The sequence below is a fragment of the Toxorhynchites rutilus genome, chromosome 2 (assembly GCF_029784135.1).
Source record: "Toxorhynchites rutilus septentrionalis strain SRP chromosome 2, ASM2978413v1, whole genome shotgun sequence".
Taxonomy (NCBI): Eukaryota; Metazoa; Arthropoda; class Insecta; order Diptera; family Culicidae; genus Toxorhynchites; species Toxorhynchites rutilus.
Window position 1 is genome coordinate 307957870 of NC_073745.1, and position 60948 is coordinate 308018817.

The following is a 60948-nucleotide window of genomic DNA, read 5'->3' on the forward strand; positions in this document are numbered from 1 at the left end:
AAACAAAATCGACCGGAGATAGATCGTGTGTGTGAACTTAATTTCAAATACATCTCCAGAGCACTCATTCTCTGGGAAAATGTAACAAATATAAATGCTCCAGTTTGATATATCTCGATTATAGACGATAGACGGTAAACCGGTAAAATAAGAAACTTTATCTATACATGATCGTAATGAAAGAACACTAAATAAATCCCATGAAATCTTGGCTAATGAATATGCTGCAGTTTAGATCATTGTATCACAACACCCGGTTATCGAGAACATATTGAATATTGAAAAGTTATTTGTGTATCCCATTCTGTAAATGAAATCATCTGCCCGATATCCAGACAGTGTCTTCGACTAATCGTATTTTGCGGCATCTAGGCGAGTTATCCTAGAATGTTTCTTGTTAGATTTTCAAATGTCATTTTTGAACAGGTAGGTTGGCCCTTCTTTCTGAAAATGCCTGTAAAACATTTCTAGAATATCACTACTTTTCCCTTCTAAATCGATACTCTAAACCAGTGGTGGCCTGGTATAGACATGGTGCGGGCCGCATTAATTTTTTTCTCACTACTTTTCATAATCAAATTTAAAATATACGTATGTAAGTGGTACCTTTGACGTATGATTACGTCTTTCGGGAACATATTGGGGTACAAATTGGAAATCGAAAATCGAGTACATCGTCAAAATTGTCCATTTTCAAACGCTTATTACTCAGTCATTTCATGATGGATTGATAATGTTTTTGTATCAATCGATTTCGGCACTCCATAACAATGTTATACATTGAATAAATTAATATATGTCATGAAACTAACATCGAACAACTGAACAATCTCAACCCCTATCCTAACGGAAATATCCACTTCTGATTGGTCGAAATTGAAGACACATGCGGCGGTTCACTAACAGAGACATCAAAACCAAGCTGCCTGTGGGAAATCGGCATTGAAAATATATAAAAGTAGGGGGAGCTTTTGTTCCAACCGAAATATGTTCCCCAACAGAGGCATCAAAACCAAGCTGCCCGGCGGAAATCGGCAGTGCAAATGTATGCAAGTCGGGGGCATTTTTATATCGCATGTAAAGTGAGTGACATGATTAATTCTAGCAAATAAAATTTAAATTTGGAACTTTAATATCGGTTGCTTCGTGAAATTTCATATCAATCACCGATAGTGTATTGTGAAAAATTTGGCACAAGTGTAAATGTAAAATTGTATATGGTAGCAGTTGTGTTAAAAATGACTTGGAATTAGAAACGATTCATTTTAATTTTCATAAAAAAAACCAAGGCGTGTTCCCACTCGGAAACGGGTGGTTCAGGTTAAGCTGTCTGTTTTGTTGTGTTCATTTTCACTTTCATTCGGCGAGAAAAATTAGAAAAGTGAAGAAATATTCGAAAAAGTGATTATGAGTATTAGTTGTAGTTAGTCCAATTAAAAATCGCATTGGGTTGAATGAAAAATTGAATAAACACAGAAAATATAATATAAAATATAAAAGAAAATTACCTTTTCCGTTTCAAATATGTTTGCTCTATACAGTAGAACCCCGATTATCCGCGGAATAGTCGGGCTAGCTCACCGCGGATTACGAAAATCGCGGATAGCGCAATAAAGAGCTGAAAATTAGGAGCAGATACAAAAAACTAGATGTGGGTTATATCTTTGATATAATCACAAGGTGGACGTAGGACTAACGTTGACTTGGCAATCAATAAGTAACAAGCATATAAATTTTAGACGTTTCATCTTTCGAATAAAGTGATTATCATACCACTTCGTTTAGCCGGAAAATAATTATTAACGTTCAAAGGGGGAATCGATTCCTCCTCGTACAAAAGTACCCGCAGCTCTCATCTATTTTGCAATGCCGATTTTTCCATGCTTCATGGTTTTGATGTCTATGTTAGGGAAACATTCCAATTTGCAGAAACGCAAACGAGTACAAAAGTACCCGCCGCTCACATCTATTTTGCAATGCCGATTTCCCCTGAATTCATGATTTTGAAGTCTGTGTAAGGGAAACATTCCAACTCGCAGAAACGCAATTGAATACAAAAGTACCCACTGCTTGCATCTAATTTGCTATGCCAATTTTCCCTGGTTCCATGGTTTTGAAGTCTGTGTTAGGGAAACATTCCGATTCCCAGAAATGCAAGCGAGTACAAAAGTACCCACTGCTTACATCTATTTTGCAATGCCGATTTCCCCTGGCTCCATGGTTTTGAAGTCTGTGTTAGGGAAACATCCATCCATTCCAGCGATCGTACCTCAATAGTTGCGCAACTATAGCTAAGTGGATTTCCAAGCGGCAATCGCTTATAAAACGATTGGTGTGATTTCAATAGTCTGTTTTGAAAGTAATTTTATTGAAACAACTTTTTGGATCAAAAAGTAGCAAACATATAACGCGTAGACATTTTATCTTTCGAATGAACTGTTTATCATACTATTTCGTTCAGTTGTTTAGTAGCTATTAACGCTCACAATCTCGGTCTCCGGCGTAACCAGGGTTGCCACATATACAGAATATTCTGTATTTTACAGATTTTTGGCCAAATTGCAGATACAGAAATTGTATCTACAGAATTACAGATTTTCAGCAAAAATACAAAATTTACAGTTACGGTACTTTACAGTACCTTGATTTATTAAAAAGTTGGACGCAACGCAACGAGATAGCTTTCGTTGGAGGGAGTTATTAAGCGAAATCTGGAGCGATTTGAAGAACTTAAAGTATTTTTTTCGTTCCAAGTTATGTATGACCATAATAAATTTGCCAATCGTATATTAACTCATTTAAACGACCATATGACTAAACCGATTATACTGTTCCTAAACTTTGTTCTACCCCTCTTCAATAATGTCAATCACTCCTTTCAATCAGAAAGTTCTCAATGTTGCCAACTTTATAATGAGAGAAGACTGTTATTATTGATCATGTTGGGTAACTTATGCTTGGAGAGCTACGTGCAACGATTTGTTGATGCTGACCTTGATGTGAAAGATTTTGAAGACTTTCTAAAGAAGCCTGAGGATGTTTGCGTTGGTATCGATGCAGAAAAAGCTGAAAAAGGATTGGATGCAGCTAGGAAGTTGATATTTAAATTGATTTGTCGTGACTTCTATATTGAACTGGTGAAATATAGTTGCAGCCTTGATAAACCCTCAAAATATCGTCAAGCTACCAAACCTTAATGATTTGATGCTACAATTTCCTCAATTCGTTGAAACAGCTAATAAAAAAAGGCTTGGGCTACGAATTTAGACTACTCAAGTCGAAAATAAATAATAATTCCATGGGGCAAAAATTGAGTGACTCGGATATAACTTGGTCCCAGCTGTTGGATATCAAAAGGCGTGATGGGAAATTTTTTGTATCCATTGCTAAGGTCGTTTGTAAGAGATTTTTTGCGGCTCCCCAAAACTTATGCCTTACAAATAAATGAACTGAAAAAAAGACATTTGATGACATTCATCAGCAAGGTTTGAGCGAATATTTTTGCTTTACAGTGCCAACAAAACAAAATTCAGAAATCGGTTGAGTCACACAATTATAGACTTTATTTTGAGAGCGAGGAACCATGTATCGGCTCAAGGAGGAGCATCAATAATGAAGTTGGAGGAAAATTTTAAGGCAAAGTACAACAAAACCATGTAAAAACATCGTACAATTTAGAGGCGAAACAACTTTCCTATTATTTATTTTGTTGTATTGACACGACTTTAACAACCCATAAATAAGAAAAATAAGTTCAAAGTGAAAATAAACTCTTATTTTCATTTTTTTCCTCTAACTTCTCAATACAGATTTTTTATACAGATTTTTTGGATAAAAATACAGAAGTACAGATTTTTTTCAGAAAATTTTACAAATTTAAATGTGGCAACCCTGGGCGTAACGCTTTCGTTTTCGAAAGTTTGAATTTACACCTCAGTATAGAAACGAAAGACGTGGTCCTACGTCAAAAAATGGGTGGGTTATATCTATGATATAACCGCAAGGTTGACGTGGGACTACCTTAGCTTAGCAATCATTTGTTTGTATTGATTGAATTTTTGATGGAATGAAACAGTTCCCGAATTCAATTGAATTCAATATATTTGCTTTGTTAGTAAAAAAATTGTATAATGCCATGTAAGGTCATACATTGTGATAGATAATATTCTTCGTTACAAGTGAATTTAATGACAGTCCTTTTACGGTTGGTATGATGCCTAGGACAAAATATGTGAACGGTAGAATTATTAAACGATTATTTTATTTTACGTTTCCTTCTGAAGTTTGCATCTCTCAAGTATACGTACTTCTCAAACCGCGAATTTGCTTGATTTGATGAACTTCAGGCACTCAGTTCCGATTTTGACATGTATGTCGAACGCATATTGTTTAATCAATAGGCGTTATCGCAGCCAATGGTTAACAACATTTTGCCTAATCATCAAATGGTATGCGTAGAAATTCAGTGTGCAGAAGATATGAAGGCATATCCTTCAATACAATTATGAATAACCGAGCCAAAGCGTTGCGTTCGTACCCGCTTTTGTTATCCGTACCAGGAAAACATTTGCGGAGTGCAAAAAAAAAATGCGGGTGCAAAAGTGCTCCCGGCTTGCATGAATCAAATACTTCAACTTTTACTTTTTATACTATAAAGGATTTAAACTTGAAAGTTCATTCGTCTCTAGTGTCTGCACGATTTTCCCAGGTTCCTATATTTAGGAGACCGTGTTAAGGAAACATATTCTAGTTTGCACAAAGGCAAACGAGTTCAAAAGTACTCGAAGCTTGCATTTATTTGCAGAGCCGATTTTCTCAGACATCTTGGTTTTGAAGTCTGGGTTAGGCAAACACATTTCAGTCGGAACAAAAATGCCACTGACTTACATGAATTTACAATGCCAATTTCCTCAGACACCTTGGTTCTGAGGTCTGTGTTGGGGAAACACATTTCAGTCGGAACAAAAAATCCTCCGACGTTCATGTATTTGCTATGCCGATTTTCCCACGCTACATGGATTTGAAGTCTGTGTTAGGGAAACACATTTCAGTCGGAACAAAAATGCCCCCGACTTTCATGTATTTGCAATGCAAATTTCCCCAAAGTTGCTTGGGTCTGATGGCTGTGTTAGGGAAACCGTAGATTGGGCCAATCAAAATGAGGCAGTTATGGCGTTTAGATAACGCATAACATTTTACAGTTATTCAATTGTTTATCTAATGAAAAACAGGAAGTGGGTTATATCTATGGTATAACCGCAAGGGTGACGTAGGACTATCGTTGATTTAGAGATCATTTGTATGAAGTTGAATCTGAATTCATTCTGAATGAATGAATATTTGGAGAACTTCGAAAACGAGAGCGTTACGTTGGAGGCACAAGGTTTTATGCATCCAATATTGGATACGGAAATATCCTACTGATGGGGAAGCATAATCTTCAGAAGCTATCCTGTTGATTGCGATTGATTGAAAAATCACAAAACCTAATGTATTTGGTCACAGTGTTACATGGATAGAAAACATTAAAATAAACTCTTTCATATGAATGTAATTTTGAATTCCCAGAGGAACTGGCAGATTATTTTCAGTAACGATTAGATATTTCCACATTTTCCTCGATACTGGAAGCCCACCAGTGGTTAATGCTAACTCGATAACCATCTGTTAATAGCACTTGATTGAAACATATTTGGTCACAGTGTTACATGGATAGAAAACATTCAAATAAACTCTTTCACATGAATGTATTTTTAAATTCCTAGAGGAACTGGCAGATTATTTTCCGGATCTTTCTCGATCCAAACGGAAAGAATTCCGTGCGTGTATGTGTGTGTGTGTAGCGGCTGCTTCGAGATCTTCCCGGGGAACCGTTTGTAGCATCACCTTCCTCCTGATGGTTTCCCTTCTGGCCTAAGGTGCACAAACAGGCTCTTGGTGACACCGTTCATCCGCGCTTTCATGATAAATGAAGAGCTTCACCACAACAGCGACAACATGCTCCAATCGCTGTTCAATTAGAACTGAGTGGATTTCCGAGCGGCGCTCGCTTATATACCGATTGGTGATTTCAATAGCCTATTTTGAAAGCAAATTTAAGACTATTGAAACAAGTTTTTGGATCAGAAAGTAACAAGTATAGAACGCGTAGACATTTTATCTTTCGAATTAAGTGTTTATCATACCATTTCGTTCAGTTGTTTAGGAGCTATTAACACTTAAAATCTCGGTCTCCGGCGTAACGCTTTCGTTTTCGAAACTTTGATTTTACACCCCGGTATAGAAATGAAAGACGTAGTCCTACGTCAAAATAACATTTTATTACTTGCGATAGAAGCGTAGAAATATTCCCTATCAATTAATACAAACATCTATCCGATCCAGTACGAAATGTTCGAGTTATAAGCATTCGGAATCTTTCATTTTTTTCCTGCATGTTCTGTGTTTAGGTTTCCATTTTACCCCCCCTATACTCCGGTTAGACGTAGTCCCACGTCAAAAAAAGATATTCAAGCATGAAAACTATTTTCCATCAATACAGAAATCATTAAACTATCCATCTGTAAGGTCGTTTACACAAGTGATAAGATAATGTGAAAGACATTACCAAAACAAAAGAACAAGACCCTACCGCTCGCTTGCCAATTCCGAGAAGTTCTATAGAATTACAAGTGAACTCGCTTTCGCGGATAATCGAGGTTCTATTGTATTAAATTAACATGTTTTTACTGATGACAAAAATTGATAATTGTGTTCGGTATTGATAATTATCTTATATTACATTGGTGAGTTTTTTTTTCTTCATTCCATCCATACATAACACAGGAAGCATCTCGTCTAGGGTTACAGAGGGCGGTTTTCATCATGTTTCATTCGGCATCTTTTTCAGAGTCACCAAATCATTATCAAAGAGTTTAACGATGTAATTTTTCAAGCATTTCCAAAATCAACAGATAGCCTAACGGAATCCTACGTCAACTATGCGGTCGTGTCTCGGACTCCTGTGACTTTTTTGAGTCATTTTCTATTTTAAATTAGAAAGCATTCAGTTCTATACCTGTGAAATTCATAACTCGAAAACAAAATGAGATAAAAACCCAAAACTTTTATGAAGGTATAAAAGTATCCAGAATTAACATTTTGGCAAAATTATTCGAACATCTGTTCTTCACGCAGAGTCTAAAACGCTATGGTCAATCGTGCAGCTTCTCGATAGAATTCTTTATCGATTGATAATTCCAATGAGAACGTTCAACTTGGCCCAAAGTGAATAATCCGATAGATTGGCAAACGGCCAATCATTTGCCGAGATGAAGTTTGAAACTTTTTGTGAAACTATGGGGCTCGTTCTCTTTTTCTTCAAGGGTCAGACGGACCCCTGGCTACGCCCCTGATTGCTGGTCTAGCCACGGCAACCATCTGGGGTGGGTCTTGCAATGACCTCTTTTGTTGAGAACGGACAGGTTCGTTTTCTATCACGGTCACCTGAAAATATTTCAACGAATCGCACTTTTCGTAACACACTATGGCTACAGGGTTATGTTCTTTTATGGTATATATTTAATAAAGTGGATACAAGTAAGCGGAAAACAAGCAAAGAACATAGGAATTTGTTGAACAGATAATAGATATACAGCTTAATTTAGTAAGACCTAACATATATACTCACTCGGTGACGTCGGCGGGCTTCCGACGAACGTACGCAGCTGTGTAGGGTTCCCAGACGACGAAGACGACGAGGTGATTCCAGATGCAGCGGCGAAAGGCCTTTATGTAGCGGAGGCTAGCGTTTCTTTGCACTTTGCCCGGGGAGTGGTACCATGTGCACAAAACACACGCGAGAGACTAACGATGGCCGAGTGGAGTGTAACGATACTTTGGGCGGTCTCAGATCTAGGTCTAGCGTTCAAATTCACTTTTAGGTACGAATTCAGCCTAACAAAGACCGCCCGTGCACTCACGACGTAATTACGTTTTTTTTTGTCCGTGGACCGATAACACATCACACCACACTATCACTCCACTCGACGACTCCACCAGAGCTTGGCTAACGTGTGGTGTCACTAGTGGAGCACTGTTCAAGATCTCCAGGATCTTTAACTTTAACTAGGTACGAGAACTTTTCTTACGAAACGCCAAGTCACGTGTAGCGAGTGACTAGCCGCGATTCTTCACTCCTCCGGACACACAACAAGACAAAAAGCCTCGATAATGGTCCCCAGCATCCTTATATACCATTCTGGGGACGCAGCATCCAACAAAAGCCAGCCATACACTGATCGCCACGTACGTTCGCGCCTTTGCGAAGCAGCAACAGAGCAGAGATGACGATGACAGCAGCAAGGTACAATTTTATTTGGGGAGGTTGGTATTGCGGCGGAATTTGAATTATATTGCAAGAAAATGGATTACTTGTTTTCCTTATATATATTTTATATAACAAAAAAACGAGAACAAAACTGGCAACATATTAAAGTAACTAGACAAAATAATATAAACAACGCCAATCAACAATACCAACCTTACGCTAATAAACATTAATATTTGACACTCAAACACGTAACATGGAGTATTTACAAATATTTCATGTTTATACATTTACTGACAACTTGAACGATTTACAAAAATTGAATGGGACTAATTAAGCTGTCCCTGTAACCATAGGATTATTGTAACCATGAAAGTGTTGGTTACAAGTTTGGTAGGTTTGTTGCTAGTCTCGTTTTTGAACCATTCTAGGAGTTTTTTTTTTTGCATCGTTCCAAACATGTCCGCTTCAAATCCGCAAAATAAATGACTCACACATCGATGTACGCACCAATAAATTTATCCAATTCATGGTGGATGGTTTTTGTTTCCGGAGAGGATTGCGTTGAACGCGTTCATGAACAACATAGATAACATTGTGCAACCGTACCGACCTCGAACGTCCCTTTTTGGTACTACCGCCCACATCAGTTTGTTTCTTTGTACCGTTGTAGTGTACGGAACACGAATTGTTCATTGATAGAAAACGGTTTGAGCAGCTCGTAGATCTGTTTTGCCGTTTTCTCGCCCTTAAATACCGTGAGGAGTTGCCACAAGCTCCTCGTACAGACCGAACTTTATTGTAGAAAAATCCTTAAATACAGACATACTCCAACACCGCTTCGATTTCACTCAAACTAGTTTTATTGAGCTATTTTATCTAAATCAGCTTGAATGTGAGAGATAGCGACGCGAAGCGTGTTTTCCAAATGACTGTCAGTGATTTTGAACAAATGCTCACAAATATTTGTGAATTCAAACAAAGAAGTAATAGACAGACCAGACCCTCAACTATTTTGCTTTTGGTTCCAGTCAGCTTCTAAACGGCCCACATTTGGCGATTTGATTTCCATTTATAGACGCAGGGCATTCCTTAGGAATAGATTAAACAAGCTTTTCACAGTCCATCTCACGTCCACTGGCAACTGTCCGTTTTACCCCACCTGTACAATTGTTTCAATAATTTAAACTATCCACTCAAAAATGAATTTACTCTTCCGTACATACCTAATATCGCTTCTCTGTCAACTCACAAACCGAAATATAACCATCAGCGGATGGAATTTTGTAATTCAACCACTCAAAATGCTTAATATCGAAGCAGCTAAAATTACATCCACACGCGGAATGATGTATGATTTTCGGTTTTTGTTTCCCTCTTCCACTTTTGATCAGTATTCATTGCCATAGGGTGGCTTAAATATTATAGAATAACATGTAGAAGGTTTTCTTATTAACAGAAATCTGAAATTCAAAATGTAACTATACAAATCAACCACCTGTCCATATTACCCCCACTGTCCGTATTACCCGCAGCTACGAAATGTTGATTTGCACGATAATATACCCTATGCAAAATATTAGCTCATTCGGACGTCATTTACTGGTGTCGCAGACGTTAAAATTTGAGTTTTTTGAAAACCGAAAAATCACCAGAAATCGGGGCCAAGAAAAAAAATTATGCCAAATGTCTTAAAGTTACATGACATGTCGAGATTTTGCCTTACATTTTACAACTCGGCCCCTAGGGACCGACACTGGGCTTAACGTGTTAATAATAGTGGCATCACAGTTTTTGATAGCATTTGGCTAGCTGAGATTTTTCCACCAATGACAATTTTCAATCGACGAATGCATCCATTGGGTTACGTTGACAGCTGCCAAAGCTTGTTGCCTGCGGTAGGTTATGCCTTCTATAGAGAACAATGGAAGGAATGTGGTACATTTTACACCAACTGTTTCATTTCGTTATAAATAATTTATGGACATTCAACGAAAATTTACCACGGCAATGTAACGCTGATTGTGTGTCAGTGGCGGTCTAATTATATGTGCTGAGTATATGCGTTTTTTTTCTAAATGTGTTCTTATACGTTCGCCATTTTGCAGACTTTCAAAACTGGTTTTTCATACTTCACCATCATGAGGCAATTATACGAACCATAAAACTGGCACCTTTTCTGGGAGTATCATGTCAGTTATATTGAAAGTTTCTGTTTCCTTCAAAACATAATCGATTATATTTTCTTGCTCTAATTGACCACTGTTTTGTACCACACAAGATCTTATTAGAGTGTCCTGAATCAACATCAATGTGATTAGGTTATTGTAGTCCGTTATAGAATAATTTGATTTCCATCGTCCTGTTTATGATTATAAAGTGTTTGTTCACAATATATTATACGCAGAAAACTATCTAATCTTCAATTTGGTTTTCTGTTTTCAGTCACAAAAATATACAAACAAGCAGCATCTACCGTATGCGTGATAATGTTTACACCATTAGCAATGTCAAAATTAAAATACAGGTCGGACTCGATTATCCAGAGTATTGATTTTTTTTCACTCCGGATAATCGAGTCAAAACATTTTTTTTTCTTTATTTGTTTTTTTTCATGTATTTTTTTTGTTTTTTGAAAATCAAAGAGGAATTAGATTTTTGATTCATCCCCTCAAAGTCAAAAAACACCTTTCTTAAATGAAAAAAAAAATTATCCAGATTCTCTCAGGAGGTGATAGACGATCATATTTGATGAAAAAAATCCTCCTACGCATATGTTCGAATTTCAACAATGACAGAGTTACAGAACTTTTTTTTTGTGTCGGACTTGCTTCAAAATGGCTCTACATTAAAAAGTACGCTACGGAAGACGATTCTGATGCTTTCATTTGAAAGATGAGAAAACTTAGTACAGGATATAGTAGTGGAACAACTATATTAGTGAATTTTAATAACATTTTGGAAGTGAAACACTTAAAAGTTAATAATTTTTAATGTGTTATTATTGATTTTATCCTAAAAAATTATATTAAAATAGATTGTTTCTATCAATTAAAACGAATTCATTTAACCGCTCCGCAATTTGTGCTTTGACGCACAACTTCTATCTTTCTTAATTTGGCTGCAATATCGATATTAGCCACCTAAACTTTACCTTAATGTTGCAAGGTTACATTTCTTCATGAAATAAGTCATATTTGAAATATAAAAAAAATATTTTTTTCCAAACTGAATATAATCGAGTCCAAAATTGTATATATTCGAATCACATATAATCGAGTCTGTATATTATCGAGTCCGATCTGTACTGTATTCTATTAGTCAAATCATTTCATTTGATACCAATATTGAGGAGATTGAAAAAAATACATAGTCGACCATTTTGTGGCGGCGGCCTTTTCGAATTTATGTTGTTCATAGTGTAGTGTATTCTCCAAATCAAGCCATTCAGCCATATTTTTGCGGCGGCCAAATTGAATTTACATACATACATAGTCAAGCCCTTTCATTTGATACCCAAATTGACGGGGTTGTGAAAAAAAAAATATATATGGCGCCATCTTGCGGTGGTGGCCATTTTGAATTAGCATTTTTCATAAATAACTGTGTTCTATTAGTCAATTAGACATTAGAGTTTTTTTTCTTTATTTCATCCATACATAACACAGGAGGCATCTCGTCTAGGATCACAGAGGGCGGTTTTCATCATATCTCATTCCACTTCGGCAGCTTTTATCTGATACGCACCATCCAACGACTGTTTACCATCCTTTTATCATTATCACTCGGTTAACACTGGTGGAGTGGACAAACAATATTGAACAACCAAACAAAACGGCCCTTTTCAGAGTCACCAAATCATAATCAAAGAGTTTACCGATGTAATTTTTCCAACATATCCGAAATCAACAGATAGCCTAACGGTATCCTACGTCAACTATGCGGTCGAATCTCGGACACAACCCTCCTGTGACTTTTTAGTTATTCAAAAGTTTCAGAGAGTCTATGAGAGACTATGTTGATCATCGATCGAGTTTCCACTTGCTGCAAATTTCGGCCTCCATATACAGGGTTTTCCAACTTTAAATTCCGAAAGTAAATTGAAATAAAACACACTTAAAATTCGAATTTCGATGAAACTTTTATTTCAAATTAAAGTTTGGTTTATGCCATTATGTGTGAAATACAACATCATTCAAATGTCCACCTAGGGCTTCCTCACACACCTTGATCCGGAACAGGTAATTTTCGATGACTTTTCGGCACATATGGGGCGGTATCTCTGTCATAACTTCACGAATGTTGTCTTTTAAATGTTCAAGAGTTTGCGGAGAGTTGGCATAGACACGGTCTTTCGCATAACCCCACAAAAAAAGTCTAGCGGGTTCAAATCGCATGATCTGGCCGGCCAATTGGCATCACCAAAACGCGAAATTATGCGTCCCTCAAATTTCGTTCGCAATATGGCCATGTTCGGTCGTGTTGTGTGACACGTGCCGCCGTCCTGCTGAAACCACATGTCATCCGTACTCATATCTTCAATTTGTGGCAAAAAAAATCGGTTAACATGCGGCCATAGCACTCACCATTCACAGTTACCGTCTCGCCGTCCTCATTTTCAAAGAAATACGGCCTGATGACTCCACCAGACCATAATGCGTACCAAACAGTGACTTTTGGCGGATGCAATGGCCTCTCAACAATCACGTGTGGATTTTCTGAGCCCCATATACGGAAATTTTGGGTGTTCACATAGCCACCGAGCTCGAAATGTGCCTCATCGCTGAAGAAAATTTGACGACCAAAATCCGTCCGTAATGCTCGAAAAACATGTGCCGGTTTTTCATCATTTTTATAGTATAATTTAACAAAAATTACTTTCGGAAGCCCGAAATGGAAAACCCTGTACTTCCGGAACGCACTGCCGGTTCTGATAATGTGGTCTGGATCCATTTCTCTCCAGATACGGGTCAATGTTTGTCCGAGGCGTTTAGAAGGCCTTCATGACGCTCCACACCGAGTATTCCAGGAGATTGAGATCGGAACTGGATGACGGCCACATATTCTACGCACAGAATAGGGCAGATGTTGCTGCAACTACTTCTGAGTGCGGTTCGAGGTGTGGCACACAACCCCATATTATTGAAATACAACATTTGGCCCCGGGTCGTATTGCGTTTTTCCTTCGTTCGAAATGCGAATGTTTGGTCAGATACACGTTTTTATGTTTGTCGGCCACCTTTCACCTTTTTTTTATAGCGATCGGTTTGGAATTTAATACAGAACATGAACTCGTCAGTGGACAGGATCACGGATTTGTTCGCTTGAGGAAGTTCAAGATTTTCCTACATCGCTCGACTCGTAGTTCCCGGATACGGTTGATAATCATGTGAGTTTTTTTTCCCGTATCCTCGACTTTAGCTCTGGGTCGCATTGGAATCATTGATAGTAGCATTTGCGTTTGTGGTGATGGTTATCAAGACATCGAGCATGTGATCTGGTTCTTGAGCAGGATCTCGAGCTTGAACTTGGGTAGACTGTACACTTCGTAGTTGCTCTCCGTGATTGATCTGAATCAACGAAATTGCACAAAGAACACACTGAATGACGCTTGGGAGAAGCGAACCATTCTCATTGTACATGTGTGAGCGCGAGGGCGGGGGCGATCCGTCTCGAATGTCACCCTCAAAGGGGTGACACCCACGGGCATGATAAGTATATTATTTTATATCAAAGATTATTTTTAATAGTTTGAATTGACTGACATTAATGATGACTGGAAAAAAAAATACGACAAATTAACCTGGACAATGCTAATCATTGACTGCCCAGGATGTGTTACAGTTCATCGAGAAGTGGGATTTTCAAAAAACGCTTCCAAAGCATACGATGAGTTTAAAACTGAGTTCAAAAAATCACCCCAAGCCACACTCACATTGAAAAGGGCCGTTTTGTTTGGTTATTCTGTATTGTTTGTTCACTCCACCAGTGTTTACCGAGTGATGATGATAGAAGGATCCGCCCTCTGTGATCCTAGACGAGATGCCTCCTGTGTTATGTATGGATGAAATAAAGAAGAAGAAAAACTCTCCAATGTAATATAAGATAATTACCAATACCGAACACAATTATAATTTTTTCTCATTAGTAAAAACTTGTTACTTTAATACAGAGAAAACATATTTTTATTCAACCCAATGCGAATTTTAATTGGACTAACAACACCTATACTATGCTATATGTAAAGCATATTGGAAATCACTTTCGGCCTGATTCTACGCGGCGTGTGAGGTGAGATGACTATTGTCACGCATACCACGCGATTCCACCAGACGTATGCCGTGAGAATTCTCACTTGAATGAACTCTCACCGTATTCCCGCTCTCAAATCTACGTGACGATTGTCACATGAACTGCGATTTCTAGGTGACAATCGTCGATATGTCTTGAGGTGTCGACTGCGCATAAAAACAAATGAAAAATGGAAGAGAAATGCTAAGAGTCGTTTTTGGTCTTAAACAATCGATAGTAATGGTATTGTATGTATCAATAGAATCAATTTATCTCCAATTCACAGTGCTATTGACAAATTGCAAGTAGTTTGAATTTCTTGTGATATCTGTTATCCCTCGATCGGACGAATAAGCATTCCGGAAATATTTATATTACATGAAATCAATTTATTTTCTCTTAAATATATATATTACATGGATCTTGTGTTTCATCTATCTAGCCGCAAGTCATCATCACTGGACTGCATATCCATTCCAGAAGCCGTGGTAAACGCCGGAGCCGGATCCAGAGCAACAACTGAGAGCGCAGAGAGCAGCAGCTACGACGGCACTGACTGTAGCAAAACAAATATCTAACCTCTCTGAGCGAAGCAAATAAAATTCTGAGATGCCAGATGTTTCTTATCAAATATATGCGATAAAAATCAGAAATATTTGTAATTATGTCCTAATATCAACAAAACCGGCCAGCTTCGTCGATCATTTGGAACCAATAATGTTTTGTCATTATTTTAAAGAGTCTCCAGCAGGAATAAAAGCTTATGACAAAAATAAAATGTCTGCAAATGCGTGAACATATGTGCGACTGTGGCATCTCTGATCCGATTTGGCAACCAGCAGAATGAACACCTTGTCACTTGCAGTTCATTCTCTCACATACATAAAATGAACCTCTCACGGCATCCGATACGACTGTAGGAATAGAGTGAGGAGAACTGCGTGATGGTGATGTGACAATTGTCATCTCACCTCACACGCCGAGTAGAATCAGGCCGTTTCTCTAATATTTTCTCCCTTTTCCATTTTTTCTCGCCATATAAACTTTCCTTGGGCGAAAATGAACACAACAAAACAGACAGCTTAAACCGAACGACCCGTTCTCGAGCGGGAACACACCTTGGTTTTTATTTTATGAAAATTGAAATAAATCGTTTCATATATCAAGTCATTTTTAACACAACTGCTACCATATACAATTTCACACCTACACTTGTGCTAAATTTTTCACAATACACGATCGGTCATTGATATTAAATTTCACGAAGCAACCAACATTAAAGTTCCAAATTTAAATTTTATTTGCTAGAATTAATTGTATCACTCAGCTTGCTTGCAGTATAAAAATGCTCCAGGCTTGCATATATTTGCAATGCCGAGTTCACCCGGTTTAGATTAGGTTTAGATGTCTCTGCTAGGGAACACTTTTCGGTCGAAACAAAAGCTCCCCTACTTTCATGTATTTGCAATTTCGATTTCTCCCAGGCAGCTTGGTATTGATGTCTCTATTAGGGAACCGCCGCATGTGTCGTCAGTTTCGACCAATCAAAAGTGGGTATTTCCGTTAGGATAGGGGTTGAGATTTTTTAACTGTTCGATAGTTAGTTTCATGACATATACTGTTTTCTTCAATATAAAAAAAATTGTTATGGAGTGCCGAAATCGATTGACGCAAAAAATCATCAATCCATCATGAAATGACTGAGCAATAAGCGTTTGAAATTGGACAATTTTCACGATGTGCTCGATTGTCGATTTTTAATTTGTACCCCAATATGAATGTCTCTTCCTATTATCTATTCATTTGATGAAGCGTATATGGTCGCCAAGCCAACGGAGAAAATAATGCGATTCAACGTCTACGTCTCTGATTCTAAAACAGAAGAACGTGACAAACGTGTTAAAACGTTTCATTTCATTGCGGTTCCATTCTGCGAAAGCATGGAAGAGGGATTGCCTCGAAAAAGACATTAATACATAATTGACTTTGATATACTTGACTTGAGAAATGACTCCACTTGTTTACAGACGTTAGATCGTGGGTCGGAGGGCACCTCAAATGGTATTGCAATTGTATGTTATACGTATTGATTCCAATTAACAAAATTTGAATACAAATTTCCTAAATTTTGTGCAACGCTCTCTAAATCTGTACACCCTCTGTTCAGTTATGCCAGCGTACATCAATCAGACACAACTTCAAATATAAACCTCGATCGTGGCGAGCGAAATTGTCAACGCGATTATGCAAAACGTTTTCGGAATATCAGTTTTCAGCTCACCGGCTGTAAAGCTCATCCTTGTAACGATTACCTGCAACAACGCAATCATAGTTCTTTCCATAATTATTACAGCTCATTTCACACCGTGTCCGCGTTCGGCGAGCTCAACCAGCTCAAATTAGACCGAAGCAATTTAACTGATGGGTGTTGCGCTTCCGCAAACTGCAACTACCAACACCATTCCGTGGCGGTTGAATAGCATCAATGCATATCACCCACAAACAAAAAAAAAGAATATAACAAACAAAACACTTTTAAAGTCGAAAAAAGCAATTTTCTTATTCGTTCACGACAGAGAATGGGGCGCGCAAAAGCAGGTTAACATAATCATGGTTTTTAGTTGCACGAAGTGTATGTTATTAGATGCAATCATACGATTGGGGAACAATTACATTTTTTTGATGCAGGGCTACGTCATACATTAAGGGTACCAAATCAGAAAACAGGTCACGTTTTTATGAAATAAAGTTAACGTTAATAACTATTTTTGCTGCGAATGGATTTTAACGATTTGCATACCAATCGAATCGGATTTTTTTTAAAGATTTGTTTGAAATGCTATACATTACAATCCCATAGTCTGTATATGGTTGAAATTGATGAAAATTGGAAGCATTCCCATTTCCCCATACATATGTTCTGTCCATTTGTGTGCTTTCCCGAACAGAGCTGTCCATAGCAAGCAACTTATGAAGCCGCTAGAATAGAAACAACGAAGGGGGATAACGAAAAGAGAATATTTGCGAAGTCCACCCTGTGTAGCTGTGGCTAGCGTATAAGTATTGCATCTCTTCTGAGGAAAACTCTCAGAATCTTTCTGTCCCCCAAACAACAAAAGTCGCTTATTCTACTCGTGTTGTGTTTTATGTTCCCCTCGAGCTGTGAACGCAAGCGAATATTTCACTTGAAATGCATCTGGCTTTGCAATTAACACAATCATCCAAGCCATGGCAAAGCAGGCGAAAAAAGAGAAGAAAAGAGCACTGAGAGAAATAATTAGTAAATATTACGAATTTTTTTGGTAAATGCTACCAATCCATAGTCATTTTCTATCGTACTAATGAACATACATGTCAAGCTGAACCATGATTCGTAAGCCCAATATTGGCTATATTTTCCCGCCGAAAATGCACCTATTAGAATTATATCCTTATTATACCTCCGCATTGCCTTATGACCACAATAAAAATGGTTAATAATCGCTTCTCTCAACAGTTCACATATCAAGTTTACTAATGTTATCGAGTTAAATATGCTAACCTCTGGTAGGGATGTGAGATTGTTGACAATATGTACCAAAAATTCGTACATTCTACTAATGTTTGCATTACCAAATGTATTTGGTTGTTTTCGACCGAGGATTTATCTAAGTGTGCAAATGATCATAGGTCGCTTCTAGCCATCAGTGTATGGCGTTGTGTGTATTGCTTGTTTCCGTTGCGCGAAACCTAGAACTTGTTCATTTCCTGTACATAGCATACCTTCGGTACTTTTAGTTGCCATTCGTATTTGCTCTCGTGCGCAACGGCTCTGTTCTGTTCTGATTTTGACCGGCAGTCGAGAAACGATTGTTCATAAACGGCCATTCTCGCGATGCTTAATTTTTATCATTGCAACTGTGTGCATTTGTTAGTCGCGTGTTTGATGCTTGTTGAATGGCGTTGCACGGAAGATGCCTCTTGTTAAATAATGCATTGATATAAAGAAACAAATTGCAACATATGTATTGTTCTCGCAAAAGCAAGAAAGAATCGTTGCTTCTCGAAATGATTCTACAAAACTACGCAAGCCAGTAAACCTTTTTAGGGTTCCCGGAACTTTTTACTAAAGAGTTATTTATGAAATTTCGACGTATTCGCAAATAATATCCGAAATGATAAACCAACAAATTAAAAAAAAAAGATTGCGTAGTTCTACGTCCTTAGCGGTCGTGTCTCGGATACAACTCCTTGATTTTTTTTGTATAGAAATTCTACTGACTATGGAGAAACAGGTTGAAATTCGTTCTCAAGTGGGTGCACTAGGGTGCCAATGAATGTATGGGAAAAATCGACCCTAAAATTTCAAAAAGTTACCCTATACAAAATGTTTACCACCTCGAAATTATACCCTGTGCCAAATATCAGCTCAATCGGACTTAAGAGAGAGTGGCGCAAAGCGGTCAAAGTTTGAGTTTTTTGAAAATCGAAAAATCACCTAAGGTAAAGGAAATCGTGGTTTTGGAAAAAAAATCGATATCAAACGTCTTCAAATTGCATGAAACATCGAGATCTAGTGTCATCTCGAAAAAAAAAAATTTGTCAAAAATCGACACTGTGGAACTTAGTTTTTTTTTCGGAGTACGAGACGAAACGTATATACCCTATGCAAAATATTAACTCATTCGAACTTCATTTATTAGTGTTACAGACGTTAAAATTTGAGTTTTTTTAAAACCGAAAAATCACCGGAAATCAGAGTTTTCAAAAATTTAGTTTGATGCAAAATGTCCTAAAATTGCATGGCACATCGAGATTTACAGTTATCTCAAAAAAAAATTTTTTGTTAAAACTCGATTTTTCAGACCGAAAAACGACCAAGCATAAACAATTTTTTTTTTCGAGATAACAGTAAATCTCGCCGAGTAATGCAATTCTAAGACATTTGGCATTAAGATTTTTTTTTTAAAAACCCCGATTTTCGGTGATCTTTCAGTTTTCAAAAAAACTCAAATTTCTACGTCTGTGATACTAATAAATGAAGCTCAAATGAGCTAATATTTTGCAAAGGGTATATTATGGTGTGGTCCCCATGGCCTAGTGGTAAGCGTTGTCAAGATGTGGGCTTTGGGTTCGATTCCCGTTCGGGTCAGAAATTCTATCGTCATAGATCGTTTTTCTGGCTTGCACTGGTAAAGGAGAAATATCTAGGGTGTGGTGGGATGAGCATTGGGACATTGCCAGTCCCCAAGAAAAGCCACAAAAACCCGGAAACAGCTCCTCTAAGCGAATTGACGCCGCTATAAGCATCTTTGCCCAGTCCTGGTGGTACTCGGGACGTAAAGCAGCAATATCACAATGGTCCTCCTGCGAGATAGTGGGGTTGGTCGCAGGCCTTGCAAGCCACACCACTAAAACACGAAGCAACGAACGATACACAAGTAGATTTGAACCGGACTAATCAACACAGACCCAGGCGACGAAAACGGACCAACGATTGGAAACTCGGGACGTAGAATTGTCGATCTCTCAATTTCATCGGAAGTACTCGTGTGCTTTCCGAACTATTGAAAACCCGCAAGTTTGACATCGTAGCGCTGCAGGAAGTGTGTTGGAGAGGATCTACAGTACGAACATTTCGCGATGGTCATACCATCTACCAGAGCTGCGGCAACACTAACGAGCTAGATACAGCTTTCATCGTGTTTGGCAATATGCAGAAGCGAGTGATTGGTTGGTGGCCAATCAACATCCTTGAGGATTAAGGGCCGATTCTTCAACATCAGCATCAGTGCCACAAATTATCAAAATTTATTCACGAATGAAGGAATTTTATTTTTCCTAGTATCGATTGAATTCTCTTCTGTTGAAACGCAACACCATATCTGCCATAATGAGTATAGCACAAGAGTCGAGACGCGTGAACTTTGTCTGGTATATTGATCGAAAACAGTATGAACGAATTTCGAAAAGCCTGCATTCAGGCACTTTCATTACTGTCAATAATTTCAGGTAATTATCACGAACGTTAAGTTGATCTTCATCGCTTGCAGTGAATTTTAATTAAAAACGTGTCACTCATTGCACATATAAATGGTGGTGTATGCCATTTCCGGGCAATCGTGAGTAGATTCATAAAACGTAGCAATAATTATTCTATACATTCCATTGCCGAAGTCGCCATCAACAAGAATTTTGTGTGATAAATTGTCATCCTTCACCATTAATCGATTTCACTCTCAATTGGTGACATTGAATTTTATGCTCTGATTTTCACTAACACGCAATGATCTTCATTTTCGACCTTACGAATACCAAGACGAAAAGAAAGATGCAAATGAAAAATGAACTTCATGACAAGCTGATGTTGATGTTCATTCCACTGGGGTTCATAGATAGTGCTGTTTCATTTTTATCGACTCTCGCTTGAGCAGTGAGTTATCAATACAAGGAAGGCAGAAATTCGTCGAATTTGAATGTCGTGAACGTGAATATTTTCTGCACTGATCAGCATCATTAACGTGCACAGCCCTCACCTTGAAAGTCCCGATGATGACAAAGACGAATTCTACGCGCAGCTGGAACACGAATACAAACGCTGCCCAAAACATAGGAGATTTCATCGGAGACTCATCGAATTCGCCACCTCTAAGAATATGGCCGTACGCAGAACCTTCTTCCAACACAAATTCCTTCACCAATACACCTGGAGGTCACCCAATCAAACAGAATCTCAGATCGACCATGTTCTGATAGTCGGCCGGCATTTTTCTGACAAAACTGACATCAGAACCTATCGAGGCGCTAACATCGACTCGGACCACTACCTAGTGATGGTCAAGATGCGCCCAAAACTCTCCGTTGTGGACAACATTCGGTGCCGATACCCGCGACGGTACAATTTCACGCGACTGAAACAAGCAGATGTCGCCGAAAACTACGCACATTCGCTTGAAGTTGCGCTGCCGAAAGAGGAACAAATTAACGAAGCTCCTCTTGAGGACTGTTGGTTGGTGATGAACACCTGAATGACGTACAGGCAGAGGACCAAAATGACGATGGAAGCGATTACGTTGGTGCAGTAAATAATGAAGATGTACCACCCCCAACGATAGGTGAAGTAAGGAATGCTATTAAACAGTTGAAGAACAACAAATCAACTGGCAAAGATGGCATCGGAGCGGAACTTATCAAGATGGACCCAGGAAAATTGGTTAGTTATCTGCTTCGGCTGATTGTCGAAATTTGGGAAACAGAAATACTACCGCAGGAGTGGAAAGATGGGATTATTTGCCCTATCTTCAAGATAGGGGACAAACTAGACTGTGAAAACTTTCGTGCAATCACCGTCTTGAATTCCGCCTACAAAGTGCTTTCCGAAATCATCTTCCGTCGTCTATCGCCACTGACAAATAGATTCGTGGGAGGTTATCAGGCCGGCATTTTGCGAAGGTAGGTCTAGTACTGACTGAATCTTCACCTTGCGGCAGATTCTCCAGAAATGCCGTGAGTACAGAGTCCCCACGCACCATCTATTCATCGACTTCAAAGCCCCATACGATTCAATAACACGAAAAGAGCTATGGAGAATAATGGACGAAAACGGCTTCCCCGTGAAGCTGACAAAACTGATTAAGGCTACGATGGACATGGAATACAGTGCTGTGTGCGAATTTCGGGTGGATTATCTGATCCATTTGAGTCCCGCAGGGGGCTCCAATAGATCCAGCCAATTCATCTGCTTCGCTGATGACAAACGCTCATAGGACCGGTTGTCCTCTACGGGCACGAGACGTGGACAATACTCGAAGAAGACCTGCGAGCAGTCGGAGTCTTTGAACGGCGGGTATTAAGAACCATCTTCGGCGGTGTACAGGAGGACGGGGTATGGAGGCGAAAGATGTACCACGAGCTCACGCAACTCACCGGCGAACCCAGTATCCAGAAAGTGATCAAAGCTGGACATGTTGCAAGAATGTCGGACAACTATCCTGCAAAAATGATGTTCATCGGGAATCCGACTGGTACGAGACGACGAGGAGCACAACGAGCAAGGTGGTTAGACCAAGTGGAGCATGACATGAAGAGCACGGAATTGCCCGCGGAATTGGAGAGAGATAGCCACGAACTGAGTTAATTGGAGAAAAATTGTGAATCAGGCCATGTTGTAAAGACGTTAAGCCAAAATAAATAAAAAATAGTATCGTGCAAATCAACATTTCGCAGCAAGTTCCGAATGAAAAATCGAGATAACTTTTTTTTATTGATATCCAAACCATACGTTTCGTTTCGTATTCCGAAATAAAACCCAGTCCCAGAGTGTCGATTTTTGACAAAAAAAAAAGACGGGTGGGTAATGTCGGGGACATAACCGGAGTGACGTAGGACTATACAAAGGGGACAGCTTTTGTTAAATATATATTTTAAATATATTGTTTTATTTTCTTCTCCTACGTGAATACCTACCTATCTACCTGAAAAATGGATTAGTTTACTGTTTAATCACTCGATATCCCCATCTTGTTCGGTTAAACCTTCCTGTTTAGCTATTGCGTTTGCCACTCGCCACAGCTTTCACAGTTGGAAAATTTCTTCCCATCCAGCTTGTGACATGTTGTTCAGTAAATTACATTTAATGCGACGTGCCGGAGAAACACTCAGTGTCGCATTTGAGGTGATTTAAACCTGTAATTGAACATTTCCGATGACAGTGGTACAGTGTCGACTTTCAATGTGGAGTCATAATTTGGACCCCGAACTCTATGTTTACAAAAATGACGCATTACAGATCCATCCAATTAGCTCAATGTCGAGCTAAATATAAATTACTGTACTTTCAATCTAGAAGCAATTTAAGAATTGGTGAAAATTGAATAATCGGGAAAGTCCCCAACCATCAATAAGCTCAGAACAACTGCCAAATTCACATACTCATCATATCCTGGCAAACAAATTATAAAAAAATCAATTTGTGTTTTATTATTATTTTGGATATTATTTTAGAATGCATTGAACTGTATTTCGTAAACTCTTTTTTGAAAGGTTTAATGGCCCTGATAAGCGCCGTGTTTTATGGAATGGTTCCAATTTAAAAAAACTTAGTACTCGTGGTTTAAAAAAAACCATTTCGAACGCCCTCGATGCCGCCTTGTTCTGGTTTTGCCACCAAAGCAGATTGTATAAAGAACAAACTTTTTTCTTCTGCTACCTGCTGTCGTTTTGCGATTGCGTTTGCCACTCGCCACTTGCTGCAACTGCCTGTTGTTGTGTTTTCTTATCGTCGCGAGCAGCTTTGCCAGCTAACTCGATCACTTCGGCGGCCGAAACTATATAACGCCGGCTAGGTGGACTGGTGCACTGGTTCTAACGCGCTCGGTCTAGCTACCCTTGCGGGGAACTCCAGATCAACACGGTTCGGGCGGGATTTTGCCTTTCCCTTCACTTTTCCTCCTTTGCCATATCCAACCATGGCTGCTTGTGTTGGTTTGTTGATGTGATGGCCTGCGAAACGATGTGGTGTACGGTTCGGACGAGAATGATCGTTACGGTGGTGGTGGTGGTGGTTTTGTATTATAGAGACTTTAAACTTTTTAGTTCATTCGTCTCTAGCCTTGAGAAAGGCCCTTAAAACTCTACTCTAACTGCTTCATTACACCTCCGCCCCCATTGCCTTGAGAAAGGCACTCGATCCCTCGCCATCCAGCTCATCCAGCAACGATGTTGTCCAGTCGGTGTCCACCCAAAGAATGATCGTTACGGCAGCGGAGCGGGGATTTTTCAGCTGACTGGCTGGCTCGAGAATTACGCATGTGTGAGACTGCGACCAATGTTTCGTTAATTTTTTTCTTTTTCCTTTCCAATCGTGCTTCATTCTATTTCGCTGCTGCTCTGGTTGACCGTTTTGGTCGGTACGATTTGAGGAGCACAAAATGGACCAATCAAAAATGGGCACATAGTGCATTTGGACAATGCTTGATATTTCACAATTATTCAATTATTTATCTCAAGAAAAATGAAATGTTATTCGTTATGATAGATGCGTAGATATATTTCCTATCAATTGATGCAAAAACCTTTGCGATCTATTGAGAAATGCTCGAGTTATAAGCGTTCCAAATCTTGCATTTTTTCCAACTTATTCAGTGCCTAGATATTCATTTCACCCCCTATATCTTCCGGTTAGACGTAGTCCTACGTCAAAATTTTTCGAGATGATCTGATCTGCAATTTTAAGACATTTGGCATCAAAAATTTTTTTTTGAAAACCCCGATTTTCTTTACTCCCCCCTTGGGTGATTTTTCGATTTTCAAAAAACTCAAACTTTGACCGCTTTGCGCCACTCTCCCTTAAGCCCAATTGAGTTAATATTTGGCATATAGTGTTTTTTCGAGGTGGTGAATATTTTCTATGAGGTAAATTTTGTACAGGGTAGGCCATTTAAAGCGGAAGGATTTGTTTTTGCAATAGCAATGTTTTGCAATGTTTTTGCAATAAAGTAAAGAAGTGGAATTTTAAATTATTTTTTTTTTTTTGAAATTCATTTATTTTGGTCCAAGGAGATTTGTTCTAACTACTTTTTGATTATGATATCTCGTAAATGACCGCCTCTGGCCTTGACCGCAAAATGTGCCCTTTTTTCGGCATTTTCCATCACTTTGCCCAATGTTTCGGCCGATATGGCAGCAATTTCTTGTCGGATATTGTCTTTCAGCGCAGCCAGGGTCCTTGGTTTACCAGTGTATACCTTGGATTTTAAATATCCCCATAAAAAAAGTCAGGAGGCGTCAAATCAGGTGATCTCGGTGGCCAGTCATAATCGCCGTTTTTCGATATTAATCTTCCGGGGAACATTTCGCGCAATAATTTGGTCGTGGCAGCCGCTGTATGGCATGTAGCGCCGTCCTGTTGGAACCAGTAATTGTCCAATTAATTTTCACGAACAAATGGCAATAAAAAGATGCCTAACTCTTGCGAACGATGGCGACCTGATGTCGATGGAGTCTCTGCAACACTGGCTCGAACGGCATCAATATTCTCGTCGAAACGTCTTGGTCGTTGTCTGGACAGATGACTGGCATTACCAACACTACCAGGCGATATAAATTTGGCATATAATCGACGTATAGTGTTGTCTCCAGGCGATGTTTTAACTTTATTTTTATTTTTCCACGCACGTTTAGTTAACACAATTGAGAAGTTATTTTGAATGTACAGCTGAACAATTTCAGCGCGTTGTTTAGATGTGTATTGTTCCATGGTTAAAATTGTACTGAAATGACGCTTCCAACGCGGTATGAAATTTGTTAATCTGACATCTCTGTCAAAAGTTATGGGGTTGCCAGATGCTTTCACTTTAAATGGCCCACCCTGTAATTAGAGATGACCATTTTCATTGACACCCTAGGGGGCACTTTGCGTTTTATCACCTTTCTCTAGTTTTAATGAGATATGATTGAATGTGGTCACCGAAATCGTTTAACATTTTATAATTAACCAGATTCCCAGCTACCTATCAATACCATATTTCCGAGACTCATTACCATTCTTTATCCAGGATAACTTATTTGAAAAGGTACCAATGTCAAGCCTACGAGCTTTTTTTCATTCATTATCATCGTTTCATCAACATAGCTACTATTTAAAACAAACATCAGAATCAATTAGTTGCTGGTTCCCTTCGAAGTTTGTCTCAGGACAGCTGATAGCACACATGTTCGCGTTCAGGAAAATTTCGGATCCAATAAATAATCTCTAACTTGCGCTTGGAAGCCAAACATTCCTTTTTTTTCTTTATATACTTTGCATATCCTGAAAGCGTTCAGCAAAATTTCCACATTATATTTTTTTTCCTAAAATAGAAGATATACTATTCAAGAAATGTGAAGATTTCTAACAAACATTGGAACAATTTCTTAACCCCTTCCCGTATTATTTAATTCACACATCAAGTGATCTCACTACTCTGCTGAGCGTTCTAGCGCCCTTTGTTATGCAAGTACACCACGAATGAGACTCGATGCTGTACGGGAAAGGGTTAACGAGTATACGGGTATGTATGAAAAACAACCTTAAAAAGTCAAAGGCAAATATCGATAAATTTTCTTTTGGTTCAATTTTTATCTTGTAAAAACATGCAATTCTGAGATGAAGAATTACGGTCCAAAACTTTGAATGCAGATCACTTCAATACTGTTATAAATCGGATATAATACAAACATAAGCTAAAAACTTATGCGTTCAACCTGCATGAATAAATGCTTTCATCTTTTGGGGGGCTTCTCCTGAAATCACAGTGTCCTATTGTTGAAATTGTACTAAACATGCATAGTAGTGTAATCATTTGTTCGATCGTTCGTTCATTCGTTTCTTGCGTTGCACAAATTCATGGAAAAAATTTAAAATTCCTTTTCGGTAAAGCATGTGAGAGTTCTACTAACCTATTTACGTAATAAGGCAAACACATAATTGCACTTGATTGGATTGAAATTTTGTCTTAACCACTAAATTGTGCAGATTCGTTTCGCGACTTCTAAAATATACGTTATAAACGAAATTCTGTGACAGAATAACATTTCGCGATCCAATACAAGCTATATCCATCTCGAGTCCACTAGATGGTCGTCATAGTAGCATTAAAAATCCAATAAAAAAAACTCACGTGACCTTTTCTATGATTGATCTTTTAACCGCGATTGGTTGCGGTTCATCTCGGAATCGGCCCGAATTCGATTGAATGCATCGGTCTTTACGAAGTCGACCGTTGTGTAGGGTGTTCGGGCAATCACTGGCGGAGCCAGACTGTTGCCACCTCCTGCAGTGGCGGATGGACCGGTGTGATTGGTTGCAGTATTACTAGCCAGTGCAGTTGACGAGTGGGTACCACTTCCGGTATGATGATTAAGGGCATGGGATTTCTGCGGACTGTTCGAATGGTCCAAGTCTAGGTACTGTAGACGATCATCATTTTTGCCGGGAGTTCTTGGCATAATTCCGGAAAAGTGCTGGAATAAGGAAAATAGTGATTTGGTAAAATTCAGTTTCAAGACGAACAAGTTACTTAATTTTGATTTTTATCTATTCAAAAGTTAGAAAATTGTTGACGCGTTCCTCTGCTCCAATGCAGTGAACTAATAATGAATGTCTGCTTGTGCTCTGGTAGTTAAGTTATGAGTATCGTGAAGCTCCCTTATGCCAGCCAGTGCATAATTCCACCCACTTGACATAAAATACTGTTTTTCATACTAGCTACCTTATTTCTTCTGATAAATTATTTTTCTGTATACTTGCACAGCTATATTTATTTGAAAAATTGGCAACCAAGCTTAACTGTATAAATTTCAGCCAATTTGGGTTGACGGCGGAATGGTGTCGACATCTGGATACGATATTAGTTTGTATGAGGTCAACTATTCTCTATCAGATTAGTCGGCCCTAAGGCATTGCTAAGACCCTAAGGCAATTGCTAAAATTTGAATGAAATTTTTTTCTTTGCGTTATTTGCCTTCTATAAGTACGCTGTTCTGACCCCAATTTAAACTATTTTCTATCAATTTTCAGATATTCTCACCAAAACTTGCCATTATAATACAAAATTATCTTTAAACACAATTTGTGTATGATATTTTTTCACTACTTGCAAGCAAAAGTGATTTTAGTTTACCTAGAGTACTAATTTGGTTTGGTAAAAATAATTTTCATTCATAATTTTTATTTTAAAAGCACGTTCATTTCTTTTGCAAACCCATATTGTCATGCCTGCTCCCCCATTTCGTAATACGAAGCTCAATGCCGTCAACGCGCATATCGTTCGTCGACTTGTCATTCGCCATTTTTGTTGTTTTCCTTAAAACAACAAGAACAAACGCCGGTCAGAAACGCATGCATTAGGTCGAAAATAGCAGACGCTGTGGAATGGCGAGAACCGGATTTCTTTTCGAAAGGCGGTCAAATTGCACGGAATTCCGTATTCAACACGGCGCAAAAAGCTCTTGGGAAAGTTGTCCAGACCACGTTCTAGAAAAGCAACCGTCCTCGATGCCACAGAAGGAGGAATAGTTGAATGGCATTTAGCCAGAGCAAAAGCTGGATTTCCCGTGAACACAAAGAGATTACTGTTAAGCGTGAAAAAATCAGCTCGTTCCGATTCATTTAAAAACGGGATTTTGGCTCGTAAATGGATCAATCGGTTCATATAGCCCTTGGGCCGATCTGGCTGTGAGTGCAGTTTGTGTCTCCAATGCGGAGGCGAGAGAGGTTTCGACGATGTTTTGGGATGGAATTATATGGGCTGAACCATTCCGAGTTCCAAGGTTCCCTCATATCCTCATATCCAACGGTTCAATGAACAGTATCCATGGAAGGAACAAAAACCGCCTCTATCTCTCTAACGTCTGTTTGTCGGCTCCTTCATTACTTGGAACCCAGCAAAAGAAAACATTGCTCCCTAGCAGGGTTCGGCAAATTCATATTGAACTGAGAATAGTCAGGGGACTATGAAGAAATCCGCCTTTACATACAAATGGAAACGAGTTTTTGCTTCTTCTAACAGTTTCTCCGTCAGTATGACTCAACAGTCATTCGGACGTTTAGTTGCTATCTCCCTCTACGACTCGACTTTCTCATTGCATTTTTCCTCGTCAAATGGGCTTCATTGCATATTGAAGTGACTCCCCTCAGACTGAATTCGTTTCCCTCTCTCATGTATCAAGTATGCATATATCGATGTTTGAGTTCACGGTGGGTAAGCATTGAGTAGTGGTGGTGGTGAAGTCAGGTTGAATGAAGAGGCAAAATTGTATTCATTCGTTACGTCAATTAGAATAACCATTTGCCTGAATAGTTCATCAGTCATCCTCGTTCTTAACGTTCGCCAATTCATTTCTAGTAAATTCAAGTCATGTTGACGGCGAATGCCGAAGTAATCCTGGTCGGAGCGAAGCGACTGACAGGAGAATCGATTTTCATTTTTCATCTTCAAAAATGTTGGACCCTGCCCCCTGGTGCGAAAATCTCGATAGAAAGAAACCAACTTTCGTGATACGACTGATTTTTAGTTTATCGATTTGTACCCCCGACATGTTCTCGAAAGACTCGGTCCTACGCTAGAAGATAAGTGGTTTAAGTGATAAATATATTACGAATTTGAGAATTCAGTAACAACATTTCGGGTTGCAAGCGCCAGCGTGATATAAGTAAAAGTTGTTAGTTAAACTATGTGACATTCTATTCTATTTAAAACCACATTTGGCTCTTTATAATCCATACCTGTGTGCCATGATCCTGTGTATTTCCATACACATTTTCGTTATTATTTTGTATGTTCAATAGAACTGGTCCACCTTTACGTCGCATGGAATTTGTGCCAATCTAAAAACAAACAATTACTCACATCTCAAATACTGAAGTGAAACATCCACACAACATACCTTAGGAGTTGTAGGCTTCCTTGTTCTATCCACGGTTGGTGGTGGCTTTGTCAGGGTACCTGGCGTTCCCACACTGGTTGGAGCAACAACCGAACTATTCACCTGTTTCACCCCGTGTGCAACACTTTCAACCGATTTGGTGATATCAACGGTAGATTTCGGCTTCAAATTTCGATTAATCGCTGGAGCGTCACCCTGATGGTAATAATAGTAACTCAAAAAACCCGGAATTATCTCCGCAGAAAATGGTTTTGCCTACCTGTTCGCTGAAATCAAACCGGAATACATTACCCTCGACCCTTTGCGGAGCCGCATTGCTGTAGCAATGCGGCCTTATGCGACCCAGCGTTCCGCACTGACTGCCCACCTCGCTGGACAGATTCGGTGTGCTTGATGCCACCAAGTCACACTGGCTGAGAGACGAGAGCAAATCAGCTTCCGATAGGTGCATGTTGCTACCACTATACTGACTCGGTTGATGGGACCTGGGAAGGTCGTAGAATTCCTCAACGCACTAAAAATAATTGTGAGTAAAATTGTGCTTCTTGTTCTTCTAGGTGTTCCATTAATTTACCGAACTTGCGTCCTTTGGTCCAATTGCAGGGGAAGCATTCTCAGTGTCTGACGATTGAATGTCCTTGTGTCTAACAAGGTCAGAGAAATAAGCATAAGTGATTTACACAAATATGACAAAATACCCACCTATCAATACTCTCCAAGATAAGGCTGGTTCTCTTCGGTGGCCTCGGGGGAGGAGCAGTTGCAACGCTTGCAACGCTTTCCTGTTCATCTTGCGCCACCTTCGCGAACCGCTGAACGTATGTCCACCCGATGGTATCGTTCTCAATTGAGCTATCCGATGGTCTGGTGTTTCGATCTTTCGTTCTAGGTGCCTCCGCAGCAGAAGAAGCCGTCCACTCGTCATCGGTGAAAACACTCTCCGAATCGGACGGACTAGATTTACCACTACGGGTTGCCTTCGAGCAGATTGAGCCACTGTTCGCCGATGTGATGACACCCGCTCCGCCCAAATTATTCCGCTTCGGTGAGTAGGGCTGCTCATTGCTAACCAAATTGAACCCGATGTTGGTGTGACTGCGTGGGGTATCATAGAACCGTGGATCCAACGAATTCAGGGGTGTGATTGGAGAGTGCAACATTGGACTACCGGAGAAGCACTCACTTATCGGTATGTACGGTCCAGAAGAGTTGCTCAGCGCGGGTGACGGTTGCTCGGGGCCACTTTCGAAGCCGACTGAACGTTCGCCCAGTTTCAAATTCTCGGGAATCTTCTTACCACTGTTGGCCGGAGTGGAAGTGTTGAACTTCTGGTCTGTGTTGAGCGATTGCGTTCTCGTGTGATTTACCAGGGATAAGTGTCCGGAGTTTGCCTTCTCCGGTGAGTTGGGTTTCCCACGGAGGGATTGTGAGCGCTCGATTGTTCCAAGATTGGAGTACGCTTCGGCATTGGTATTTCTGGAAGCAACGAAAAATGAAAACGATTTGAACGATTTTACAGTGTATGATTTTACCTCATCGTTTGGTTTTGATTCAACTTCGCTTCGCAAATTATCGTTTCCCTATTACTGTATTCCGTTCCTCGCAGGTTCATCACCTCCTCGTTCTGGTACGTTCCGTACGGATTGTAGCTGGACATCAACGACTGTCTCGGTTGGGGCTGCTGTTGCTGTACTGAAGGTTGTTGTTCTTGGGTGTCACCCACCATCGAAGTGTTCAGCATTGTAATCACCGTTGCATTGGACTCATCCTGTTGATCCATAATCGAACCGTGCCCAGTCGTATTCGACCCACCCTCCGCCATCGCAATTGCCCCGATATTATGGTACGGCCGATCGTCTACGGTTTGCGTTTCTTGCAGATTACACACCTGACAGATGCACTCCACCCAGCCGCGCATGTCTGCCTCGGTGTCCGCCGCCAGATAGTAGGTTCTCGTTGGAGTTTTCACATCGAACATGTGAGCGTATTTCTCCTTTTGCCGATCCAATCGCAAACCGGCATCTACTTGCTCGCACTGGTCCAAATCTATGATACCCTTCAGCTTTCGGCACTTGCGGTCGGTGTAATACTCGAGGAAATACTGTCCCGGTAGCTCGCCCTGCTTCAGTGTGAACCAGCGACGTCGCCATCGCTGCATAGCAATGCGGAGGGAGAGAGAGTAAGCAACAAAAACAGGAAGAGGAACGGTTTAATTATCTGTGGCATGACAATCAATATAAGGAAGGAGTGAAAAATAACAATAATATGCTCGGCTGAAGTGCCAGGGTACCGCTGATTGGAAACAGATAGCACGGGGCGATGAAACCACCACGAGCTGTAATTTAGATACTGAATGCCATTTATATATTTACTCTGGTGGGGGTGCGTACAGGTTTGCATAAATAATGAATCGGAGAGCTTGTTGCAACATGAGAACTAGCCGGACGATTGAATGAATAAATAATGAGTAGTATGATGGATTCGTTGACATAATTTGCCAGTAGCGATATGCGAATTTGGCGAAAGTGTAGGAACTGCTATGTATTGACAATTACTGATCAAATATGATATAGGCACAATTCGATCAGCATTAAAGCGTTTATCTCAGGTGAATTATTTTCTTTTATAATACACTAGCTGACCCGGCAAACTTCGTCCCGCCCAAAATTTATTTTTCGTTATCACATCCACGTTTTTTTACTAAGCGCACGATCATGGGTCCAATCGCAGAACTGTTCTTTGATTGATCTTCTAATCTACCCTTAAAATTATTTTTTATCATAAAAATTCAGTACTTCTACCAAAACTCGACATTATAATATCAGATTATTTTCAGACACAATTCTCGTGCAAGATTTTTCATCCACTTGCAACAAACATGTTTCTCCGTTACATAGAACAAATGTTTGATACAGAAAATATGATAGAATGAACACAACCCTAAATCGGACAATTCCTTTCTCGAGTTTTGCTCTTATCCACACATTCGATCATCCATTTTTATTTATATAGATAAAAGACGATATACGAATGCGTTTTATCACATTAAAATCCATTTCCACTTTCAAACGAAGATCAACTTCGTTACTGCAAACATCAAATGTTGTTAGTCCATTATATAATGTCAATATGTAATTGTAGAACACGTGCAAATTGATTTTCTCGAATTTTCATATTTTCCTTCCGAGTTTTCGGAAATTTTCAATTGTCATATTTGGTTGGAATATGTTTGGTTGAAATATGTGCATTATTTTTATTGAACCACCTCGCCTTCCCAGAGGAGGAAGGAGTGTCATACCATCATATAAACATTTCTCGTATCCAAAAACCCTTACATCCCAAATTTGGCTCCATTTGCTTGATTAGTTCTCGAGTTATGCAGAACTTTGTGTTCATTGGAATGGCAGCCCCATGCCCTTAGAGAGGGGGTAAGTGTGTCGAACTACCATAGAAACGTTTATCGATCCCTAAAACCTCTATATGCTAAGTTTTATTCCATTTGTTCGATTAGTTCTCAAATTGTTCAGCCCCCCGGCTATTTAGAGAGGGGAAAGGGCTGTCAAACCACCTTAAAAACATTTATTGCACCCTAAAACCTCCATATGCTAAATTTTGTTCCATTTGCTTGATTAGTTCTCGAGTTATGCAGAAATTTGCGTTTCATTCCTATGGTGTTTCTTCACATTCCGTTATGAAATTTGGGGAATGGGAAGATGTAGGAAAATCACTAGCAGGAAAAAAACTGTGACCAGAGTCGAAGAAGAGAAACTCGAACATGTCACTTACACCCCCTTCTGAGCCCCCCATATAATCTTATTCATAAAATAAAAACATTTGCTTGCAGACAATATTGCATTTTTTTTCGCAAACTAAAAAAACTAGCATCTCTGAAATTGAAAGGAACAGCCTGTATTTGTAAAGTGAGTATTATGATGTGTTTTTGAGTAGGAAAAATGAATTTTAAAGTGTAAATTATTAATTAAAATTAACTTTTCAGAACCGAATGAGTATCCTATGCGAATGTAAATCACTTTTATTCTGCAAGTGGTGAGAAAATACTCTACGAAAATTGTGTCTGAAATTAATTTTATATTATAATAATAAGCTTTAGTAGGAATATCGATAAATTTAGAGAAAAGAAATTAAGTTTGGGTTATGACTACGTGCTTCAAGTAATTAAATAATGCCAAGTAGAAATTTTCATTCAAATTATACCAATTTAAAATTGCCTTTGAGCCTTCTAATCTGATGATAAATACTTTGGATCCCAAACTCGAATGTCGCCACTAGTCATCGCGGATATTTTCGTTGTCCGGGTTGATAGCGATATTGATCGTGTAAGGTGGCAACATATTGATTGAGGTTAGATCGAAACGAAAAGCCTGGCTGTCACGATTTTGAAGACTCATATTGTCAATAATTTAATAAAATCCGTTTCAAATAATTTATGATATATCTAGTGCTTATTCAATTAAAGTTTTCAATTTTCTCCTAAAACTAGATTTGAAATTTGATTCTTTGATGCATAACCTCATGGAATGTGTGTAATAATTGAAATGTTTCAAAACGGTAGAACGGATCTTAACTATGAGACATTTAATTTCATTTTCGACGTGATATCTCTGGTTTAGGTCGTAAAGCCCTCGCATATTAAAATGCTGAATCGTCCACATATGAATTATTTTAGTGAACGAAAATGTAAATTTAGTTTCTTTTCAGATATCGAGCTTGTTCTTCAGTCTGGGAGGTCCAATATCTGATCATCAGTCATTTTTTTTTTTATTAATCCGTTTATTTTTACAGGCTCAGTTACATAGGTTTGAAGGAGCCACGCTCTTAAATATATTTTTACTATAAAATATTAACATGTTTCTTTAATTCTATGGTTAGTAAAATAGGAAACCGATTACTCGCGGTCGACTCGAGTTTAGAAGGGTGACACACTTTGATTGGGAAAAGGATGGGATGTAAGGATATTGTAGCAATGTTCACACTCATAGCGAATTCGTTTTTGTTCAGTTTCAACCCCAGTGCCGCACTAACTGCTGTCAAAACGTTTTTTTGACGTAGGACTACGTCTTTCATTTCTATACTGGGGTGTAAAATCAAAGTTTCGAAAACGAAAGCGTTACGCCGAAGACCGAGATTTTGAGTGTTAATAGCTCCTAAACAACTGAACGAAATGGTATGATAAACACTTCATTCGAAAGATAAAATGTCTACGCGTTCTATACTTGTTACTTTCTGATCCAAAAACTTGTTTCAATAGTCTTAAATTTGCTTTCAAAATAGGCTATTGAAATCACCAATCGGTATATAAGCGAGCGCCGCTCGGAAATCCACTCAGTTCTAATTGAACAGCGATTGGAGCATGTTGTCGCTGTTGTGGTGAAGCTCTTCATTTATCATGAAAGCGCGGATGAACGGTGTCACCAAGAGCCTGTTTGTGCACCTTAGGCCAGAAGGGAATCCATCAGGAGGAGAGTGATGCTACAAACGGTTCCCCGGGAAGATCTCGAAGCAGCCGCTACACACACACACATACACGCACGGAATTCTTTCCGTTTGGATCGAGAAAGATCCGGAAAATAATCTGCCAGTTCCTCTAGGAATTTAGAAATACATTCATGTGAAAGAGTTTATTTGAATGTTTTCTATCCATGTAACACTGTGACCAAATACATTAGGTTTTGTGATTTTTCAATCAATCGCAATCAACAGGATAGCTTCTGAAGATTATTCTTCCCCATCAGTAGGATATTTCCGTATCCAATATTGGATGCATAAAACCTCGTGCCTCCAACGTAACGCTCTCGTTTTCGAAGTTCTCCAAATATTCATTCATTCAGAATGAATTCAGATTCAACTTCATACAAATGATCTCTAAATCAACGATAGTCCTACGTCACCCTTGCGGTTATACCATAGATATAACCCACTTCCTGTTTTATTCACTCAATTTCGCACTCAGTGTCGCACTAGTTCGCCCCGAAAGCTGTTAGTTTCGCACTGAGATGTTTCACGGGTTGGCACTCGGGTTCACCAATACAACTATACTGAACTGTCAAGTTCCGAATATTGTTTTGAAAAATCTAAAAATAAAGACTATGAAAATGGAAAACCTGCTGCTTTTGCTTTTGTATTATTGGAATCGTAAACCAATTCGGATTCTGATTTTGAAGAGTAGAGTAGACGGTATTAAGCTACGTGTGCTTTCATTGGGAGGTGAAAATAATGATGGATATTCAGGTGGAATAAATTTCAAAATCAAAATTATGAATGAAAATTTACTTTAACGTATCGAATATTTATTTTATGTGATTAAATAAGAGTTTTTTTTTCCGATATCGCAGAATATTGAACGAAAACTGTGTCTAATGATGGTTTTATATTATAATAGTAATTATTTGTGGAACAAACAGGAAATGCATCGACAAATGGTTAAGTGAGTGTCAGAACTACATGTGTTATGTAATCAAACAATATTAAGTAAAAATTTTCATTCAAACTTTTATATGTTTACACTGCACTTAGCCCTTCTGATCTGATGGAGAACAATTTACCTCCCAAGCACTAATATCACCACCAGACGTCGACACTGTACATTTGCCGTCGTAAATATAAACAAATCAGACTATATAACGCACACCAACAAACCACCGCATTCGTGAAACTGAAAACGTTTTTTTATTACAGAGTCAGTTTGGCACTGACTCAGTTTTAAAAACGAATTCGCTATCACACTCACACTCACATTTACATTCACATTCTCATTCACACTCACACTTCACACTCAATTCTTAAAACTATCCTTACATCTAATATGTATTCACAATTTAACTTATTCTAATGTTAGTAGGAAGGGAACCGATAGCTCGCGAAGGACGAAAAGGAGGGGTAAAGGATGTAAGAACAATCACACTCGAAGATCGATAGCTTTAAGGAAAACATATATTTGGGACATATAATCAAGATCTAGCCGAGCCAACACATCTCTCACCGGCACATTGGGCTGCTTACCTCGAGCCCGAAGGGAGTTTTCTAAATTCGATCTGGCGACAAGATACAACTCGCACGACCAAACAACGTGTCCGATGTCGTGGTAACCATGGCCACAAACGCAGAGATTGCTGTCGGCAAGATTAAAACGAAAAAGCAGCGCGTCTAACGAACAGTGATTGGACATGAATCGGGAGAAGGTGCGAATAAAGTCCTGACTCAAGTCCAGACTTTTGAACCATGATTTGAGGCTAACCTTAGGGATAATTGAGTGGAGCCACCGGCCCAATTCATCTTCGTTCCATTTGCGTTGCCAGTTAGCGATTGTATTTTTACGAACTTAAGAGTAAAATTCATTGAAAGCGATTTGACGCTGATAAATATCGCCTTCAATCGCACCCACCTTTGCTAATGAGTCAGCCCTCTCATTACCCGGAATTGAGCAATGTGAAGGGACCCAGACAAAGGTAATGACATAACAGCGTCTGGATAAAGCACTCAAAATTTCTCGTATTCTCTCAAGGAAGTACGGCGAGTGCTTTTCCGGCCTCACTGAACGGATAGCTTCGACAGAGCTAAGACTATCCGTTACAATGTAATAGTGTTCAACAGGTCGTGAGGCGACGCTGTCCAGTGCCCAGTATATCGCTGCCAATTCAGCAATATATACTGAGCAAGGATACTGAAGACTGTGTGAGGTGCTAAAAAATACGTTGAACACTCCAAATCCTGTGGACTCATTCATAGAGGACCTATCAGTAAAGTACATATTATCACAATTGATACGCCCATACTTTGCATTGAAGATCGTAGGAACGATCTCCGATAGAAGATAATCTGGAATATCATGGATTTTCTCCTTCATGAACAGATCAAAATGCACAGAGGAATTGATGTAGTCAAGAAAACAAACACGGTTGGAAATATACGAAGAAGGATCAACCTGCATGGAGATGAATTCATGATACGAACTCATGAATCCGGAGTGAAAATTTAGCTCGATCAGCTGCTCAAAATTTCCGATCACCACTGGGTTCATAACCTTACACCGGATGAGGAATCGAAGAGATAATAAATTGAAGCGATCTTTTAGTGGGAGTACGCCTGCCAAAACCTCGAGACTCATGGTATGCGTTGAGGGCATACATCCCAACGCAATAAGGAGACAAAGATACTGAATTCGTTCGAGTTTAATGAGGTGTGTTTTGGCAGCTGATTGAAAACAGAAGCTGCCATACTCCATCACTGAGAGAATAGTTGTTCGATACAACATTATAAGATCTTCTGGATGGGCTCCCCACCATGTGCCGGTAATTGTACGGAGAAGGTTTATCCTTTGTTGGCATTTTTTACTCAGATACCTAATATGGGCCCCCCAAGTACATTTGGAGTCGAACCAGACCCCAAGATACTTGAATGACATAGCATGAGTGATCGGTTTACCCAAAAGTTGAAGCTTTGGTTTTGCTGGTCTATGCTTCCTAGAAAAGACGACCATCTCTGTTTACTCCGTGGAGAATTCGATCCCTAGCCCAATGGCCCAGGTTGAAAAGTTGTTCAAAGTATCTTGTAAGGGTTCTTGCAGGTCGGATTCATTTGATCCTACGACAGACACCACTCCATCATCTGCAAGTTGTCTTAGGCTGCAATTTTGTGTAAGGCAATTGTCAATGTCGCTTACATAGAAGTTGTACGAAAGGGGGCTTAAACATGAGCCCTGGGGGAGGCCCATGTAAGAGACCCGACATACTACCGAATCTCCGTGAGAAAAGTTTAAATGTTTCTCACAAAGCAAGTTATATAACATATTATTCAAAAGAGGCGGCAGACCCCGAGAGTGTAATTTGTCTGACAAAACCTCTATTGAAACAGAATCAAAGGCCCCCTTTATGTCCAAGAATACTGAAGCCATTTGTTTTTTTTCGGCGTAAGCCATTTGAATTTCTGAAGAAAGCAACTCAAGACAATCATTCGTCCCCTTGCCCCTACGGAACCCATATTGTGTATCTGAGAGTAGGCCATTCGTTTCAACCCATCGATCAAGGCGAAACAAGATCATTTTCTCCAACAATTTCCGTATACAAGACAGCATTGCTATTGGGCGGTACGAATTGAAGTCGGACGCGGGTTTTCCGGGTTTTTGAATAACTATAACTCGTACTTGTCTCCAATCATCTGGTACAACATTATGCTCCAGAAATCGATTGAATAAATTCAACAAGCGATGTTTCGCCACATCAGGGAGGTTTTTCAGCAAGTTGAACTTAATTCTATCCGTTCATGGAGCCGAATTGTTACGAGAAAGGAGAGCAAGAGAGAATTCTACCATCGAAAACTCGGAATCAAGATCGCACCTATCTTGTGGTATATCTCGAAATGACCATCCGTCACTAACCAAACAGATTTCCCCACGCAAAATTGTCTTTTGATCTCCCCCATCGGTCTTCTCCTTCGTTTTATCGCTTCATTTAAATTGATCTTGACTGTTTGCATCATGGGCGGTAATCCTCATCTCTTCTGGTAACGTTCATCGAAGAAAAATAAGACGAATACCGACCTCAAAGATACTGCCGCATCATGAATCCGCGTTTATTTGGATTGACCGGACAGGAAATTATCTACCGAACGTCGTTACAGCAAAAGATGCGCACCCCGGAAGGTGAAGATTAAGTCATCGGGAGCCGTAATTGAGGGTACAATGGCGTGTGAAGCACTACGAGCCGCACTCATTGTGGTGTTGATTGTCGACCTTGATAAACGGTGGATCGAGATTCCTCACGGAACAGAATGGCATTATCAAATTGGAGGAAAATGTAATTTAGCTCAAATTACAAGCTGCAAGTAAAGCCCAATATGATATGGCGAAGCGAAAGAGTGTGATTTGAGAACGAGATAACCACAATATGGCATGAAAATGTCAAATATCACCCAATGTCGACAGGTAGCAATACTTAGATGGTTCCAGGCAAGACATAAAAATCGGAGTTTGTTATGATGTTTCGTGAAACCATTTGCCAGATGTTGCGTCGAGACTTTTCTTCATTCGCATTTTTTTTTCTATAATTTTTTTCTTTTTAAACATCTGATTCATTCATATACAGACAGGACAGTGGAAACAGCGGAGACGAAGTTTTAGAATCATTCAACTGAACACCCGAGAACACATCCAATAATTTAATCATACGGAGCAAAAACATTGTGTCCATGATATCATTTCCAAAAATTTTCACTGAACGTGAGAATATGCAAAAACATATCGACAGAAAACCCATAAATGACTCACCGCTCGCCAGATTCGCTTCGTCGGAGGCGATTTGATCAGCCAGCCTTCGTGATAGGCCTCTTTATTCGCCGTCATCTGGCTTCTAGGCACCACTTATGGAGAATCCTCACAATGTTATATCTCGTTCTCGGCTGGTTTTGGGTTCTGATCCTTGCGCTTGTTTTTGCTGTAGCTTGTTGATCTTTCCTCCGAGTAAAATATTTGTACACAATTTCAATCCAGCTACTGTGCGTGTTTTGCTGCTGCTGCTACTTTTTCTTTCTGTTTGCGTAATTTGCATACAGTATCTTTCATCGTTTCATCGGCTCCGCCCCTCCAGATGGCTTATCCGAGATGATCTGCATTGTATCCAAACATCGGAATTGAGTTTGTCAACGGTAATATTAAATGCGTATGCCACAGATTTACGAAGAAAAAATGAACCATCACAAATAGGCTGTAAATAAGGCACTTATTGTGCTTCAATTCACTCCCTCACATAAAACGTATTCGAAGAACTTGTTTCACTCCCAAATTCCAACAATCACAATCCACCAATGAGAAACGATACTTCTTATCAGACACAATATCCGAGCCTACTAACGGTTCACAGTATACAAACGGGTGCGCACATACACACACGCACGGACACTAAAGGCTAAACACCGGAAGCCAGTTTCGTTCCTACAATAATGACACAGAAAAACACTTGATTTTCAGCTGCTGCAATCTGCGTAAGACGGCGAACAACTCCAAATGAACGCGAAGATGGCGATGAGTTTTGTGTGTGCTGCTTTGCCTCTCTTCCTCCAGGGCGATGGAACGATTAGGAGATTCTGATGAATGTGATGCAAAAATGCTAGAGCTTTTGGGATGTGAAGCAGAATGCAGGGGCGGAGGGGAGTGTATTGTCACAGGCATTGACGGATCGGCGCAGTGTTGCTATCGGTTTAATTCAAGTTATGTACGTTTTCTTTGAGGAGAATGTGATCCCGAATAAAAAATGATTGATGAAAGTTTGAACTGTAGAGAAAGTACAAAAAGTTAAACAAGTTCATATGTTCTACGACGTGTCAAAAATTCCATTTCCACTAGTCCACTGAATTTGCGAAAAATCGAATTACCCAAGCTTAGAAACTACGTAGAAAGGGAGGTGGTCATCAACAGAGGTGATATCACCGACCTCTCTATTGAAATTATACCATGGACAGACATACAACTGTACTAGCGCTGTACGTGTACAGCGTTGTACAGGTACCACGATAGCATGACACACATACTTTGGTTGTACATTGTACCGCATGTCAGACTGACAATCAGAAGTTTGAATTTATTGCATTGTATTTTCACCAATATTTCAATGAAAAAGGTTTTTATTTAGCGTCTAAACTATCGAACACAACAAATATGTTTCAATCTGAGTTATTAACTCAAGAGAAAGTCAATGAAAAGAATGTATACCAAATGTTTTGATTCGTTTTGTTCATGCTACCCACCACTAACCGTCTATGGCGCTGCGCACAGTACAACTGTAGCCATGTACAGCGGAAAAATAGGTCGGTACAGGTACAGCGATTGTACCGAGTTGCTTGCATGGTTCTAGCGCTGTACATGGTGACAGACATACAATTTTCGAAGTACAACGCAAGTACAGCTGTATGTCTGTCATAAGTATAACCATAAGCATTAACTATTAGCTCTATTGTAGCACTAATTCAGCATCTCTAATGCCAACATAACATGGATATTTTAGGCCAAAAATATGCTTCCAAGCCGGCCAACAGAACCCGCTCATACATGATCTTTTCTAGCAGGTACCTGAACGGTTGTTTTAATATGACTACTTTCAACTCATTCATCTATATCGACAGTATATCAAAGGCACAACAGAGAAACACACATGTTGCAGAAGTACCCCGGTTGGAATATCATAAGGTAATTTTCATATAACAATTATTTCTCATTCCAAACAGTGTGTCGTAGATCTAAATAAAGAAGAATACTGTTATAACCTCAATAACAACTTGCAACAATCTGCAATAAATATGTGTGGATGGGCCCATGGAATGTATATATATTTATTTTTTTTGCTTTCTGTCGATTGATTTCAAAGGCTTTTTCCTAGAAAAAAACGGAAAATAACATCTTGACGTTTTTATGGAATCATATTTAAGCATGAATAATGCTTATTCAAACCTGCCATCACAAGTGATGTTTTCAGATAGCCATAAGTTATCTGTAGTAATACTTATTTAAAGCTGTAACTTAAGCATTAAAAGAGCCGTATATTTAGCCTTTTTAGTATTATATCCACCCTATATTGGTTTATAGCGCTTGATAAGCATTTATTCAGTATTCTATATATGGATACAGTGCTGATTTAAGACCATTTCTAAGTGCTTACTGGTTACCTGGGTATCCTGGCTCTATCCACGATGCCAGAATATAGCAAAACTTCGACATTCGTGAAATGCTTTCCGAAAACAACAGCGATGCCGTTATGCTATATCCCATAGCGCCTTGGCTGATGACGCCATTCAAAAACCTGTCATTTGCTGAACAGTGGTGCTACAACATCTTGCATACAAGGAAAAGGCAAATAATCGAACAGGTGTTCGAACAAGCTAAACAACGATTTCCCAATTTACAGTCAAAATTCCGCAGTTCAATAGCGGAGCGTATCCAGCAGGCCTATATACCGACTGAAGAAATGTACGGAGAGTAACCATGGTCGATCAAAAATGCAGTTCAGCTTCCGGAAAACCCCGTATTGACGCCATCCGGACGATGATCAGAAAAGCTGAGAAGTCGTCTAAACGAAAGCGGAGGTGTGACCGACACTACGCAGGAGTAACGACGACGTGAGAAATGCATTTGATAGCGCTAACTGGGATGCCATCGCCGAGTTCCTGCACCATGTGAAGGTTCCTGGGTACCTGTGCAGAATCCTATTGAGCTATTTCCAGAACCACATTCTAGTCTACGAGACGAGTAGAGAGCAGATACCGATGAAGATAGGGGCTCTATCCTGGGCCCTACGCTGTGGAATCAGTGTTGCCACACGTACAGATTTATCTGGAAAGGTACAGATTTTTTCGTTATATTTGGTACAGATTCTGTACGGTACAGAGTACAGATTTTCGTCAAAAAGTACAGATTGGTGCAGATTTTTTCCGCGTGTGAAAGTAAGAAATTCGAACAAAGCAACATTCAGGTACATGACGACTTTTACGCCGCAGTATCGTTTGGAGCGATTTTTTTTTAATTTTAATTCATGATCTAGATTAAAAAAAAACTATGTATAAGCATTACAAAACACACGAAGGACTTGCAAATGTAAATGTAGTATTTGTAGTGAATAAATGAGTATTTTTTCATGCTGAATTTGTACAACGAATATTTTCGATGGTACAGATTTTTGGTCCAGATTTATGGACGAAAAAGTACGGATAAGAAAGATTTTTAACCCCTCTGGTACAGATTCAAATGTGGCAACAATATGTGGAATGTAATGTACAACGGTGTGCTGTCATTGAAGCTTTCCAAAGGCGTGGAGATCGTGAGCTTCGCTCTCACAGTGTCAGGCGAGATCCTCAAAAAGGTGAAGATGCTTGCAACCGAGTCCATCGTCACAGTAGGGAATTGGATGCAAGCAGCGAAACTGCAGATTGCTCATAATAAAACTGAAGGGAGCAATTGTAAAGCCGTGCAGCGGGTGGAAATCACAGTCGAAGAACAAGTGATAACTTCGAAGCGTATGCTGAAGTACTTGGGTGTTATGATCGACGACCGGCAGAATTCAACGCCACGTCGGCTACGCCTGCGAAAAGTCCGAGAAGTCCAACAACGCGACAGCGAGGATAATGCCGAACAACGCTGGACCCTGCAGTAGCGGAAGGCGTCTTCTAGCTACTGTATCCTCATCAATACCCCGGTACGAAGTGCCATCCTGATCTGTGGCTCTCGATGTTTCGGCTCATGGCGATGCGAGTTGCGAGCGCGTACAGGATGATCTCGTTGGAAGCAGTATGCGCTATCGCCGACATGTTCACCCTAGCGGAAGATGGCGAATGCTATATACGAAAAGAAACCAGTGTTATCCGGAAAACAGCGAGAGCAGAGTCATTATTAAAGCGGCAGCAGGAATGGTACACGGCGGAGAACGGTAGGTGAACATATGGGCTTATACCGATACTATCAACCTGGTTAAACAGGAAGCACGGAGAGATGAACTTCTACTTGACGCAGTTCCTGTCCGGACAAGGCTAGGTTGACCATTGAACGGGACGGTGCCGTTTTTTCGACCTTTTTTGATCCTACCGTCATTTTATTAATATATACCGTATTTAGAATATAAAATATTTATTCTTTTGGCATTATTTTCAACAGTCTTTTTTCGAATGAAATTCTGATTAGAATCTGATTCGGATTTTGCAGAGAATAAGTTTGTTGTGTGTTCATGTAAAACAGTTGAATAGTTTTTGTAATTTTGTCGGTGATTATTATACTAAATTGCTTGACGATTATAACACCCGGTTTCTTTGTCTAGAATTTCTATCTAGATAGCTCTTACTTGTTTTGACGCATTACCTCCATATTTACATCCACAATGAAAATGTGTTGTTGTACTATGCGATTTATTTGAAAACTCGTGTTCAAATTATGATTGCTTTTTACCAGAAATCGGCATCCAAGCATTGATTGGCCTTGTTGAGACAATGTTGCTGAAGTTGCTGTTAGTTCTGATTATATTATTATAATTCTTCAACATAAAAGGTTTGACTGTTTGACTAAGAAGGTGCAAATTGTTCTTGAAAGTCAAATTTATTTAACTTAAATACAGGAGCCTTTTCTGGTTGGTTTTATTCAGCTATATGCTTAATAATGCCTGAACTAGATGTCATCAAATCCTCTATACAAGCCGTGTTTAAGCAAATTAGGAGAAATTATTAAGCTATAGCCAATATTGTTCGTTAAATGCAATTTAAAGTCAATTAGAAAATATTAGCTCTACTTAGCAGTCAATACTATTGTTCGGCCATTATAAAACTGATTAATTTTATTACAGCTCACGATCGGTAGGGCTGAGTGTAAATAGTCGAATAGAAGAAATATTTCAGGCTTAAATTGCATCTGTTCAGATTTTTCATGTTTTGTCGAACAAATAAAACATCCTCACAACTTTTCACTGGCGTATTATCCAGCTAAATAATGGTTGAACAAAAGCTTCAATTTGGTCGGATACGATTGAATACTATTTTGGATTACAATTATATACAGTAGAAAATATATTTTTTTTTATATTTGAAGTATGACTTATTTGAAGAAGTATTATTTCAACGTTAAGGTGAAAGTTTATTGACTACATTTGGTGGAGAGGAGTGAAAATCGTGGTTTTTGAAGATTATCAGTGAAGGCTCATCAGGAACTATTTGAAATAATGTTGCAGTGAAACTAAAAACATTGTGGATTTGATTGTCAAGAACGAATTATAGAGCGGTTATAGTGCTTTAATTTTTAGGAACGAATGAAACGACCTCTGAAAGTACAAAATTTAGAGTCTTTTACTTCTGAAATGTTATTTAATTCCACTAACTTGGATGTTTTAGAATTGTATCCAGTATCAGCTTTTTTCACCTTCCAAATGGAAGCGACAGGATCGTTCTAAATAGCGTACCTTTTCAATTACAGCCAGTTTGTGGTCGGAATTCGATAATATAGTGAAAAAAAATTAAGACTATATACAATCGAATCCGTGTCCCGTTTTTATTCTTGAACTATTTGATCAGCCTACCCATAGCTGTTTCTGGTAATATTTACACCGGTTCGGGCACGCAAGGTCGTCACTCTGTCCGGAGTGTGGAGATGTGGTGAAAACACCAGAACACGTCGTATTCGTATATATGTCCCAGATTAACCGCAAGGCGTGAGAGACTATCTGCCCTTCATGCTGGGAACATCGTGGAGGATATTTGTCGTGACGAGGGCATTGGAACGCGGTAAAAAGTTCAATCGTACACATCATGTCCGATCTACAGCGGAGGTCGAGGTCCGACCAGCGTGCTGATAACGCCTGACTAGCTGTGACGGAAAGTGCGTTATGATGGAGGACACTACCTAATCGGGGCTCCGTTGGGAAGAGAAACCCCGCTAGGGTGGCTGTGACGGCGCGAAATGTTGGGGGCCACTCCCAATCGGTACACTTCTCGACGGGTAATCGGAAGCTTGTGCAATGGATAAGCGTTGCGGAGAACAACTGAACGTGAATGAGATAAAGAGAAAAAAATGGTAGAAACAACGCAAGTCAGCGTTGGCGAAAGGTGAAGAGCACAACCGCCCCCCTTAAGTTATCGCCTAGATATTGTCTCGTGGGGACCGAGGCAACGACTAGAGGCTTGGTTCTAGTCAGTGAGAACCCCACACGACGTCTGGGTTAACCCTTTCCAGATAGGGCTGGTAGAGCTTAACTAACCTCTTATATAAAAAAAGTTATAGGAGGTTGTCTCCACGATAGGACCGCATTTTTGACGTAGAACTACGCTGTTATTTTATAAAAGTCGTTTGTTTTTACCTTCGGATATTATTCTATAGTGCTGTGAAATTATAGAAACAACTGCTTAGTAGAATAATCTCTGAAATGTTTTTTTCATTGTAGAATCAGTTGACGATAATTCATTGATGATTCATTCTTGCCCTAGCAGAACAATACACTAGCTGATCATACGTCGCAATTAATGTCATGTCAATGCATTGAAAATTTACGTTGAACGCTATTCCGGTGGCCTTTTTCGCAATTGACATAGACTCGGCTACAGTCGATTATATACATGTTGCACCAGCACCATTATTCCACATCTCATAACTACATCAATATATTTTTGGCACCGCGAGTAAATAACAACAATGACAACACATGCAAGTATCAAATATCATGCTACATGTTATTTAGTATTGCCTCAGTGGAATTACACCTCTAGGCATCGTTCGTACAACGTAAACCAAGCGCCAAACAAGCGTTCGCCATAGCACGCATACAGAGCCATATATTGGTGGCTTGAAACTACTGAGAATATAAAAATGATGAGAAATTTTGCGTTATTCTAAAAAGAAACGATTCTGTTTATATTACTGGCCTCGGAAAAAGTTGCGTTACTTTCTCATGCTCGAGATAAGCGCAGCTGCCACCCTAAGTGGAGGAAGTTTTGCTACTGGCAAGCGAAACCTAATCACATACAAAATTCCAGAACGACATTTACTTTCTTGGTGTCTAAACATGCTAAATAAACTCTTTTTGTTAATATCAATAACCTCGAAAACAGTAGCATTGCTTTATTATGATCAAAATTAGCGCAATCCTAGTTGAAGGCAGTTTTGCGACTGGAACACGAACCCAAATAATTTATAACATTCCAGTACGACAGTCAAGATGCTTGGTATTCCCCAAATGATTTTTTGGCGCACAACCTTGATGCCTACTTCGCCATAAAGTCAGTTTAATGCATTCATGCAATGTCAAAGGCACCAACGAAGCCCTTAAGATGACGAAAAACAATGTTAACTGCTTGGAAAAATGCTGAATTATGCCACACAGCTTGTACTCTGCTGTAACACCCATCGATGCGAATTCGCTGATGAGTTTATCAAGAGCGACCGCCTTCACCACCAGCGGGGGGAGCTTGATTTTGGTTGCTGCCTGGGTAAGCGCTCGAGCGCTTTTCACTGCACCAACATCGCGTACTTCACTAGATGACGCTTGCCTCGAAATTTGATAGCCCCTGGCAATGCGTTCGCTTTTTTCAGTGCTCGAGCCAGCCTTCCTCTTTTTCTTGCTCATCACACACTACGAGAAGCGTCCAATTTATGACGCGGAAACAAAAACACACGATACGAATAACGCCAAAAACGAACTGAAAAAACCACACGACGATATCCAAGTTGGATTACCACTGGTGGGGTCCAAAGTGAACTGGATTGCTCAACAGTCCGATGCCGAATGAAAGTTTGCCTTTTTTTTGCATTAAATTCAGATTTATTCATACAATTTTTGGTTTACAATCATTCTTACTGTGTAACTTGGAACCGCCGCTGGAAATCACCCAATGCGCCCGCAACACGAATACACGTCTCACCTCTTTGGCTGTTTGACTCTGTCTGACGGGAGCTGCGGTTGTGATAGTTGATCGAGCTCGAGGCGGCATATAATGTAGGGTGATATATGAGACGGCACGTCTTGCCTCACACACTTACATATTAAGTGATTCCGCAGAGTTGCATTTCATACTTCGGGTTGAATTATAATTTTTATATTAAAAGTTTATTTTCCTAACGGTTGTTATTTCAGCTTGAACAAACATGTGTTCTATTTAATTTCGATTTATACTGCCTACAATATGTCTAATCTAACTATATATACATATTTACAAATATTTACAAAATTGAAAGAAAAAACAAAAAATGAACATATGTAATCTATGAATAAATATTTCTAATCGTTTGCCATTCTGAAACTAGGGATCTGGCGCGATTGCGTGCTTCAAAGTCTTCGATTCTTCGTGCTATTTGGTCAAAACCTGCCAACCGATGGACCTCGGAAGTTGAAGTGTGCCTTGGAAGATTCAGAACCATTTTCAAAAATTTGTTTTGAACTATTTGTAGTTTTTTAATATGCATTTTAGCACATTCCATCCAAACAGGAGAGCCGTACTCTAACATAGGAGACACAATCTGTTTAAACACCGCAAGCTTGTTCGAGATAGATGTTTTCGCTCTTCGAGCAATAATCGGATAGAGTCTTTTTAACATTATAATTCCTTTTTTAACTCTGTCGTCCAGATGCGACCGGAACAGCAATTTGCTATCAAGGATGACTCCAAGATATCGTACGTCGGATGACCATTCGATTTCATTATCTAAAACCTTAACCTTCATCATTGGTTTCAATCTGTTGGTATTCCGATGCGGAAATACAATGACTTGAGTCTTTGCAGCATTTATACGGATTTTCCAGATTCTAAGATACTCAGTGTAGCTATCAAGTCCGCTTTGAAGTTTGGAAACAAGGGTACGGATTACTCGCCCATTGTAGCTTATTGCCGAGTAGTCTGCGAATAACGACAATGTTCCACCATTTGGCAAAGGTGGAATATCCGAAGTGTATAGGTTATACAATATAGGGCCCAATATACTCCCTTGGGGAACACCAGCGATTATGTTATAGCGTACCGAGAGCGCACCGGTAATGTTGACCTGCGATGTTCTTCCTTGGAGATAGTTCTCGATTGCCTTCACCAAATAGGTTGGGAAATTGAATCTTCGAAGTTTGAATATCAGACCGCTATGCCAGACGTTATCAAAGGCTTTCTCTATGTCCATCATAGCCATGACTGTCGTCTTTGATAGGTTCTTAGATCGCTTGACTAAGTTAGTAACCCTCTGCAACTGGTGGACTGTGGAATGTCCTCGTCGAAAGCCGAATTGTTCGTCGAGAAGGATGTTGTTCTCCTCAGTGTGTTTGAGTAGTCTGGTGTAGATAACTTTCTCTAACAATTTGCTAATTGACGAGAGAAGGCTAATCGGGCAATAGCTTGACGGATTTGTGGGATCTTTACCCGGCTTGAGGATTGGCACTACCTTCGACAGCTTCCAAGCAGAAGGGAAATATCCAAGTTCTAGGCAACGATTAAAAAGGTTAACTAGGAGATTATTTGCTTTTATACCGAGTTTCTTCAGCACGATGTTAAAATGGCCATCGAAACCAGGAGCCTTCATATTGCGGGTGCTTTTAATAATTTGTTCAATTTCAATTGTAGTAAATTTTTCTCCCTCGGGAAACTCGGATGTCACAGTAGCAAGTTGAAAGATACACTGCTCGATCGTCGCTTCCATCGGACTATCAATAGCCTGTCCTAGTTCATGCGCAGCCTTAAACTGAATCGAAATTGCGTTTGCTTTTTCAGCGGATGTTAGAAACACGTTATTATTTACCGTAAGTGGAGGAACTGGTTTCGGTTTACTTTTCAAAACTTTAGTCAATCGCCAGAAGGGCCTAGAGTAGTAAGGTAGATTCTTAAGCTCATTTTCAAACTGTCTATTCTTCAGTTTTTCTATCCTTGTTGCAATAACCTTGTTCAATTTTCGATAAATAATTTTCCTATTCAGATTTCTCGTTCTTTGAAATTGACGTCTGACACAGTTTCTGAGAGATATTATACGTTTTTCTTCGTCCAAACTTGTAAATTTACTTGTAACATGCGTTGTTGGAATAAATCTGCCTTCTGCTTCATTGATGTTATGGGAGAATGTTTGCAGTACATTGTCGATATCTTCCACCGTTTCTAATGGAGTGTTCTCGTCTACTCGTTCTTCCACGTACTGCTGAAACCGAGGCCAGTTAGCACGATGATAGTTGTTTACGATATTGTTGGTGTTGGTTTGCGGCTTGATCTAAATCCAAAACCACTGGAAGGTGGTCGGAGGAAAGATCTGTTATCGCACAGGGCTTAGTACATCTGTCAGCAATGTTGGAGAGGAAAATGTCAAGCGTTGAACCGGCCCCTGTCGGGGAGTAGAATGTTGGAGTATCCGAATTAAGAATCACGTAGTGTCCTGCCTGGAGATCATCGGCAAGCACTGTTCCATTCTTGTTGTTCCTGTTGTTCCCCCAGGTTGAGTGACGAGCATTGATATCACCGGCTATTACAAATTTACCACTACGTCGAGTCAGCTTCTGAATTTCATTTTTAAACCTTGTTGAGCTTCCATCAGAATTCTTGCATTGAATTGGGTAATAAACGGCTATCATGGTGATTGGACCATCTGCATTCATCAGTTCAATGCCGACAGCTTCAATGATAGTCAGACCAAAATCGGGCATCGTCCTGAACTTGAGCCCTTTACGGATGACTATGGCTACTCCACCTTTAGCAGCCTCAACTCAATCGAGTCTGAAAACGAAGTGATAAGGTAGACTGAAGTTCACGTTTGGTTTGAGGTGTGTTTCTGTGAGAAAGGCGACGTCTATTCGATTGTTTTGAAGAAATTCGGTGATTTCCACCTTTTTGGCCGCCAAAGAGCGGGCATTTCAATTAAGGATGTGAAGGATGAATGTTAAGCTGCATGAAGTAATGCATCATCTGCATCATCATTTTTGACGTAGGACTACGTCTAACCGGAAGATATAGGGGGTGAAATGAAAATCTAGGCACTGAACAAGTAGGAAAAAATGCAAGATTTGGAACGCTTATAACTCGAGCATTTCTCAATAGATCGCAAAGGTTTTTGCATCAATTGATAGGAAATATATCTACGCATCTATCATAACGAATAACATTTCATTTTTCTTGAGATAAATAATTGAATAATTGTGAAATATCAAGCATTGTCAAAATGCACTATGTGCCCATTTTTGATTGGTCCATTTTGTGCTCCTCAAATCGTACCGACCAAAACGGGCAACCAGAGCAGCAGCGAAATAGAATAAAGCACGATTGGAAAGGAAAAAGAAAACAATGAACGAAACATTGGTCGCAGTCTCACACATGCGTAATTCTCGAGCCTGCCAGTCAGCTTAAAAATCCCCGCTCCGCTGCCGTAACGATCATTCTCATTCAAACCGTACACCACATCGGTTCGCATCACAACAAATCAACAAACCAACCCAAGCAGTCATGTCTGGACATGGTAAAGGAGGAAAAGTGAAGGAAAAGGCAAAATCCCGCTCGAACCGTGTTGATCTGGAGTTCCCCGCAAGGGTAGCTAGGCCGCGTTAGTACCAGTGCTCCAGTCCACCTAGCCGGCGTTATATAGTTTCGGCCGCCGAAGTGATCGAGTTAGCTGGTAAAGCTGCTCGCGACGATAAGAAAACCCGCATTCGGAACAGAACACATTCGGTTCGGTGGACATCAAGACAACAGGCAGTTGCAGCGAGTGGCGAGTGGCAAACGCAATCGCAAAACGGCATCAGGTAGCAGAGTTTGTCCTTTATACACACTGCTTTGGTGGCAAATCCAGAACAAGGCGGCATCGAGGGCGTTCGAAATGGTTTTTTTCAAAACCACAAGTACTAAGTTTTCTAAATTGGAACCATTCCATAAAACAAGGCGCTTTTCAGGGCCATTAAACCTTCCAAAAAAGAGTTTAGGAAATACAGTTCAATGCTTTCTAAAACAATATCCAAAATAATAATAAAACACAAATTGATTTTTTCATAATTTGTTTGCCAGGATATGATGAGTATGTGAATTTGGCAGTTGTTCTGAACTTATTGATTTTCACCAATTCTTAAATTGCTTCTAGATTGAAAGTACAGTAATTTACACTTATCTCGACATTTAGCTAATTGGACGGACCAGTAATGCGACATATTTAGTTGGACATTTTTGTAAACATAGAGTTCGGGGTCCAAATTATGACCCCACATTGAAGGTCGACACTGTACCACTGTCATCGCAAATGTTCAATTACAGGTTAAAATTACCTCCAATCCGATACTGAGTGGTGGTAATGCGACGTGCCATTGAATGTAATTTACTGTAAAATATGTCACAAGCTGGATGGGAAGAAATTTTCCAACTGTGAAAGCTGTGGCGAGTGGCAAATGCGATCGCTAAACAGCAAGGTTTAGCCGAACAAGATGGGGATATCGAGTGATAACAAAACAATAAACTATTTAGATTGAAGATAATTTTGTGATCCTGAAAAGGACCCTTTTTAGCCTTCATGTGAATCCAACGAGCGAACAAATCGTAATGAATGTATTTTTTTGCCATCGCTCCCTTTTAACGCTCATTCGTTCGTCTCGTTGGACTCGCCCCTCTGGCTGAGTCTGCTGATTTGTCTCTATCCTGTGAGTGTGTACCACTAGAGTATAAAACACGCGGACCCCAAAAAAATATCTTATTTTCTTTCAAACCGTAAACCCGTGTGGTTGTACGGCATCGGCATCGTGGACGTAACAAAGGAGGACAAGTTAAGGGAAAGGCAAAGTCTCACTCGAACCGTGCAAGTCTCCAGTTCCCTGTTGGTCGCATTCACTGATTGCTCCGCAAGTGTAACTAGGCCGAACGGATTGGTGCCGGAGCACCAGTATACCTAACAGCGATTATAGAGTTTCGGCCGTCGGAGAGCTCGAGTTGGCTTGCAAAGCTGCTCACGACAATCAGAAAACCCGCATCAAGAACAGAGCAGCTTCGGTTCGGCGCTCATCAAGGCAACAATTAGTTTCAGTGAGTGGCAAAGTGTTTCTCCGGCACGTCGCATCAAATGTAATTTACTGAACAACATGTCACAAGCTGGATGGGAAGAAATTTTCCAACTGTGAAAGCTGTGGCGAGTGGCAAACGCAATAGCTAAACAGGAAGGTTTAACCGAACAAGATGGGAATATCGAGTGATAACAAAAACACAACACCAAAGGTTCTTTTCAGAAACATCAACATATTCATGAAGAGTAAACAGTAAACTAATCCATTTTTAAGGTAGATAGGTAGGTATTCACGTAGGAGAAGAACATAAAACAATATATTTAAAATATATATTTAACAAAAGCTGTCCCTTTTGTATAGTCCTACGTCACTCCGGTTATGTCCCCGACATTACCCACCCGTCTTTTTGTAGATCAGCAACGATGGCTGCTAGATGGGCAGTCGACTGGGATAGGGAATCCATAGACTGGTTCGCATTTTGTCTGGAATACGGCTGTTCTGCTTCAGGTGACCACTGGTTTGAAAAATCCGAAGGTTGATGATTCGATCTAAGCCCAGGAGGGAGTCCAGATGGAGGTGATTTTCGTGTCTGTCGTTGGCAGGGTAGTGGGAGCGGAGCAAGATTTGGTACTGCTCTCAGCTGTGGAGGTGATAGTTCGGGAAAGCCATTCAAATCAATAAGTTATTGCTTCTTCTTCTTATATTGTGCTGGTTGATTCCTTTTTGTAGCTTCCATCCTGATGCGACGATACTCCTCACGTTTGGGACAAATCATGTCGGTTGACATATGATCTCCTCCGCAGTTTTTACATTTGTAGACATTTACTTCTTTGAGAGGACACTTTTCTGTAAGATGTTGATTTGAGCAAATATTGCAATTTGGCTTCAGATGGCAATTACGAGTACCATGGCCAAAATTTAAACAGCGCATACACTGCGTAATGCTCCGGTTGGGTCCTTTATACAACTCCCATTTGATTCTCAAGCTGCTGATTGAACGAATGGCTTGCAATGCACCTAGTGATGTGCTACCTTTAGCAAAATGTACCAAATAGAGGCAGTCACAATATTGTTTCTCTTGATTTCGTCGGTTCATAAGGAAAATTGCCTGTGGTTGCAGTTTATATATATCGCGAAGTTCCGCTTTAATGTCCTCGGTTGCCATGACAGGAAGCCCTCTGATAACTACTTTGAATGGCTTCTCGGCTGCTATGTCGTGTGTGTAAAATTCAATGCTGGCCTTAGTCAAATACGTTTTAACTTTGTTGTAACGTTCGCGGGTTGATGTCACAATTTTTATTCCCATCCTTGTAAGTTGGTACTCAGCGTTTACGCTGATCGCTTGTATTGTCCGCTTCAGATTTTCCAGGGGACACGATTTCACTACCAAAGGGGACATCTTTTGTTCTATCGGGTGATTGCTCGTTGTATTTTTCTCGGGTTCTGCTTTTTTTTTTATCTTCGCTTATTTTTCGTCGGCCTATTTCCGCCACTTTAGTGCCAATCACCGACATCAGGGAGGCGACTCCACCTGTTCCTAGACTCAACAACTCATGAGCCGGGCCAACTTCTTTTACTTCCGCTCCGAAGGAAGACGTAACCAGAGATTTTTCGCCTCAGAAAATCCCAACGACGCCAGCTGGGATTGAACCCAGGCCGATCGGATTGTGAGGCTGTTACGCTAACCATACAACCACTGGCGCCGTCGGGTTCTGCGTTAATGGTTGTCATTTCTCGAACCGACGGATGGTCTTCTTCCGCATCTGCTAAGATCGCAAATCGGTTCCTGTTCCAGTTTGATTCGCTAACGGTGTCTTTTTGAGATGCCGGCGGACGAATAGAATCGCTGCTGTAACGTTTATCCCTCTTTTCGTTAGGACTTTCCTTTGAATCGTCAAGATGTATGCTTTTTTTCTTTCTCTTTCCTCCCATTTTCACTTTCAAACTTCACTACACGCTGTCTACCGCTGTTCTTGTTGTTCTTATTGCTGATATTGTTACTGCTGCTGCTGCTGCTGCTGCTCGTTGCTTCGCTGCTCATAGTGATCCCCGATAATCGTTCGATTAATCGATTAATCGAATACTTCCTACAGAAATCGATTATTAATCGAACGAATACTGCACAACCAATAATCGAAGCGAACGAATAATTTACATCGATTAATCGATTCAAACCCAGAGCAAAAAAACCGTACAGCCGCTGCAGTTTTATCCTGAAAATCAATAATTATCTTTGACGCTCTCCTAAACTACTTCTTCTTCTTCTTCTTTAATGGCACTAACGTTCCTAGAGGAACTTCGCCGTCTCAACGTAGTATTACTTGCGTCATTTTTATTAGTACTTAGTTGAGATTTCTATGCCAAATGACACGCCTTGCAATGCATTCTGAGTGGCAAGCTCTAGAATACGCGTGATCACAGTGCAAGTCGGAGGAAATTTCTTTGACGAAAAATTCCCCCAACCAGAACGGGAATCGAACCCGAACACCCGGCATGTTAGTTATGACGCTAACCACTCGGCCACGGGAGCACGTCCTAAACTACTAAAAGAAGTTCAATGCCGTCGATGCGAGATGAGCTTCGTTTACGAGTTTAGGGGAGCGTAAAAGATAATAATTGATTTTCAGACGTAATGAACACTTTTTTGATTCCAGATGGCTTTCTAACAAATGAGAAATATTAGTCTAACTAATTATTTCTCTCAGTGTGACGATTAATCGATTAATCGATTATTTGGATCGAATAAGAAACTGCTTAAAAGTATTCGATTAGTGGATGAACGATTAATTTCAAAAATCGGGGATCACTAGCTGCTCACTTGCTTGCGAACGAGAAAAGATGCCGTTTGACGCGGAAATAAAAACACAGAAACAGCGCAAGGAACGATAGGAAAACCACACAAAGATATCCAAGTTGGACAGGTGTATGGCACGATTATCGCTATCTCACTCTATCTACCGTCATCGCATATCTCACTATCCCTCTGCTGTAAAAGTTCATCATCGACATCACGATATGTCAGATGGTGGTAAGTTGGTAATTCGCGATGGTGTCGACGTCTGGTGGCGACTTCAAATTAGGGCCATAATTTGTGTCCCAAACTCGGTAGTGTAATCTCTATCAGATTAGAAGATGCGAAGCCGGTTTTTGAATTTTAAAATTTGAATGAAAATTTACACATCATGTTATTTAATCACTTGAAACACGTATTTCTGACTTTCATTCAACCATATGGCTATACAATTCCAAAATTGTTGCTGATTTTTTTCATTATAATATAAAATTGTCTTCATAAACAATTTTCGTATGAGACTTTTTCATCACCTGCAAACAAAAATGTTTTTAATTCAAAAAGGATACTAATTTGATATGGAAACGCTAATTTTCATTCATAATTTTAATTTTGAAAACGTTCATTCCGACTGAAAATCAGCTATTCGTTGACGTTCCCCTAAACTAGTAAACGAAGCACAATGCCGTCAACGCGGATCGCTGTTTTGAAGAAAACAAATACTGGCAAAAAATGTTGGCATCAAAAACATGGCGGGTGCCATACGGCTGAAGTTGGATTACCACTGGTGGGGTCCAATCTTGGATCGAGGCGCAGCGAAAGTAAACTGAACTGGACTGCTCAGCAGTCCGATGTCGAATGATAAAAGTTTGCCTCAGCGGGATCCACTGTTTATACTCTAGGCAAGTATTCCCGTTCATTGTTCTTCTTTTCCTTTGTTCACAGAGACTTTAAATCCTACGATTTCCCCTTCGCTGCTCGTCGATAAGTTGCTCGTTATTGACAGCTCTGTTCGGGAAAGCACACAAATGGACAGAACAAATGTATGGGAAAATTGAAACGCTTAAAGTTTTCATGTATTTTAACCATTTACAAACCAGGAGATTCTAATGTATAGCATATCAAACAAATCTTAGGGAATTTCCGATTCGTTTACTATGTAAATCGCCAAAATCCGTTCGCGGCAAAAATAGTTATTAGCGTTAACTTTATTTCATAAAAACGTGACCTGTTTTCTGATTTGACACCCTTAATGAAAGACGTAGTTCTACGTCAAAAACACCCTCTATAGTTGTCAAGTGGTATGCGGACGAACCATAATAAACTTGTGGCATAAAAATGAATTTGATATGAAAAAAACATTCAGTGTATCATTTAAGTTGATAGTGTACACGGCGCTGAATGCTTCAAGTGGTTCCCAAATATTGAACTTCATTGTGTCGTATTTGTCTGTTCATTATATTTTGAGCCAGATCTTATCACCTTGATAAGGTAACAGTATTTATTCAACGATTGTAGGATTCTGAAGTTTTTTAGTACCAGAAATACGGCATACGAACTTAAGGATATTTCTGATTGCCGAACACACAAATCATCGCAGGTTGACACCGCGAGCGAAATGAAGCAAAATCAACAGGACAATGTAAGTACTTCATGGCGAGTTCCAACCGATGACGAATATTTAAAATGCGTCAGCGTTTGAATTTTGGATCCACTCTAATAGATCGACCCGAAAACGCGAATGGAAAAAGATCGCGAAGATCGAAAGCTTCCACCGGCGCTGAAGAAAATTCTGGCTCTGGATGTCGTGCTCACGAAACGATTTGTAAGCTTTATGCTAAACTTTGTACCGTTCCGATCGTTAAGGACCCATTGTAAAGTTTTGGAATATTCCTGCCATGGTATCGCTTGGCTGGCCGGATGGCTTGCCTTCAGTTGGATGATCGACAAACCGGATTGGTACCAGATGCAAGTGAATCTGTTTATCGGTCTGCTCACGGACATCGTCATGGTGGCCGTTGTCAAGGCAGCAACCAGACGCAGACGGCCGGCTGTCAATGATGATCCATTCTGCATTGGACCGGATAAGTTTAGCTTCCCCTCGGGGCACGTTTCGAGAGGCGTTTATATCGTTACCTTCCTGACCTGGTTGGATCCCGTGAGCATTGTTTTGTGGCCACCGTTGTTGGCCTGGTGCGTATCGTTGTGTCTTTCCCGGCTGTTGCTCTACAGACATCACATTTTGGACGTCATCGGTGGAATCTGCTTCGGACTGTTCAACGCTTTCCTCATCTCGCTCATCTGGTTTGATCAGGAAAGTTGCATCTGGATAATCTCACATATGACCGACGAGAAGATATCGGGAGCGGAGTATGGGGTCTAATGTACCAAAGGGATACAATCAAGTGTTTCGAATTGGAAGTCAAAATGTAGATCTTGATATGCTTTATAAATAATATGAATGTGATAGCAAAGATGACATTCACAGATTGCACAAAAATTGTACATTTTTGTCACTAACTTTTAATACTTAGCTATAACTTACATCAAAATGTGAATATTTCCACTGTATTTGGTATCACCGTTATTCGTACTGGTCTAACTTCGTAAGCTTCGCTGTCGATGGAATAGAACATTTCAGTTTCAGATTCCGTTACCTTCAAATTTTGTGGAATTATTTCCAGAGTTCGGATTTCTAGAGCCTTTTCGGTTGGACATTCGATATATCGCCGATGCCAAAGTCGAGGCCAACTTTCACCCAGGAAAGTGAAGCCAGAATCCACTGGTGAACCAATCCTTAAACACAACTTTGGCTTATTTCCATTTTTTTCACTGTCAATGTTGGCCGTTTGCAGCACCAACTCCGAAGGGTTAATCTCCAGCTCGTGTGCAATGGAGCACTCGTTGTTTACCACTTTCGTGTAGTCGATACCGTCATCCTTCTTCCTCTGCGGTAAAAACACCGACCACCATCGTCTTGGTTGTTCTTTCCGTTGCGTCTGCTGCTGAATGTCCTTGTAACAATTGCTACAACCGGAGCAAGGCTCCGTAAATGACACCTTTGCTTTGCAGTTCCACGTATGTCCACCATCGAACGCGTTGAAAAGAAAAGCCGTATAATCCCGCAGTGACCCAGTGTACCAATATTTATCCCGCAGAGCTAAAATATCCCGAAAGGCACCCCACTGCAAGCTTCCGATCGCATAGACTGGCTTCTCCGGGACCTTCTCATCGGCCTCGTTGGGCAGCACTTCAATCTTCATCACGTCCATTTTCTCCCGCTTCCCCGCGACCACCGCATAAGCAGCATTTGCCATCGCCCGAACGTTTTCAAGCGTTGTCGTTTGATCACTTGTTTTGAACAACGCTGTGGCCAGGCTGTTTGTACGCCCCACCGGCAGGACACCGATCGGACACTGGGCACCGTCAGAGCGACGTTTGAGTCCGGAGATTGCCTCCGAAATGGTGCCATCGCCACCGGCAACGACTATGGCATCTGGGAGGGAAGCCAGTTCCTCAACGTAGCGTCTAGCATGACCTTCGGAATCGGTTTTCACGATGTCAATCTCAAAGCCGGCGAGATGGAGGATCGGTTCGCAGTAATCGTGGAACTGTGTCACGGAAAGAATGAGTTTTATAAAAAGTATTGAACGAGCAATGCACACAATTTACATCTTCTTCGCATGACCGTCTGTTGGCGGCAGGATTCAGTATAACCAAAACCTTTTGAAGTCGCTGGGACACAGGAACTCGAATATCGCCATACTTGGACGCTTCCTCGCAGTAGTGACGCATCAGCTGTTTGATTCTGAAGAAAGCAAGTAGTGGGTAAAATGAATTGGTGAAGGAAAACTACCATTCACATACGTACTCATATTTCTCGCTGGAATACGATACGCCATACGCAACTGCGCTGGCCAGAAACGTGGACTTTTTCCAGTGTTTCCGGACGCCTTTGGCGAAACGTATTATAAATGCCATCTTCCTAATGTGATTACTTTAATAGAATTTCGAACACATGAAATTTTAATTCAAAGCATTAGTTTTTTACACGATTACATGAGATATTTGACTCCAACCGGTGTTATCCTGAGACGAAACCTGACAACTTGTTCCGTCTTCTTCTTTTTGTTTTTTCCACGACCAAGTGTGCACAGGTGTTCTCAACCGGGATGTCGCAAAGTAAATAAAATAGCAGGTATGTTATATCGCCTGTGTTGTACACAGGGCTCGGCAAAGTACTATTCAACTAAGGATTAGGATTGCCATAATAAAATCTGTGTTTTTAGTCTCAAAAAATCTTTTCATCATTCTCAGAAAATCTGTATCGAAATCTGTATTAACCCTTAGCGATCGCTTGTCTACTCTCAGCCACCAGAACAAAGAAGTATACTAATAATATGAACAATGTATGATATCACACTTTTTCTAAACGAATATTAATGTCTTGTGAACTTATTCGCGAACCAAAACGGTGCTACTGTGAATAATAGATAACGATATTCAGTATAATTAAATGTTGTCATCCATACTTGAGGAAAGGATTAATGGAAAACTCCATGTTTTGCGGCGCTATGTAGATTTAAAGAGTATTTTTATGTAGGGTAAATTGAGTTGGACATACGGGATGATTTGGACCACCCCATTATCTCAAAAAGTATGGCTCAACTAGGATTTTTTATAATGTCATC

At 40.0% G+C, this 60948-nt stretch overlaps 4 protein-coding genes across 9 annotated transcripts in view; 2 read left to right on the forward strand and 2 right to left on the reverse strand.

Annotated features, from left to right (window-relative positions):
• LOC129769836 (alpha-tubulin N-acetyltransferase) overlaps positions 1 to 220 on the forward strand; it is a 66856-nt gene extending 66636 nt beyond the window's left edge. For all 5 annotated transcript variants that reach the window (XM_055772323.1, XM_055772324.1, XM_055772325.1 and 2 more), the window contains exon 8: positions 1 to 220. This exon is cut by the window's left edge and continues 1433 nt beyond it. The gene's annotated coding sequence lies outside the window, so the exon portion shown is untranslated.
• Positions 221 to 26346: 26126 nt separating this feature from the next.
• Positions 26347 to 41143, reverse strand: LOC129768987 (protein daughter of sevenless). Its single transcript, XM_055770956.1, has 8 exons — positions 40287 to 41143; positions 31537 to 32156; positions 30707 to 31480; positions 30579 to 30648; positions 30264 to 30518; positions 30005 to 30199; positions 29844 to 29945; positions 26347 to 27580 (listed from the first exon to the last, which is right to left on the reverse strand). The coding sequence occupies exons 1-8, from the start codon at positions 40359 to 40361 to the stop codon at positions 27248 to 27250; spliced, it is 2424 nt and encodes an 807-aa protein (XP_055626931.1). The 5' UTR covers positions 40362 to 41143; the 3' UTR covers positions 26347 to 27247.
• A 16500-nt stretch (positions 41144 to 57643) lies between these two features.
• LOC129770251 (polyisoprenoid diphosphate/phosphate phosphohydrolase PLPP6) lies at positions 57644 to 58757 on the forward strand. The gene is made up of 2 exons (XM_055772956.1): positions 57644 to 57899; positions 57981 to 58757. The coding sequence occupies exons 1-2, from the start codon at positions 57876 to 57878 to the stop codon at positions 58638 to 58640; spliced, it is 684 nt and encodes a 227-aa protein (XP_055628931.1). The 5' UTR covers positions 57644 to 57875; the 3' UTR covers positions 58641 to 58757.
• LOC129770250 (acylglycerol kinase, mitochondrial) lies at positions 58746 to 60405 on the reverse strand. Of its 2 annotated transcripts, none has more exons than XM_055772955.1 (4): positions 60337 to 60405; positions 60129 to 60254; positions 59930 to 60065; positions 58746 to 59868 (listed from the first exon to the last, which is right to left on the reverse strand). In XM_055772955.1, the coding sequence occupies exons 2-4, from the start codon at positions 60236 to 60238 to the stop codon at positions 58804 to 58806; spliced, it is 1311 nt and encodes a 436-aa protein (XP_055628930.1). In that variant the 5' UTR covers positions 60239 to 60254; positions 60337 to 60405; the 3' UTR covers positions 58746 to 58803. The 2 variants fall into 2 exon arrangements, with proteins under 2 accessions (XP_055628930.1, XP_055628929.1); XM_055772954.1 differs by having other exon boundaries at positions 60317 to 60388.
• Positions 60406 to 60948: the final 543 nt, after the last annotated feature.

What these genes read in the sequence shown, in the direction of transcription:
- LOC129768987 (XM_055770956.1), bottom strand. Translation starts at nt 40,361, where the DNA reads ATGACGGCGAATAAAGAGGCCTATCACGAAGGCTGGCTGATCAAATCG. An exon ending in AATCAAAACCAAACGATGAG is followed by an intron (nt 31,481 to 31,536) that starts GTAAAATCATAC and finishes CGTTGCTTCCAG; the next exon opens with AAATACCAATGCCGAAGCGT. An exon ending in GGTTTGATTTCAGCGAACAG is followed by an intron (nt 30,200 to 30,263) that starts GTAGGCAAAACC and finishes TATTACCATCAG; the next exon opens with GGTGACGCTCCAGCGATTAA.
- LOC129770251 (XM_055772956.1), top strand. Translation starts at nt 57,876, where the DNA reads ATGAAGCAAAATCAACAGGACAAT. An exon ending in AGCAAAATCAACAGGACAAT is followed by an intron (nt 57,900 to 57,980) that starts GTAAGTACTTCA and finishes CCACTCTAATAG; the next exon opens with ATCGACCCGAAAACGCGAAT.
- LOC129770250 (XM_055772955.1), bottom strand. Translation starts at nt 60,238, where the DNA reads ATGGCATTTATAATACGTTTCGCCAAAGGCGTCCGGAAACACTGGAAA. An exon ending in TATTCCAGCGAGAAATATGA is followed by an intron (nt 60,066 to 60,128) that starts GTACGTATGTGA and finishes TGCTTTCTTCAG; the next exon opens with AATCAAACAGCTGATGCGTC. An exon ending in GACGGTCATGCGAAGAAGAT is followed by an intron (nt 59,869 to 59,929) that starts GTAAATTGTGTG and finishes TCCGTGACACAG; the next exon opens with TTCCACGATTACTGCGAACC.